Below are 72,089 nucleotides of genomic sequence, written 5' to 3' on the forward strand. Positions count from 1 at the left end.
TAAATTCACAATCTTGAACATCCTTGGAAATGGTTTGCCATTTAATGTTTTCGCCAGAAATTCTCCGTTTTTTCTGGTATACACACTTTGGCGATACAACATGTATCGGAATGAGTTTTTCCTCAATTGGTGAACTGCTTTTTTCTGGGCTTGCCGTTCGTTCAACTGTAACAAAACAAATATTTTTTGATTGAGGTTTAAAAATCTTTTGGTTTTTGGCATATAATAATTTTAAGGTTTAGGATTAGGGATTAGGTTTCTAGAGCGGTGGCACCATTAACGGTTACAATTAAAATTTGAATTTACTCAGAGACAAAGACAGACGTTCATTCCTAAACGAGCTAGGTAATTAATTAATTTAATTTTTTTCCTACACGGATGAAAAAGACTGTTTTTCATATGTTTGACTATAAACATTATATGTTTGGAACACAAATTTTAAACACAATATTTTTGAGTGCAAGCATATAATGTTCATAAACTAGCATAACATGTTTGGGACATATATGTTAATATGTTAGAACATATTATGTTTGGGACATAAAATGTTTGTAAATATAATATGCTTGGATGTAAACATATATTAATTTAGAAATAGCCTATAAACATATATGTGTTTAGTAGCTTGGAGCGCTATTTAACACGGAGCGATATTGAATTAAGTTGGTGGTTGTTGCTTGTTATTACAAAATTAACATTTTATTTTTCCTTGGGCAATTGATCAGCTACTAATTTGATCCTTACAAACTGTGTGGTCCGCTGTTCGAATCCCCGTCCGGCAAAAGGTAAAATTAAAATAAAAACAATCATACAATTGAATAATTTCTTCTACAATGTTTGTATTAAGGCCGGTATGCACCTCTAGCGAAAAATTTCATTCCCATAAAAAATGCATTGCTATTTATGCTAACGAAATTTTCGGTAGCGTTCAATTTCGTAAGCTGGTACGCACCTCTAATGAAAATAACAGGGTTGTCAAAAGCATATTTTGGCAGCAAACATTTAATTTATTACAATCATTGTGTGCGAAAAAGTTTTAAAAGGTCTGTAAATAATAAACAATTTATTTGAGGAATATTTGGAACATATATTAAGAATTTTTAAAAGCGATTAGCTGGTTTAAAATTTGTGTACACAGCCCTGTTTTTTGTTGTTGTAGACTTAAATAAATTTTTGCTACCGAAAATTTCGCTAGAGGTGCATACCGGCCTTTACAGAAAAAGGTGCTAAGAACTAAAAAATCTCGTGGAAGTGAGAAAGATGTGGGGGAATATACAATTGGACAGAAACAAAATTTTGAGCATTCAGGTCGAAATCCTATGTTGTTAGCACCTATATTACCTGTTTATTTTCATAATTCATTATGATTGTAAATATATAAATAAATAAATAAAATTTTGAGCACAATATTGTTTGGGAGAATTTTTTTTAAGGATATAATATTTTTGGGTGCAAAATGCTTCCAAACATATTATATGTTGACATAATAACATATTGTTTTTTTGGAAGACAACATTATTGAATTTGGATGCAAAAATACAAAATGTTTGGAACTTAGACTACCCAAACATATATTGTTTAGACCAATATGCTTTCAAACATATTATATATTGGAAGAGATCAAACATATAAATGTTTGGGCAATACCCAAAAATGTATATGCTTGAAGCAAAATATGTTTGGGAGTATATGTTACAGAAGCGATTTTTTGTGAGCGTGTAGAGGCTTTTGCAAAGGAACGAGAGTCGAGTGACAATGACTTCTGGGCAGCTCTGATACTATATGTTCAAAAAAAATAGTCATCCTGATAAAAAGTATAATGCCCTGTTTTATTTCATAGATATCTCCCGAATCAACTATATACTCAGCCTCTTTAACAAAATACTATTTTTTTACATTTCAAATTTATTTTACATTTTAAAAATATAAATGAATTTCAATTTGAGAATTAAGAAAAGTTGATGCTAATGTTTTAAATTCTACTGTTGAACTCGATTTTGTCAATTACAATTTTAGCCCAAACCTTTGAAAAATGTTTGAAAGTGTGTTGAATAGAAACATTTCTCAAGTTCTTGTGTTTATTGGATTGCTACGTTAACCAACTCTGTATTTTAACTAACATATGATCTGTTCTGTCAAAATGAAAAAAAAAAAAAACATTACCCCCAAGCTAATAGACGCAGCACACAAATTATTTAACTAAAGAAAATTAATAATCGATGCAAATAAAATCTTGGTTTCCTATTCATGTGAAATCTGTGTACATACATAGCTTGTACTATATATGTATTGTATACATTAACATTCGACTTTCTGTTACTTGAATGCATTTCTAATGAGAATAAGTCATGGAGACGAAATTAGAAGCACTTGAGTTTTCAATATGTACTGCATCTAAATAATTGTCTAAAGTGTCGTAAAGTGCACTTCATGGGATTTCGAATTTCAATTGAAAAGATATAGATGGATCATGTAAGAATGAAGGTTAGGTTAGGTTAAGCTGAGTACTATGTTCAGTTTTCAAGCTGAAAACCAGCTTATTTTCACGGTTACTTTTTTTAATCAATTAATATTTACATCAATGTAAATATGTTTTAGGTCAAAATCCTCAAAGACCTCCATTCCCGGGAAAGTGAGAATTTTTTCGAACTTCCCGGGATCCCGGTCAAAGGAAAACTTGCTTCTAACATATATCTGCAATTAGTTTCGGTTAACTGGCAGATAAAGTCTAAGTGAGCTACATGACAAAGAACGCATGACTTAGAATATATATCAACATGAAAATGGAAGTTATAACACAAGAACTTAGTGAGATTCACACCAATACATTTTTTGTTGAGGATGAATTGGAATGTGAAAAGGAATTGAAAATAATTGAAAGTTTACTGGAGTGATATCACCGACGCCAATTAAATTATTAACTATTGCAATCTATTAATATTATTAAAAAATGTTATCGTTAGTCAATTAATTTATAACAACTTTTTCTTTCCTTTGTGTTCGGATAGAAAATGTAAATTGCATATTCGTTCTTTGTCCGATATTTCACAAATATTTAAAATTAAATTTTTACACCATATCTTTAAAATGTTTTATCTTTTTGGAGTTTATATAAATGTTCAAAATTTTCACATTTAAATTTACACTTTTTGGAAGACATTTTGTTTTTAATTGATACGCGTAATTTTTAAAATGATTGCAAAAATATTCTAGAAATGAATATAGGCCGGTATGCACATCTAGCGAAAAATTTCATTCCCATAAGAAATGCATTGCTATTTATGCTAACGAAATTTTCGGTAGCGTTCAATTTCGTAAGCTGGTACGCACCTCTAATGAAAATAACAGGGTTGTCAAAAGCATATTTTGGCAGCAAACATTTAATTTATTACAATCATTGTGTGCGTAAAAGTTTTAAAAGGTCTGTAAATAATAAACAATTTATTTGAGGAATATTTGGAACATATATTAACAATTTTTAAAAGCGATTAGCTGGTTTAAAATTTGTGTACACAGCCCTGTTTTTTTGTTGTAGACTTAAATAAATTTTTGCTACCGAAAATTTCGCTAGAGGTGCCTTATGCAAAAAAAGTTTTCATAGCCTATACTAAATTAAAATTCAAATGTGTAAAGTTCGTACAAGACAAGTAGAACTGAATATGCAAAAAGAAAAAGATTTCATAGCCTACTAAATCAAATTGAAATTCAAAATATAAGCGCCATCGTCTGCAATGCACTAAAAACCAATATGAATTAAACAACTAGGAAAAAGCATATATTAAATAAAAACGCTATAAATTAGTTCATAAAATTATTAAAGCAAAAATACATTTGATTATATAAATATATCTTTAATTTGAACTCAAACATGTCCAAAAGAATATTACAGGGAACTGAATAAATGGTTTAAGACTAAATGTAAATAACGAAAAAAATGGTAATTCATTAGTTATAACTGATCGTTTTAGAGTTTATTAATTCATGTTTTAGCTTTGGCCAAAACAAAAACTTGGGGTTTCCAAAGTCAACGAGAGGAAAAAAAATAAGGGTTTGTTCTTGTGTTTTTACGGAATTAATAATTTTGGGAAAAATAGTATAATCGTCATTCATAACATTCGTACAAAACATAAAATTTAATAAATTTAATATTATGACCTTTCAATAATTTCTTTATATACATAATAAGAATTTTCCAGGTTTCGTTTGCAAGACTTTTGGATAATGTAGTTTCTCGTGGAATTCAGTGATGAGAAATATTGTAGGAAATTTTTTCTAGTAATAGTTTTCTAAGAAGTGAAAAAAAATAATTAGGTCTAATAAATATTCTTGAATTTTTCGAAAAATAATTGATTATTTTTGTGATATCGGCGTATCACAAAAATAATATCTAAAATTACCCAATATTTTCCTTTCAATGATTATCCTTTGATGGCAGTTACGCATACGTATGAACTGGCCAGTGATTTCTTACCTCCACAATTTGGATATAAGTCTTCCTATGATAGGATATAGCTGTCTTTGTGGTACGTATTTGGATGCATGTTTCGAATGAATAGATGGATTCGATGTCCAATGTCCTAATGATAATGATTGCGTTATTTGTTTCTATAAACAATATTTTAAAGGAATCTCTCAAAAAATTACTTACATTGCCGTAATGTAAGTTTCCACCGTAACAATATGACCTGAACTTTACAATATCACCTGAACTTTACTAAAATAACTGTTGCAAATTTTTTAATAACAATTAAAAAGTTAATTGAAGTAGAAAATTTTTTCAATTAATAAATTAATTGATACAATTAACTTTTTAATCATGATAGAAACATTAAGTTAATTAAGTCAATGATTGAAATTTTTAAAATGTTTAATTAAAAAATTAATTGATACAATTAACTTTTTCATCAAATTCGGAAGACTGATTCAGTTAAAAAAAGTGCTGATTTTTTTTTTTACTTTTTTTATTAAAAATGTATTTCAAACAATCATTTGTTAATCCAAATAAAAACTCTAAGCCAATCTAACTAAGTAATTAAAAATAGTTACCTTTTTTCATTAATAAATTAATTGCGTTTTGCAATCAACATCAATTAAATTTTTAATTGAATCAATTAAAAAATTAATTGAATTTTGCTGAAAAAATCAATTAATTTTTTAATCAAGAATTTTTTCTATGCCCAATTAAAACTGTGATTGATACTATCATTTTCGTGATTGAAGACATTTCAATTAAAAAATTAATTGGATCAATTAATTTGGTGATTGAATCAGAGAAAAAATTTTTGTGTGTGTATACAACTTTGTTCTCTTATTTTTAGATCACGTCATTAAAATTGACAAAAATTATTCAAATAAGGAAGATTCGTTCATATTGTGAAAAATTTAACAAAAATCTTTATGAACTACAATAAAGTTCAGTTGGCATTAGCGATTCTTTTTTGTGTGTAGGACCATACTTGTACATTTTATACTATTTTAACCAGTGAAACACGAAGATAGATGTAGATTCCCAATGCTCCGACAATCAATATATTAAAAATTGTAGCTTCGAATCATTTGACAACGTTGTCAGAAAAGGTTTTACAAAGTCAAGTGTTTGAAAAACTTTTTGAATATGACCATTCCTACAATGATAGTGCTTATTGGGTACTTTTCTGTTAAAGCGTTAGAAATGCAACTCTGTGTTTACTTCAAATATTTTTCACTCAATTTGTGAGCTATTTTTCTATTGGAATAAAATGAACTTTTCCATATCCTGTTCAGACCGGTTAAAATATCCCTACTGGAAATTTCCAGATAATGAATGTTTATAATTTACATCTTTGATACAGTGTTGCCAGGTTGGGGGTTTCCCCCCAAATTTAGGGGTTTTTACACGGGTAAAAAAATATCTTAGATCTTATAAAGTGGAGCAATTCTCAACAAAATTTGGAACAATTCTGGCATGAATTTTGAGAAAAAAAATAAGGGAAGTCAACCCATGTTCCTAAATACAAGCAAGTATGCACTACATTCTTTTTTAAACACATCTGTTGAAGGGGCATTTTTAATATTTGATACAATTAAAAACGAGGTTAGGTTAGGTGGCAGCCCGATGTATCAGGCTCACTTAGACTATTCAGTCCATTGTGATACCACAGTGGTGAACTTCTCTCTTATCACTGAGTGCTGCCCGATTCCATGTTAAGCTCAATGACAAGGGACCTCCTTTTTATAGCCGAGTCCAAACGGCGTTCCACATTGCAGTGCAACCACCTAGAGAAGCTTTGAAACCCTCAGAAACGTCATCAGCATTACTGAGGTGGGATAATCCACCGCTGAAAAACTTTTTGGTGTTCGGTAGAAGCAGGAATCGAACCCGAATGGTGTAATGATTTTATCTAATGATTTTTATTTACTTCAAAAGAAAATTTTAAGCATAAAAAACTTATTTTGTCTAAAATTTTGTTCCTCAGAAAAAATCTTTCAGTTTATATATTTATGTTAAATTTAATTTTTTAAGTGTATCACTACAGGATTTTTAACGAAATTTTGGGCCTCTTTTTGTATTATTTACATACTTAAAATTTTTGGGGTTTTTGAAAAAAGTCTAGACACATTTAGGGGTTTTTTTCTTAAGGTTTGGGGGGACGAATCAAAAATTACCTGGCAACACTGCTTTGATAGTTCTCTCACTCTTACAACATAGCGACATCTATTTCTTTATTACGAACAAATACATCTCTGCATTTATACAATGAACGAGATTGCGAACCTGACTGTATCGGTCATACAATTGGTTTGATACTTCGCTAATAATGCCCCCAGAAAAGTCCTCTCACAAATTTGGCAGCATGTCCAAGTACTAACAAGGTGTGCACGAAGTTTGTGTCTTTATTGAATTTAAATAGTGGGTCTGCTCCAACAACATATGTGTGAGCTACACGGAAAGAAAAAATTTTTTGATTTAATCTCGAAAATGGTAGTATCAATCACAAACTTAATTAGAATGTGTACTTGATTAAACACTTATTTATATTTTCATAATGTAATTTGAAGCCAAATAGCAGCCAATTTATACACCCTCACAAAAAATCGCTTCTGTAACATATACTCCCAAACATATTTTGCTTCAAGCATATACATTTTTGGGTATTGCCCAAACATTTATATGTTTGATCTCTTCCAATATATAATATGTTTGAAAGCATATTGGTCTAAACAATATATGTTTGGGTAGTCAAAGTTCCAAACATTTTGTATTTTTGCATCCAAATTCAATAATGTTGTCTTCCAAAAAACAATATGTTATTATGTGACCATATAATATGTTTGGAAGCATTTTGCACCCAAAAATATTATATGCTTAAAAAAAAAATTCTCCCAAACAATATTGTGCTCAAAATTTTATTTATTTATTTATATATTTACAATCATAATGAATTATGAAAACAAACAGGTAATATAGGTGCTAACAACATAGGTTTTCGACCTGAATGCTCAAAATTTTGTTTCTGCCCAATTGTATATTCCCCGACATCTTTCTCACTTCCACGAGATTTTTTAGTTCTTAGCACCTTTTTCTGTAATACAAACATTGTAGAAGAAATTATTCAATTTTATGATTTTTTTATTTTAATTTTACCTTTTGCCGGACGGGGATTCGAACAGCGGACCACACAGTTGGTAAGGATCAAAGAAGTAGCTGATCAATTGCCCAAGGAAAAATAAAATGTTAATTTTGTAATAACAAGCAACAACCACCAACTTAATTCAATATCGCTCCCTGTTAAATAGCGCTCCAAGCTACTAAACACATATATGTTTATAGTCTATTTCTAAATTAATATATGTTTGCATTCAAGCATTTTATATTTACAAACATTTTATGTCCCAAACATAATATGTTCTAACATATTAACATATATGTCCCAAACATGTTATGCTAGTTTATGAACATTATATGCTTGCACTCAAAAATATTGTGTTTAAAAATTTGTGTTCCAAACATATAATGTTTATAGCCAAACATATGAAAAACAGTCTTTTTCAACCGTGTATAAAATACAATTTATGTATAGATTACAAATCAAAGTATAATTATAGGGCTGTTTTCTTTTTGCACTGGATACCCTAAGCAGTCACGGACTAAAAGAAAACAGAGTACTCGTTTATCCAGGACATCTCCAAAAAATATGCCACACTGTCATCAGCTGTTTAAAAACAATCACAGAAAACAAGTGAAATCTTAAATTTTTAATGTATGAAATGCTCAAATAGTTATAAATATGTACTGCTGCGATTATTCATGACACTGTATCACTTTGAATTTCATGATAATCGATAAATTTGTCACAATAAACTGGTGTTGTGAATCTAAAAAGTGTCACTTTATCAAAATGCAATCTGGTAACACCAACTCGACTTGCACTGATGAGATGTTCTGGATAGAACACCAGTGCAACGATGTTCTGGATAGCCCATACAAATGCTGCATCCAGTGTTAAAAGAAAACAGCCCTTATATTAATATACTTATATCATTATATCAAAATATTTATAAACTATAAATCAACCTCTTCTTCGGCAATTTCAATTGATTTTTGGAGTGATTCAATTATAAATTTGATTGGTTTTTGTCGCAAAACTCAAATAATTTTTAAATTGATTCAATCAATTGTTTGGTGCGCAATTATTTCTATACCCTGCACCACATTGTAGAACAGGGTATTTATTATAAGTTGGTGCATATGTTTGCAACACCCGTCTGTCCTTTGTCTGTGAACACATTTTTGTGATCGAAGGCTAATTCTTAGTTTTTGTCCAATGGACTCCAAATTGGGCGCAAGTATGTGCCCATGTATATGTATATATATATATATATATATATATATATATATATATATATATATATATATATATATATATATATATATATATATATATATATATATATATATATATATATATATATATATATATATATATATATATATATATATATATATATATATATATATATATATATATAAGAATTTTAAATTTAAGGAAATTTTGTCAATATTTCATTTCTATAGAAAATTTTGTCAAAATTTCATTTCTATGGAAAATTTCGTCAAAATTTCTTTGTTATAAGAAATTTTGTCAAAATTTCATTGTTATAAGAAATTTCGCCAACATTACATTCTATAAATTTTTTTTCAAAATTTCTTTACTATAGGAAATTTTGTCACAATTTCTTCACTATAGAAAATTTTGTCAACATTTCATTGCTATACTCAGTGTTTTGCAAATTTTTTCTCATTAATAAGAATGCATATTGCAAAAACAAGTGTTAGACCGGGGACTTATCATCCAACATGTTAGCAACGAAATTTTCTATAGAAATAAAATGTTGACAAAAATTTCCATAGAAATGAAATTTTTACAAAAAATCATAAAGAACAAAAATGTTGACAAAATTTCCCATAGAAACGAAATTTTGACAAAATATGATATTTTGAAATGAAAATTTTATTTAAATGAAATTTTAACAAAGTTGGCAATAGAAATTAAATTTTAACAAAATTTCCTATATCAAAGAAATTTTGACAAAATTTCCTATAGCAAAGAAATTTTGACAAAATTTCCTATACCAAAGAAATTTTGACAAAAGAAATAAGTTTTTGGTAAAATTTCCTGTAGAAATAAAAATTTTACAAACTTTTCCATAGAAATTAAATTTTGACAAAAATTCATAAAGAAATAAAATTTTGACATAATTTCCCATAGAAATGAAGTTTTAACAAAATTTCCTATAGCAAAGAAATTTTGACAAAATTTCCTATTGCAAAGAAATTTTGACAAAATTTCCTATTGCAAAGAAATTTTGACCCTATATCAGAAATTTTGACAAAATTTCCTATATCAGAAATTTTGACAAAATTTCCTATATCAGAAATTTTGACAAAATTTCCTATATCAGAAATTTTGACAAAATTTCCTTTAGCAAAGAAATTTTGACAAAATTTCCTATAGCAAAGAAATTTTTACCAAATTTCCTATAGCAAAGAAATTTTGACAAAACTTCCTATATCAGAAATTTTGACAAAATTTTCTATAGCAAAGAAATTTTGACAAAATTTCCTATAGCAGAAATTTTGACAAAATTTCTTATAGCAAAGAAATAAAAATAAAAAATAAAAATTTTACAAACTTTTCCATAGAAATTAAATTTTGACAAAAATTCATAAAGAAATAAAATTTTGACATAATTTCCCATAGAAATGAAGTTTTAACAAAATTTCCTATAGCAAAGAAATTTTGACAAAATTTCCTATTGCAAAGAAATTTTGACAAAATTTCCTATTGCAAAGAAATTTTGACCCTATATCAGAAATTTTGACAAAATTTCCTATATCAGAAATTTTGACAAAACAGGGTATTTATTATAAGTTGGTGCATATGTTTGCAACACCCGTCTGTCCTTTGTCTGTGAACACATTTTTGTGATCGAAGGCTAATTCTTAGTTTTTGTCCAATGGACTCCAAATTGGGCGCAAGTATGTGCCCATGTATATGTATATATATATATATATATATATATATATATATATATATATATATATATATATATATATATATATATATATATATATATATATATATATATATATAAGAATTTTAAATTATTTGTTAATTATTTGTTATATATATATATATATATATATATATATATATATATATATATATATATATATATATATATATATATATATTATTTTTTCGCCCGATATGAACTTATATGGCCCCAGAAGCCATAGTTTTACTCCGATTTACTTCAAATTTTTCGCAGAGAGTACAACTACGATTCTTGCATTGCATGCCATTTTTATCAAGTCTTGTCAAGTATGTATGGAAAAGATCCAATGTATTGATTGCGAAACATTTAAGAATTTTAAATTATTTGTTAATCGCGAAAATAAGCTGGTTTTCAGGTTGAAAACTGAACACAGTACTTACTTTACGGCGAAAAATTTATATACGGGCAAAATAAAAAGTTAATTAGTTATCAACATGAAATGTGGATTTATCGAATTGTAAGCTTATATGAAGTTTCGACTTTTGTATACCTGGTCCTGGCGACCTCATCATTTTTTTTATATTTCCCAATTTTCAAATATGCAATAAATCAAATGTTATGTGTTACGATTTTCCAAATAAAAAATGTACTAGACCTCATCTTCCGATATCCGGAATTGCAAAAATTTCGTTTGGCGATGTTTTGTAATTATTTTTTTTTTTTAATTTTCCACAACTTAATGAAATTTTCCGTATCTCAAGTATGTCTTAAAAATGTTATGAACAGATCGTAGATATAGAGCTCAATGTGAACTAAAGCAGAAGAACATTTTCGTTCGATTCGCAAAAATAATACGAATGTGTGGGTAAAATGGTCATGATTTTGCTCCTATTATTTTTTCTTTACTTTTAGATGAGTTTTTCTTCTATGAGATGGTGAAATTTTAGTAAAAATCACAAAAAGTGGAGTACAACTTATTTGAATTTTCGCACGAGCAGTTCATTTTTCCCATCGAATAGTTTATTTTTATGTGTGATTTGCTAAAATTTCTATAACCGATTTGACATTATTTTATTTCATGAAAATTATATTATTTTAAGTTAGTTTTTCTTTATAATTATCTTTGAACTTCCTACAGCGCTAAAGACAATTTAACAATTTTTAGCTCAACTTTTTTCCTTCAAAATAAAAATCTATTATATCGAATAAATTTCTTTCAATCTGACAAAAAGAATTGACTTATTTGTGTCAAACTGCAATTTGTACAAGATTTTAGTTAACATTTACACCTACATTTTCATTCATGGTGGATTTAATTTTGTTTTTTGGTGCATGTATTATGAACCATGTGCTTATTGAGTCATTTCGCAAGGCAACTACGTCAAAGATGCATACAAAACCCGTAATAAATAAGTACATATTTTTGCATCGCTGTTGTCAAATGGTTACTCTCTCATTCTCTCTCCGTTAGACTCTCCCATATATAATAGACATTTCCTTTTGTTGTTTACTTCCACTTGGAAAAAAACGGTAGAGTTGTATTTGGCTACCGGATACTCGTTAACTAAAGAGTAATTACGGCGTCGTATATGAAAAGAGAGAAGGAGTGTAAAACCATAATATCTCTCTGTGCGTTTTCTTTACGGCCCAAACAAAGCCAAAATACAAGCCAAACAGAGAAACAGTCGTTTTTCATTAACTCGAGTGTAAGCACGTACGTACGTTAAACGTCCGAGTATAGACGATTTGTGATTTTGTCCAGGAGTTCAGGAGAAAAATCTCAACAACAAAAAAATCAAAATGAATTTCGGATAAAAAACGCAATGTTTCCTTATCGCTAAAAAAACCAAACGAAACAAAAAAACCACACGGGAAAAATAGCAAGTGAATAACGAAATGTTTACCAAGGGCCAAGTGTAAGAAGTAAAAAACGAAACACCGAGAAAGGTTTACAATTTGGAGTTTTATTAACCAGGCCCTAATGGAAATTGTTCAACTATAAATTATATAAAGGTGATTAGCATAAAATATTAAGTTGGAAAAAAGATTTCCCATTTTTTTTTTTGGGTGATAATAGTTGGCTTATAAGAATCTTGTAAGAAATCCCAAGAAGGCAACAACGATATGTAAGAAGAAGCAGTGCAAAGTGAAAAACCAAAAAGAAAAAAATTAAGAATTCTATATAGCCCTAAAATATACGAGTGTGGGTGTATGTGTTAGTGTGATTTTGCGAATGTTGCGAGAAGAATAAACCAATAAGAGAGTATGAGTGTTGTACAATTATGTATGTGTGTGCGTGTTTCTTTTTGCCCCGAGTATATTACTAAAATAAAATAAAAAGCTACAAAATAAATGAAAGAATATTTTATAGTTTATCAAAGCATGAAATAAATTGTGAGTAATAAGAAACAAAAAAAGGATTTTTTTTTATAAATATTCACATAGAAATCTGGAAAAATTATAAATACAATTTATGTGTCATATCCTTCAAAACAGCAGAAATTTGTTATGGTTCCCAAGCTGTGGTGTAATATCAGAGGACTAGTGTTTAGTTGTTGTTTTTCCTTATTAGGGGAGTTTTTTCTATTTTCATTCATCCATTCTGTCATATATTTCATTTCATGGCCTGCTGTTATTATCATTGTTGTTTTTGCTGTCATCCCTATACCCCTGCCTGTTTCATCTGCAGCAAATATTTTACAGATTGCTTGTAAAATTTTCCTTACTAGTATTTTTTTGGTTTTTGTTTTTGTACAAAAAAACACAGTAGTTGTTTCGTAACATTGTTGTTGTGATTTTCCAGTTTTATAACGCATCGAGTGTATTATGGTGCTATGCTCATTCATTGATTTTTCCCAACCAACAACTCCTCTATATAAATTACCAAATAAATACATGTTGCCCAAATATTTGAAAAAAAATGTATAAGAAATGTGCCACAATGTATATACCTTTCACAAAAAAACATTTAATGCCAAATATATTTATCTACTAAATAAGTTATACCGGTTTTTCACTTTTGTTTTAACCATATCAAATATAATGTGAGGTTATGGCCTTTACTTGGAGAATTGAGTAAACCACATTTAACTACAAAAATGTACTCTCATTCTCTTACCTCACTTTAAACTCTCCCTCAACCCAAGAGCTTCTATGTAAAATGCAAAGAAAAGAACATTTCAGATATACTACCTATAAGAATTTCAATGTTTACTTCTTTTAAGATATTCTCTACTTAAAACTACACTGTTTGCTTTTAATTTCCTTTTATTTGTTTTCTTATTTGATTCCTTTTGGGAAGATATGTGTGTTTCACTTGTCGTTTTATTGGATTATATTAAGGCAAAAAACACCAACAGCAGTAGCAGCAACAACAACAAAAACATCCCATAAAAGACACCACGTTCATATGACGTTACTCTGTGAATACTTTTATTATTCTCGGCAAAGTTAATGCGTGTATGAGTGTGTGTGTGTATGTTTTATTCTCACCATTTTTAGATGATAAATGATGATAACTCTCTTTGATTTTTTTGCTCATTATTTATGTCGCTCTCGAACTCCCTTCCCCACCTCTTTAAGGGCACACTAACAACAGAAATAATATCAGTAATAGTGAATTATTGTTACGTTCAGAGTGCGAGTGTAATGAGAGTTTTTTTATTTGTCATTCCATGCAACATGATGCCAGATTTTTTTTTATTTGGCACTTGTGCCGAAAACTCTATATTTTAGAAATAATAAAAAAGAAATACGACCGTATGTTTCACCTAAATGCGGGTTGTGTATTCTCCAACATGCACTTAAAAAAAGTGCCAGTATCCATCATGAACTTCGTATGTCACTAAAGACATTCTTGCATTATTGAACTCCAATTTTTTCCTTCAAACTTTAAAATTTTCTTTAACAAGTGAAAAAAAAAATAATAATTATGTCTAATAAATTTTGTTGAATTAGTCGAAAAATATTTACTTATTATTGTGATATCGGCGTGATGCCAGCGTTTGTAATACTGTTTAGTTAAAATTTTCTAAAAATATTCAGGGACGAAAAAGACTGCTTTTCATATGTTTGGGTTTAAAAATTATATGTTTGGAATTCAAATTTTTTAACACAATATTTTTAAGTGCATGCATATAATGTTCATAAACTACACGGTTGAAAAAGACTGTTTTTCATATGTTTGGCTATAAACATTATATGTTTGGAACACAAATTTTTAAACACAATATTTTTGAGTGCAAGCATATAATGTTCATAAACTAGCATAACATGTTTGGGACATATATGTTAATATGTTAGAACATATTATGTTTGGGACATAAAATGTTTGTAAATATAATATGCTTGAATGCAAACATATATTAATTTAGAAATAGCCTATTAACATATATGTGTTTAGTAGCTTGGAGCGCTATTTAACAGGGAGCGATATTGAATTAAGTTGGTGGTTGTTGCTTGTTATTACAAAATTAACATTTTATTTTTCCTTGGGCAATTGATCAGCTACTTCTTTGATCCTTACAAACTGTGTGGTCCGCTGTTCGAGTCCCCGTCCGGCAAAAGGTAAAATTAAAATAAAAAAAATCATAAAATTGAATAATTTCTTCTACAATGTTTGTATTACAGAAAAAGGTGCTAAGAACTAAAAAATCTCGTGGAAGTGAGAAAGATGTGGGGAATATACAATTGGGCAGAAACAACATTTTGAGCATTCAGGTCGAAAACCTATGTTGTTAGCACCTATATTACCTGTTTATTTTCATAATTCATTATGATTGTAAATATATAAATAAATAAATAAAATTTTGAGCACAATATTGTTTTGGAGAATATTTTTTAAGCATATAATATTTTTGGGTGCAAAATGCTTCCAAACATATTATATGGTCACATAATAACATATTGTTTTTTGGAAGACAACATTATTGAATTTGGATGCAAAAATACAAAATGTTTGGAACTTAGACTACCCAAACATATATTGTTTAGACCAATATGCTTTTAAACATATTATATATTGGAAGAGATCAAACATATAAATGTTTGGGCAATACCCACAAATGTATATGCTTGAAGCAAAATATGTTTGGGAGTATATGTTACAGAAGCGATTTTTTATGAGCGTGTAGGGACATATATGTTAATATGTTAGAACATATTATGTTTGGTACATAAAATGTTTGTAAATATAATATGCTTAGATGAAAACATATATTAATTTAGAAATAGCCTATAAGCAGATATTTGTTTAGAAAGAGAGACCTTGAGAGTATGTTGCAAGTAAAATAATGGAAGTAACCAATTGACGCTTTAAAAATGTAGAAAATTCCATTAAATTTTTTTTCTACCAGTGTATGCTTTAAGGTGAAACATAATATGTTTGAATAATACAAACAATATTTTGTTTGAACCAATCCTGAAAATATATATGCTTGAAGCAAAATGTGTTTGGGGTATATGTTACAGAAGCGACTTTTTTTTGAGGGTGTTATATCGTTATTCTGATACCGCTGTCTACACATTTTGGACCAAGGATGAAAAATGGGATTTTCAAAAAGTAAACAACTGACCAACCAAAAACCACTCTTTTATAATATTTTTGTTTATAATTTTATATTTAAATATATATGCAAAGCATGGACAAATAAATTTAGCCATTTTCGCAGGGTGCGAACTTTCAGTCATTTAAATTAAAAAAAATATATGCAAGCGGATACCACCAACCTAAAAATATCGAACAATTCCTTATGTGGAAGCCATCTTGTAGCTGCATATTTAAAACCCCTGAAAAACCTACAATAGATTATTTTTATAGCCGATTTAACTTTATTTTAGTTCATGAAAATTAGTAAATTTCAGTTCAACTATACCAAATGTGAGAAAATTTTTCATGAAAAAAAATGAGAAACAAAGTTTTACACAAATGAAATACACATTTTTTTTGCTTAAAGCCTAGTACTAAGATCACGTTTTCGCACGAAAAACTGTTATACTCCATATAAAAAATGTTAGCGCGGAATAAATGCGAAAACTTTGTTTTAAGTATATTCAGACATATATTTATACAACCCTGGATTTTTCACACGAAAAAATAGGCAGGCATATTATTTCGCATAAATAAGTTAACATCCCTGAGTTTGAGACCCTATTTACAGAGATAGATAAAGATATTCGTTTTTCGCAGAAACGAACTTAGTACTAAGCACAACATAGAAAACGCATTTCTCCGATATAAAGTTTTTCCCTTGTCCAAAAGTCGTGCTAGTAGTTACATTTTATTATTTTTTTCAAAATTTTCCATAGCTCAATGAAACATTAATTTGTTTAAGTAAGTCCCAAATCTTTTTATGAACTAAACGTGGGTATAAAGTTCAATGACCGTACACATAAGTTCAATATGAAACTTCACTTCGTTCTTAAAGTGAAAACTAAATCAGCAAAAAGGCATAAAATTATACATATTTGTTGCAAATTTTATTACAACTTGACGGGGAATAGCCCAAAGCAAATTTTCACAAAGTTTGTATTCCTTAAAATGGATTATTAAAGAAAAGTAATCGTGAAAAAATACGACTTTAGCGGCTAAACTCGAACTTAATACCCACCTTTACTATAAAACAGTTTACTTTTTTCGGTGTAGTATCTACCTTTAGTGGATACCTCTGGACAAATTTGGCAATAGTACACTGAAAAAAATATTGTCGTGAGGTCAAAGATTTCATGTCTTTAAAATACGAATGCAAATTTTGCTTAGCATAGAAGACGCATTTCTTTAATATATAAGCTTTTTTCCTTGTCCAAAAGTCAATAAACTTTTCAATGAAGTCATATTGTCCTTATAATTAAGTGGTATCACTTAAAAATTGGTGTCATAACATGAAAGAAAAAATGTTTCGGCTAAGGTCAACTTGACTTTAATAATTCAGAAAAATTCTTTAAATTTAATGAAATTGTCTTTAAATTTGTTGTCTTTTTGCGTCTTGACTACAAAGCAAAAAATCATTCAAATATAGGACAAGTTTTTCCACACTTTATTTTAAAGACGTTTTTTACTTGAAGCATAGCATAATTTCTACTGGAAGTCGAGTCTTAATTTAGAAAATAAAGTTGTCGTTAGCTCGTTTTTAAAGGACTTTGATAGCATATGAAGGAAAAAAGCTGAAAAAGCGAAAAATTAAAATTTGCTTCCTAGAAGCAAGTACACAAAACCCAAATCTAAAAGAGAATTGTGTCTTAAAAGTATCCTTACCTGTATTTTCCGCTTCTTTGGCTCGGAATCAATACCAAAATTAAAGACAAAATCTTTGGAACCGGACATGCTTCTTTTTTCAGTGTAGGTTTCCACACGCAGAGAAGAAACATGATTGCCACAATCATATTCGAAGAGCAAAATAATATGATAGGAGCTATTTTTGCGGCGACCATGTACCATTTTCACCTGCAACCATGTTGGCTCAGTGAATATGGTTTTAAGAAAAATAAAATTTTCCTCATCTAAAATGTTATTATATTGATAAAAAGAATTTTGTTTGAATCAAAAGAAAATGGTCACGGTCTAAAATGTTATGGCATTCGTCAAAAATGGTTTCCTTTCAGTTAAAAGAATATGGTCACAACCTAAAAAACTTTTTCGTCGTCGAAAAAAAGACGCCACTTGAGAAAAGAAAACGCAAAATGAACTTTATTTATTGGTTTTTATTTATTTATACATTAAATCATTGTTTATTTGTATTTATAACATCACATATTTTTGCACACTTTATTTTGGTTTAATTTCAACAATAAGTAATCATTTCATATTTACTTCGTGCTCATCAAACGTACAAACGCAGACATCATGTAACTGCAAATAAAAATTAAACCATATAACAAAACGCAGAACAAAAAAAAAACAGGTACATTTTTTCAATTACCCTTCCCTCTTTCGCACTTCTGAATAAACACACGACTGACGCGCAAAATGACAATCGTGTGTACCTGGTAAATTTTTCGCTGAAAAAAAATTTAAAAATTACATGGTCACGAAAACAATGTACATGGCCTTTTTGGCCATTTAATGGTTCTATACTTGTCTATACGTAACCTATAAAAATACTTTTTTCCCTGCAAGAAAGTAAAAAAATTAAATGGTCAGGTACATGATTTTCGCGACCATATAATGGTCTCAAATTCTATCATTTAAATAAATCATTGTTTATTTGTATTTATAACATCACATATTTTTGCACACTTTATTTTGGTTTAATTTCAACAATAAGTAATCATTTCATATTTACTTCGTGCTCATCAAACGTACAAACGCAGACATCATGTAACTGCAAATAAAAATTAAACCATATAACAAAACGCAGAACAAAAAAAAAAAAACAGGTACATTTTTTCAATTACCCTTCCCTCTTTCGCACTTCTGAATAAACACACGACTGACGCGCAAAATGACAATCGTGTGTACCTGGTAAATTTTTCGCTGAAAAAAAATTTAAAAATTACATGGTCACGAAAACAATGTACATGGCCTTTTTGGCCATTTAATGGTTCTATACTTGTCTATACGTAACCTATAAAAATACTTTTTTCCCTGCAAGAAAGTAAAAAAATTAAATGGTCAGGTACATGATTTTCGCGACCATATAATGGTCTCAAATTCTATCATTTAAATAATAGAACATGTTTGCAGCATTTGAGAACCATTTAAATGCTTATTGCCAACATATATTTTTCTCTGCTAGAAAGTTATTTTTACAAAGACAAAATACATGGTTTTCGCGACAATTACATACTCTACACTCAAAAAAAAGTTTACTTGGATCCAAAGATTTTGACCTTCCTTTAAGGATTTTGGTATTTATTCCGAGCCAAAGATGCGACTTCTTTAAAATAAAGACGTTTTTAGGGACCTCCCTGGCTTTCACTCTAGGATCGATAAAATTAAAATTGGATACAGATCTCATTCATCGAATTTTTATTCTCTGTTTGCGATATATTAATAAAGGTATTCATGTACAAACAAATTCCAGTTTCAAAATCCAAATTATGCCAAGTACTTCAAAGTAAAAACTGTTTTCTTAATGGTAAAAAAACTTTAAACCAAAGATGCAATTCCTTAAAATAAGTCTTAGCCTATATTTGAAGCATTTTTATCTTAAATTTAAAAATTCAATATGTCAGTTGAGTTAAAACGATTTCTTTAAATTAAAAATGTTTTTCTTTATTTTAAGGAACATTTGCCTTACTTCAAAGATCTACAACTTCAACAGAGGGAAATTTCAAAATTTGTGTCCTAAATTTAATGAAAAAAAAATTTTGAAGCAAGGATTATAAACTTTCTTTTAATTAAAATTTCATTATTTTAAAGAATTTTGTCCTTAGTCCTAAAATTTAAGTTGCATAATCTTCCATATTAGGTCAATATTTTTTTCAGTGTAGAAAAGCATTAAATGGATGCGGCAACCATGTCCAAATATGTTTTTTCTGTGCGTGCATATTTGGGATGTTTCATTATATGTGGCCGGTTGTAAGACAATTCATGGTTAAATTATAGGCCAAACTGAAACTCGAAACGTGCGTCAGCTCTTTAAACCAGCGTTGGAAAAAAATTACAACTAAAAAATCAACCTTTATATCCAGTGCTTTTTCATTACCATTCCACACCAAATTGGAGAAAGATTAGCAAGGCCGTATTCAGGGGGGGGGGGATGAGGGGGATCAAACCCCCCCCCCCGAAATGAATGAATATTTTTATATAAATAAATATATATTTTTAGCTGCATAGAAAAATCTTATCGAAGATGTTGAAGAAAAGCTGGAGGTTTTATTTTGAAAAACGCTTACCTATAAAACTTGCACAAATCATAGAATACCAGTTGAAAAGCCCGTCAAACGACGGTCGAAAAAAACAAATTGTTTTGGTTCTCGCACCACAAATTTCATTTTTGGAAAATGTCTTTCTGCTTTTTATTTGTGTTTGTTGTTCTTTTTGTGAACATGACTCGCTTTGTTTAACCATAGCAACAACAACGAAATAGCCAAACACACATGTGTAAATGAAATGGCGCAAAACCTGCGAAAAGAACCTGCCTAATTCAGCGATGGAAGCACTTGGAGAGTGCAATAAAGAGATATTTCCAAACGTGCATATTCTTTTAAAAATTTTGGTCAATTTGCCAGTTACTCAGGGATGGAAAATACAATTTTTAAGAAAGTACAAAAAAAGGTATTTTTTGAGCGGAAAGGTACTTTTTACAAAAATTTCACTGGAAAATTATTGTCAAGAGACTACATTTTAAAGAAAATAAAATGTTGACAAAATTTTCTATATAAATAAAATTTTGACAAAATTCTGTAAAAAAAATGTTGCAAAATTTTTTCTATAGAAATAAAATTTTGCAAAAATTTCCTATAGAACTAAAATTTTTACAAAATTTTCAATTGAAATAAAATTTTGACAACATTTTCTACCGAAATAAAAAATCGATAATATAGAATCGCATTCTTTTTTCGACTGAAAACATTCTTGAAGATCAACAAAATCCTGTTTTTGACTATGTCTTTTACAAAATCGAGATTTTCTTCCCACATGAACATGTCTGTTTTGCCATATTTGTAAAAGACTATTAGCAAATAAGGTTGATAAAGACTTTCTCAAAATATTAAAATATTTTGTCAAAGATATTGTACCATAAATCTGATATCGACTCAAAAATGTCTACACAAAAGGTACTAAATCATTCGCGGGGGTACTACGGTACTGACCGGGGTGAAAAAGTATTGAAAAAAGTACTATAGTACTGCACTTTCCATCCCTGCAGTTACTACGTACTCATCCGAACTTTCATTTTCAACAATGAAGAGATTAAAGACGTATCTTAGAAATTCGACTAGCGAGAGTAGACTCAATGGATTGGCATTAATGTCGGTTCATCGCCGAATAAATGTGCCGACTGAAGAAGTCATTGATTTATTTGCTGCCCAAAAAGCCCGTCGGCTCAATTTAATATTGTAAAAATATTGTATACATACCTATGCATAAATAAAATTATCTAGACATGAGATTATATGAATATTTTTTTGAACCCCCCCGAATTAAAATCCTGGCTACGGCCTTGAAGATTAGCATATACGGAATTTGTTGAATTTATTGTTGAATTGAATATTTACTTGGTTATGTGATATCGGCGTAATGGCAGTGTTTGTAAAACTGTTTAATTAAAATTTTCCAAAAATAATCTAAATTTTCTAAAATAACCAACATTTTTCTTCCTGATAGGTTCACTGTTTTTTCAGAGTAGATAAAAAAGAGCGTACACATCGAGAGAGTACAATTATTCGCATTAAAATTTATTATTTGAATAAAGTAACCGTAAATTTCCATTCGAAAATCGAACATAGCATGATCTACACTGAAAAAAAAAAACACAGTGAACCCGCTAGGAAGACATCTTTTGGTTAATTTTAGAAAATTTTGTATATTTTTAGAAAATTTTAACTAAACAGTATTACACACTTTGGCATCGCACCGATATCACAAAATAAGTAAGTAGTTTTCGACAAATTCAAGAAAATTTATTAGACATACTTAAGTTTTTTCACATGTTAAAGAAAATTTTGTAGTTTGAAGGAAAAAATTGGAGTTCAAAATTGCAAGAATGTCTTTAGTGACATACGAAGTTGAAGATGGGCGCATTATTGGTAAAATTTAAAATTTTTAAGAAATTCTGAACTATTTTGTGGGAGACACTATTTTAGTTAATCGTTATGCTTCATCTGTGTATAATTTTATTCATTTTTGTTTTAGTTAATTTAACTAACGTACGCAAAAAAAATACTAAAATCATGGAAACTTCCTTAAACTGTAATAATTCCATGAAGTTAAATCGGCTTTAGTGAAATATAGGGTTCACTTTTTTTGAGTGTAGTGATCCCAGTAACATTTACGTTAGAATGCTTAATGTTACCCACACAAACATCGATCGATATTGATCTGGCAACATTCCTCAACACCGCTCTCACAGGTTAACGTTTTATTTATTTATTTTTTGTTTGTTAACTATACTGACGTTCTCTTTGCTTGAAGCAACTCTCAAGAAATCTTTTATTTATCTTTGATTTAGTAGTGTATCAAACGACGTGTCTATATTTCAACGTGTTTTTACGTATTACGCTAGTTTACTTTTATTTTTATTTCACAAAAAGGTTTGTACGATGAGTTACAATCATCGAAGAATGCCGTCTCATAAGTGTGTGTGTGTGTGAATGAAAGTAAAATTTTTTGTTTTATAAAAATAGACCACAAAAAAAATCGATACACCTCTCTTCGTATTACCTCAACGTAAAAACAAACACACACGGGCCAGAATAGAAAAAAAAAACAACACCCGGTGAATAGTAACAGCGGCCAATCAACCCTCTTTGAAGGTTAGAAGTATTAACACAAAGTGAATTTCAAAGCAGTTCGCTCGCTCGTTCAGCAACAGTGGTTGGCAAAAGCAATATTGTGCATTTATTTTACTTTTTGTTTATCTCATTTATATCTGTTACAATTTTTTTTCTTTTACTTTTCTATTTTGTTTTTATTTTTGGTCTCAATATGATTTTTTTTCTCTTTTTTCTCGTAGTCGTTTTTTGGGGGTTTTTCGTTTTTCTTTCTTCTAGGCTTTATGAATATTACCAATGCAGCAATTTTTTGTGACGGCGGTAAAATTCAACCATGCGTTTGCTTGAATTGCCTTCGTCCTATACTCTTCTCTTACCTTCCCCCATAGTATGGCCTTTCGTTCGTGTTCGTTTAATTAACATTCATAACGTGTATAATTGCAATTACCCCATTGCCTTTGAAATGTCTACCTCCTTCTCTTGAAACTCTTAGTTTGGTTAGTAAAAATAGAGAGAGATGTTCTCTATCTCCCACCTTTATCATTACAAATCTCCTATTCTAACACACTTCGTACGTAGTTTTTTATACCCACCACCATAGGATGGGGGGTATATTAACTTTGTCATTCCGTTTGTAACACATCGAAATATTGCTCTAAGACCCCATAAAGTATATATATTCTGGGTCGTGGTGAAATTCTGAGTCGATCTGAGCATGTCCGTCCGTCCGTCTGTTGAAATCACGCTAACTTCCGAACGAAACAAGCTATCGACTTGAAACTTGGCACAAGTAGTTGTTATTGATGTAGGTCGGATGGTATTGCAAATGGGCCATATCGGTCCACTTTTACGTATAGCCCCTTATAAACGGACCCCAAAATTTGGCTTGCGAGGCCTCTAAGAGAACCAAATTTCATCCGATCCGGCTGAAATTTGGTACATGGTGTTGGTATATGGTCTCTAACAACCATGCAAAAATTGGTCCACATCGGTCCATAATTATATATAGCCCCCATATAAACCGATCCCCCGATTTGGCTTGCGAGGCCCCTAAGAGAAGCAAATTTCATCCGATCCGGCTGAAATTTGGTATATGGGGTCAGTATATGGTCTCTAACAACCATGCAAAAATTGGTCCACATCGGTCCATAATTATATATAGCCCCCATATAAACCGATCCCCCGATTTGGCTTGCGAGGCCTCTAAGAGAAGCAAATTTCATCCGATCCGGCTGAAATTTGGTACATGGTGTTAGTATATGGTCTTTAATAACCATGCAAAAATTGGTCGACATCGGTCCATAATTATATATAGCCCCCACATAAACCGATCCCCCGATTTGGCTTGCGAGGCCTCTAAGAGAAGCAAATTTCATCCGATCCTGCTGAAATTTGGTACATGGTGTTAGTATATGGTGTTAGTATATGGTCTCTAACAACCATGCAAAAATTGGTCGACATCGGTCCATAATTATATATAGCCCCCATATAAACCGATCCCCCGATTTGGCTTGCGAGGCCTCTAAGAGAAGCAAAATTCTTCCCATTCGGTTGGAATTTGGTACGTGATGTTAGTATATGGTATCCACCAACCATGCAGGAATTGGTTCCTATCAGTCCATAATTATATATAGCTCCCATATAAACCGATCCTCAGATTTGACCTCCGGTGCCTTTTGGAGAAGCAAAATTCATCCGATCTGCTTGAAATTTGGTACGTGGTGGTAGTATATGATATTTAACAACCATGTCAAAAGTGGTCCATATCAGTCCATAATCGTACATAGCCCCATATAAACCGATCCCGAGATTTGGTTTTGGAACCTCTTGGAGGAGCAAATTTCATCCGAGTGAGTTGAAATTTGGTACATTGTGCTAGTATATGGTCGTTAACAACCATGCCTAACTAGGTCCATATCGGTCTATAGTTATATATGGCCCTCAGATAAATCGATCCCCAATCACACAAAAATTGACCATATCAAGTTCATAATTGTATATAGCCCCCATATAAGCGACCCCCATATTTCAATTCTGGCTCTCTACGTACAAAAAGTCCATATCGATTCGTAATTACTTGTAGACTTAACTATACATAACCTTTTTGTCTAATATATACCATGTATGGACTAAATCACAATTTAGAAAACGATGTTAAGAAGTTTTAAGATACCACAACCCAAGTAATTCGCTTGTGGATGATAGTCTTTCGTAGAAGTTTCTACGCAATCCATGGTGGTGGGTACATAAGATTCGGCCTGGCCGAACTTGCGGCCGTATATACTTGTTTTTCTTGAGATATTCTCTACTGTGTCCCCAACTTGAAAGGTAATGACAGTTGCCTTTTGTTTGGTTTTGTTGTTGTCGTTGTTACATTTTCGATTGTCTGGTAATGTTAGTTGTTTTTGTTATAGGCTTTAATGCAGTTGTGCGAGAAATTAGTTTTGTAGACTTTAATACCTCTTCATTAGTTTGTTTCCTCTACTATTTCCTCCCCAATATGATTTCTACCTGTCATGTCAATAGCTGGCTGACCTAATGTCCGTTCATTGACATTAAATTGGAATGGAAAGACAGCATTACTATTTGACATAAAGTATTGGAAAAGAAAAAATGTTTTCGTATTAACCACAATGATGAAATTCAAATCAATGGTTGTTGTAAATTTGCTACAAATCAAAATCATTAGAATCGTATCATTTTAAGTTCAGAAAAGATGTGATTGAATCGTAGAATGAAGCCGACGAGTTGCATCGCCGATAGTTTTTTGGATGCCAAAGTCGCAGTCGTTTTTGTCGGCTCTCAACGAATGAAGCATTGCGGAAATGACGAGCAATTTTTATCCAGAGTACATTTACTTAAAGGTATTATCTTAAAGTCAGGCAATTAATTTGTTTCAACAGTACTTTGTACTGTGCCCATAATAAAAAAAAAAAAAAACAACCACAAAAATAGTTTTTGGTTTTCTAACTCCGCCTTACATATATTATGTATAGTCCGAGGTTTATAAATTCCAAAAGTAATTTATTATGAGTAATTGCGATTATAACATTCGTTTTTTTTTTTTTAATTTCCATGGACAAATGGATCCCTTAATATTGTAGTGAATATCAAAACGTCGACTTTTTAAGTTTGTAAAAATTTGAAATGGTATATTTCGGTCTTTATTAAATCTGGCGACAATACAGACCTAACAGGGAAAAGGAACGTGAATTTGTTTGTAATATGAAAAATCGTTACTTTTAATTCTAAATGAACTTTATCATCTTCAAAGTAAACTCCTCCCTATATTATACACTTATGCTAAAGAAATTTGCTGAACAATCCCTCGAAACAATCCCCCAAACATTTGCCCTTTCCGGTATAGCCGTCATAGCCATCTTCGATTTAATTTTTACTCCCTAAATCGACTAGAAACGCGTTCTCTGTATGAAACCGATCCATTTTTGTTGGCGAAGGTTGACACAAAATTTTTGACAGCTGAATCGACGCAAATTTTTCTACTTGGCATAGGTTAATATCTTTTAAAATATTAAATTATAATATGGGAACCGCTATGAAATGAATCTTACGAACACTCTTAAAATCAAATTTTCATTTTAGTCATATATGTTGTACATGATTTTTGATAAATTATAACAGAATCGTATTAGTTTTGTAAGTATGGGTGAAAGATTAAAAATTTCGGCGGGAAATGGGAACAATTTGAAGGTTGTTTTGAGCTTTTAAGAGATCACTGATTGGTGAGGACATTTCATGCGAGATGAGCCGACTTAATTGGCAACGATGTGGACTGACCAAATATCGTTGAAATCACTCTAACATCCGAACGAAATAAGGTTAGGTTAGGTGGCAGCCCGATGTATCAGGATCACTTAGACTATTCAGTCCATTGTGATACCACATTGGTGAACTTCTCTCTTATCACTGAGTGCTGCCCGATTCCATGTTAAGCTCAATGACAAGGGACCTCCTTTTTATAGCCGAGTCCGAACGGCGTTCCACATTGCAGTGAAACCACTTAGAGAAGTTTTGAGACCCTCAGAAATGTCACCAGAATTACTGAGGTGGGATAATCCACCGCTGAAAAACTTTTTGGTGTTCGGTCGAAGCAGGAATCGAACCCACGACCTTGTGTATGCAAGGCGGGCATGCTAACCATTGCACCACGGAATAAGCTATCCTCTTGAAACTTGGCTATAAGCTATCCTCTTGAAACTTGGCTATAAGCTATCCTCTTGAAACTTGGTTTTTATTGATATAGGTCGGATGGTATTGCAAATTGGACCATTTCTAAGTGTAGCCCAAGTATGAACCGATCCCCAGATTTGCCTTGCGCAGTCTCTTGGAAGAGCTAATTTCAGCCGATTTGGTTGAACTACGCTACGTGGCGTTAGTATATGCCCTCTAGCAAGCATGCAAACAATTTGTCCATATCGGTTCATAATTACACTGAAAAAAATATTTACATGATATTAAAGATTACGCAACCTAAATTTTAGGGACAAATTTCTTTAAAATAATGCAATTTTAATTAAAATAAAGTTTATAATATTTGCTTCAAAATTTTTTATACCCTCCACCATAGGATGGGGGGTATATTAACTTTGTCATTCCGTTTGTAACACATCGAAATATTGCTCTAAGACCCGATAAAGTATATATATTCTGGGTCGTGGTGAAATTCTGAGTCAATCTAAGCATGTCCGTCCGTCTTTTGAAATCACGCTAACTTCCGAACGAAACAAGCTATCGACTTGAAACTTGGCACAAGTAGTTGTTATTGTTATCCGACCTACAGATGGTATTGCAAATGGGCCATATTGGTCCACTTTTACGTATAGCCCCAATATAAACGGCTGAAATTTGGTATATGGTGTATGTATATGGTTTCTTATCACCATGCAAAAATTGGTCCACATCGGTCCATAATTATATATAGCCCCCATAAAAACCGACCCCCAGATTTGGCTTGCGGAATCTCTAAGAGAAGCAAATTTCATCCGATCCGATTGAAATTTGGTACATGGTGTATGTATATGGAGCCACCGTGGTGCAATGGTTAGCATGCCCGCCTTGCATACACAAGGTCGTGGGTGTGATTCCTGCTACGACCGAACACCAAAAAGTTTTTCAGCGATGGATTATCCCACCTCAGTAATGCTGGTGACATTTCTGAGGGTTTCAAAGCTTCTCTAAGTGGTTTCACTGGAATGTGGAACGCCGTTCGGACTCGGCTATAAAAAGGAGGTCCCTTGTCATTGAGCTTAACATGGAATCGGGCAGCACTCAGTGATAAGAGAGAAGTTCACCACTGTGGTATCACAATGGACTGAATAGTCTAAGTGAGCCTGATACATCGGGCTGCCACATAACCTAACCTTACCTAACCATGTATATGGTTTCTTATCACCATACAAAAATTGGTCCACATCGGTCCATAATTATATATAGCCCCCATATAAACCGATCCCTAGATTTGGCTTGCGGAACCTCTAAGAGAAGCAAATTTCATCCGATCCGGTTTAAATTTGGTACATGGTGTTAGTATATGGTCTCTAACAACCATGCAAAAATTAGTCTATACCGGCTCATAATTATATATAGCCCCCATATAAACCGATCACCAGATTTGGCTTGCGGATCCTCTAAGAGAAGCAAATTTTATCCGATCCGTCTGAAATTTGGTATATGGTGTATGTATATAGTTTCTTATCACCATGCAAAAATTGGTCCACATCGGTCCATAATTATATATAGCCCCCATATAAATCGATCCCCAGATTTGGCTAGCGGAAACTCTAAGAGAAGCAAATTTCATCCGATCCGGTTGAAATTTGGTACGTGGTGTTAGTATATGGTCTCTAACAACCACGCACGAATTGGTCCATATATAATATAATAATTATATATAGCCCCCATATAAACAGATCTCCAGATTTGACCTCCGGAGCCACTTGAAGGAGCAAAATTCATCCGATCCGGTTGAAATTTGGTACGTGGTGTTAGTATATGGTCTTCGACAACTATGCCAAAATTGGTACATATCGGTCCATAATCATATAGAGTATTACCACAACCCAAGCAATTCGATTGTGGATGACAGTCTTTAGTAGAAAATTCTACGCAATCCATGGTGGAGGGTACATAAGATTCGCCCTGGCCGAACTTACGGCCGTATATACTGGTTTTATTAAATTTAGGATACAAATTTTGTAAATTTGCATTCCTCCGTTAAAGTGGCATGTCTTTGAACTAAGAAAAAATTTCCTTAAAATAAAGAAACACATTTTTGATTCAAAGAAATCATCCTTAAATTAACTGAAATATTGAATCTTTAGATTTAAGATAAAAAAGCTTCAAATATAGGCTAAGACTTGTTTTGAGGAGTTAGCGTCTTTGGTTTAAAGTTTTTTGGAATTAAGAAAACATTTTTTACTTTAAAATACCAGTTATAACTCGGATTTTTAAACTGGAATTTGCTTGTACGTGAGTACCTTTATTAATAAACCGCGAAAAGAGAATGAAAATTTGATAAATGAGAGAGATTTAAAGCCAGATAGGTCGCAAAAAATTTCTTTTGTTTAAAGAAGCCGCATCTTTGGCTCGGAATCAATATCAAAATCCTTAAGGGGCGGTCAAAATCTTTGGATCCAATTAAACTTTTTTTAAGGATACTTTTAAGATTCTCAATTCTCTTTTAAATTTGAACGCATACTTCAAAATAAAAAATGTTCTTAATTTAAAAAGACACTTTGAACCAAAATCTTATCCTATATTTGAAGCCTTTTTATCTTAAATCTAATGATTCAATATTTTAGCTAATTTAAGGACGATTTCTTTAAATCGAAAATGCATGACTTTAAGGAAATTTTCATTTAGTTCAAAGACATGCGACCTTAACGGAGGAACGCTAATTTACAAAATTTGTGTCCTAAATTTAATGAAAAAAAGCTGAAACAAAGATTATAAACTTTATTTTAAATAAAATTTCATTGTTTTAAAGATATTTGTCCTTAATATTTTGTAAATTGCGCATCCTAAAATTTAGGTTGCTTAATCTTAAATATCACGTAATACCAAAATCATTGGTGTGAAGAGAATATCTTTGGAACCCGGCATGCTGCTTTTCAGTGTAACGATGGTAACGATGGGGATAAAATCGAATTTCTAAATGCTGACAGGATATTAACAGTCCTCTCAAATTAAGCAAAAAAGAACTACATCGAAATGGAAAACCCTTGGACAAAATTCACTACAGTAGTATTTTAATTAAAGGAACGCATTTATACTTTGTTTTAAATAATTTTTCCTTAAATTTTCATCCTCGTCTTCAATGAATTTTCCTTTATTGAAACTAAGAATTTAAAGTTAGATAGGAATTTTTTTAATTTTTTTTTAATTATGAACAATGAATTACTAATGGTTTTTTTTTAATTTAAAAATAATCTCAACTTTTGCAAAATAATTTTTTCTGCATAATAAAATTTTAGTATTTAGTCATACATTGCATATAAAAATGTTAAGTATACCAATATCATTATTAAAATAAATCTCGAGAAATTTAAGTTATTCATATAAAATTTCAAAATTATGGCACTACAGTTAGGATTTTGATGAATTTTGATAAAGATGAATACAACAATAATGCTAAACCCAATTAAACTTAGAATAATATATAAAAATTAGACTTTAAATTGAAAGAAATTTGATACGTTTACAATTATACAGATTTGTTTTTTTTTTCAACCATGCATATATCTAATAATGACCCAGAGCTCGCATATCATAAGAAAAAAATTAAATAAAAATAACAATAAATTAAACAAAGATATAAGATGACTACGAATGTTATGTTATGAAATATTTAAACATTTGTGAGAGATGACCAGTTGCAAGGTCAGTGTCAATTGTGAAGTAAGAGAATACAAATGACTTCAACGATGAACATGAAAAATAGGCGTAACTGAGACAAGGATGGATTGTTTCAAGGACTTGTCTAGACTATGTATTTCATATTTAAGTAGTAGTGTAGGAAGGCAAATAAAAGAATATGCCCTTTGATTGCTTCAGAGGTTAAGGGACAGAATAAAAGTGAGAAGTTTCGTAATATTTATGGTTAATAATTCTAATCTGATATGATCTCTTGGTATTAAAATAATATGACGAGCTATGTAGATAAACAAAAAAGTAAATTGTTTTATGACAAAAAATGAAATATGCCATGCAAAAATTTAACTAAAATTATGCAATTTTTGAGATTGCCATTGCCATTAACTACACTGAAAAATTTTAGGATGCGAAATTTACAAAATATTAAGGACAAATTTCTTTAAAATAACGAAATTTTTATTAAAATAAAGTTTATAAACTTTGAGTCAAAAAAATTGTTTTCATTAAATTTAGGACACAAATTTTGTAAAATTGCGTCCCTCCGTTATCGTAGCCTGTCTTTGAACTAAGGCTAATTTTCCTTAAAGTAAAGAAACACATTTTTGATTTAAAGAAATTATCATTAAATTAATTGAAATATTGAAACTTTAGATTAAGATAAAAACTCTTCAAATATAGGCTAAGACTTATTTTGAGGATTTACGTCTTTGGTTTAATTTTTTTTTAGAATTAAGAAAACATAATTTGAAGTATCCGGTATAATTTTGGCTAAGACTTATTTTGAAGATTTAGCATGTTTGGTTAAAAGTTTTTTTTTTTTTTTGAAATTAAGAAAACATTTTTTAATTTGAAGTATTTGGATTTTTAAACTGGTATTTGTTTGTACGTGAGTACCTTTATTAACAACCGCGAAAAGAGAATGCAAAATTGATAAATGAGATCTGTATCCTAATTTTAATTTTATTGGTCCTAGATATAAAGCCAGATGGGTCGCTAAAAAATTTCTTTATTTTAAAGAAGCCGCATCGTTGGCTCGGAATCAATACCAAAATCCTTAAGCGAAGGTCAAAGTCTTTGAATCCAAGTAAATTTTTTTTGAGTGTATCATTTTCAAAATTCTACGTTCTACTGAAATCAAAAATGAATTAAAAGTAAAGAAAATCATGAAATTAATTGCTCCAATTAGTTTTTTTCAATTGAAATGGCTTCAATTACATAGAAAAAAAAATATCACCAAAATATTTCCAACTTTGATTCATTTTCAAAAATATTCAATAAAAAATTTAATTGATTCAAAAGATTTTTTTTTGATTAAAACAAAAATTAATATTCCGAACGGCGTTCCACATTACAGTGAAACCACTTAGAGAAGCTTTGAAATCCTCAGAAATGTCACCAGCATTACTGAGGTGGGATATCCACCGCTGAATAACTTTTTGGTGTTTGGTAGAAACTGGGTTTGAACCCACGACCCTGTGTATGCAAGGCGGGCATGCTAACCATTGCACCACGGTGGCTCCCATATGGTCTGTAACAACCATGCAAAAATTGGTCCACATCGGTCCATAATTATATATAGCCCCCATATAAACCGATCCCCGGATTTGGCTTGCGGAGCCTCTAAGAGAAGCAAATTTCATCCGATCCGGTTGAAATTTTGTACATGGTGTTAGTATATGTTCTCTGACAACCATGCCAGAATTGGTCCATATCGGTTCATTATTATTTATAGCCCCCATATAAACCGATCCCGGGATTTGACCTCCGTAGCCTCTTGAATGAGCAAAATTCATCCGATCCGGTTGAAATTTGGTACATTTCACTAGTGTATGGCCGATAACAACCATGCCAAAATTGGTTTGTATCGATCTATATTATATACAGCCCCCAAATAAACTGATCCCCAATCACAGAAAAATCACGATTGCCACTCGAGCCAAAAATAATCTACCAAAATTTTATTACCGTAGAAAATTTTGTCCAAATTTTATATTTCTATGGACAATTTTATCAAAATTTTATTTCTATAGAAAATTTTGTCAACATTTTATGTCTTTAGGAAATTTTGTCAAAATATAATTTCTAAAGAAAATTTTGTCAAAAATTTATTTCTATAGAAAATTTTGTCAAAAATTCATTTCTATAGAAAATTTTGTTAGAATTTTATTTCTGTAAAAAATTTTATTTCTGTAAAAAATTTTGTCAAAATTTTATTTTTATGGAAAATTTATGAAGAATTTCATAGTTGGAGAGGAATATTTTGCAAAATCTTCCAAAATATCAAGAATTCTACCAATCTACCAAACAGTAAAAAATCTGACATTTTTAGTAGACTCGTATTCATAATGATATATAGCCCATAAAAAGCGACCCCCCATATTCCAATTGCCGCACAAAAGTTCATATCGGTTCGTAATTATTTCTTCCCTATATATACCGGACAAGAACTGAATATATACGTATTTAATCGATCTTTCTTTTCTCTACTAAATATCCCGCATGGACTAACTTACAATTTAGAAGATGATGTTAAGAAGTTTTAAGATGGCCTGGTATCGACCGCAACCCGAGCAATTTAATTTTGGATAACCATCTTTAGTAGAAGTTTCTACGCAATCCATGGTGGAGGGAATATAAGATTCGGCCTGGCCGAACTTACGGCCTTATTCTTGTTTTTAATTTGTTTAGTTGTATCAATAAATTTTTTATTTAATTAAGTTTTCAATTTCAATCAACTTTTTAATTGGAAATATTATAAATAAAAATAAATAAGTTTGCAATGAAGTTTATGTTAGCATCAGTTTCAGAACAGATTTTTATACCCTAAACCACATAGTGGTCAGGGTATAATAAGTTTGATCGGCCAAAAAATGTGCCTACCTGAAATATTGATTTTAGGCCCCATAAAATATATACCGATCGACTCAGAATCGCCTCCTGAATCGATCTAGCGCTTGGTGTCCGTCCGTCCGTATGTCCATGTATTTGTTGTTCACAGGATTCCGGTCGCAATTATTAACCGATTTGGATGAAATTTGGTACAGGGTGTTGTTTGGGCACAAGGACGAACGCTATTGAATTTGGAAGAAATCGGATCATATTCAGATATAACTCCCATATATATGTATCGCCCGATTTTCCCAAATTTGGCCATAAAAACCTTATTTATTAAGCGATCTTACTCAAACTTGGCTTACTCTAATCTTTTATGGTACTGACAATATGTGTCAAAAATAATCGAAATCGGTTCAGATTTAGATATAGCTCCCATATATATGTATCATCCGATTTTGCCAAATTTGACCGTAAAACCCTTATTTATCAACCGATAGTACTCAAAGTTGGCTATATATAATCTTCTATACCTCTAACTGTATGTGCGAAATTTCATCGAAATCGGTTCAGCTTTAGATATAGCTTCCATATATATGTATCGCCTGATTTGGTCAAATTTGGCCGTAAAACCCTTATTTATCAAACTATCGTAACCAAAGTTGGCTAAATGTAATTCTCTATAGCACTAACTGTATGTGCAAAATTTCTTCGAAATCGGTTCAAATTTAAATATAGCTAGCATGTATATGTATCGCCCGATTTTGAAAAATTTGCCCATAATAACCTTTTTTTGACCATAGGGGCCTCATTTATTAACTGATCGTACTCAAATTTTACACAAAGTGACCTTCTGTGGTATCAATCATACCTGCAAAATATTGTACAAATTGGTTCAGATGTAGATATAGGTCCCATATATATGCGTCGCTCGATTTTCCCAAATTTGACCATAATACTTTTATTTATTAACCAATGTTACTCAAATTTCAAATTTTGATGTACTAGCTGATCGTATTTAGACTTACATGTAGCTCTTACATAAATATATTGCCCTATTTGCAGAAATTTGGATTTATTACCCACAACTAATTGACGGATTTCCTCTTTTTTAACAATAGACTCAATATTAGTGGCATACTAACTCTTTTGGTGCAAAATAAACTATAGCTCCTAATATTAGATATTTCAGCTCAGATTGTGACAAGACACCCATAAACATGTACCCCCCTTTATGTTCTCCAAAACCTATACCAATGATACTCCAAAACCTATACCAAAGATACCCCACAAATGCTTATGTTTACTAATTCAGTAGGGTATGATATAGTCGGCCCCGCCCGACTTTCTACTTTACTCACTTATTTTATATAGAAACATATATATTATTAAATGTGTACAAAATTAGCCTAACATTGATTTTTGTAAGTTTAAAAGAAATCGTCGAGAACAAGTTTCTTAAGCAAACTTGAACAAATTGTCGGACATGGAAAAAAATCCTTAACACTGCGCTACAACCTCCTTCACAATTTCAAGAACTTCTGAGGACATTAGTTGGTTTTTATAAAAATCGGCCCACTTTTTAAATTCTTTTGTTCATTTCAATTGAAATATACCCGCTACATGTGATGAGGATGTAATGCATTTTTTTTTTATTTTAAATATATACATAAATTATATTTATCTTATTTGATATTTGTTTGTAATCTGTTAACCTGTTTCCTAATATCCTCTTCTCTTTTTTTGTTTTCAGTGTTTCTGGCATATACAATGTAAAAAATATATGTGAGCCTAAAGGAGTAATTCCATATCCCCAATAGCCTAGATACAAAAGGCAAAATAATAATTGAGTGTAATATCCAAAAATTAAATAAAAAAATCAACAAATAAGCAAATATTTAAAGCCTAAAAATATTTGCTTTATAAATGCAAAAAAACATAATCGTAAAAATAAAACCACCATACCATACGTTAAATGTGCAATATTAACCCCAACTGTTTTGTGAAATAATACCGTCTATCTTATCTATCTTTTTCTTGATAACACAAAAATATCAAAACCACCCAGATAATCGTTAAATTAAGAATAATAGAAAATTGCTTTGCATAATAAAAAAAAAGAGAAAACACAAAAAAATTATAAAATTTGCTTAAGCTATATTGTAAATAAAAATAACACAAAACAAAAAAATTTTGCGAAAATAAAAAGAAATCCAAAGCAATTTGTGTCCATTTGTGTAGTTGTATTAGTGTGTATCAGTGTGTAAACGAAATTGTAGAGAAAACATAATTGAATGAAAATATCCTTGCTTGCTTTCTAAATGTTAACTCCTCAAAATAAAACAAAAAAACAAAAACATCAACAACATCTGCTATTGTTCTATTTAAATAAGTAAAAAAATAATTGCTATATTTTAAAAGAAAATACCCTAAAATATTACAAATCTACAAATATTCAAATACAACGACAAACAAAAAAAAAATGAAAAAACTCAAATGTTTAATTATGCACATCTTAAATTCTTTCTATCACCATTGAATCTTGGTCTCTTGGTATTTGTCATCAATTATTGCCGACAATTCCATTATTGTGTTAACTCTTCTCTAATTGAGAATTGACATTTAAACTAAAACAAAAAAAAAACAAAAACAAAAAATATTATTGAAATAAATATCCTTGGCTCTTATTAAATTGGAAATACAAAAAACTATCACCATGGCGGACTTATTACGTCCGCCGTTTAGTGACATTAAACGGCCGGATGAAATTGTCAGAATGACAACGCCCGATAATCTGAAGTTTGCCGTTCTAATCGGGCTCATCGAAGTGGGGCAGGTGACGAATCGTGAGGTCGTGAACACCGTTTTACATTTGGTAAGTCAGTTTTTTTTTATTCTTTTTAATTAGTTTTAAAATTTACCTCACACACTGAAAAAATATTTTCGTGGTTATTTGCAAATTTTGAAATGTGCAATTTTCACAATGTTAAGGACAAATTTCTTTAAAATAATGAAATTTTATCTAAAAGAAAGTTTATATTTGCTTCAAAAATTTTTTATTAAAATTAGGACACAAATTTTGGAAATTTGCATCCCTCCCTTAAAGTCGAATGTCTTTAAACCAGAGCACATTTCCCTTAAAGTAACGAACAATATTTTTGCTCGTCCTTAAATTAACTGAAATATGGAATCTTTAGATTTAAGATGACTTATTTTCAAAACTTTGTATTTTTTAAAGTTCTCACAAAAAAAATTTTCTAATTCAATCACAAAATTAATTGAATTGAAATGTCTTCAATCACAGAAATGATAGTATCAATTAAAAAAATTCATTGATCCAATTAAAAATTAATTGATACTATTAACTTTTGTGATTGATTGTTGGTTCACTTAAAAAAAAAATGAAATACATTTGTAATTGAATATTTTTATACCCTGCGCCACACTGTGGAACAGGGTATTATAAGTTAGTGCATATGTTTGTAACACCCAGAAGGAGACGAGATAGACACATGGTGTTTTTGGCAATAATGCTCAGGGTGGGTCCCTGAGTCGATATAACCATGTCCGTCTGTCCGTCCGTTCGTCCGTCTGTCTGTGAACACATTTTTGTGATCAAAGTCTAGGTCGAATTTAAGACCCAGCAGCCAGAGTTTTTTACCGATGGACCCAGCAGCCAGAGTTTTCTACCGATTTGCTTGAAATTTTGTACAAACATAATACTTAGTCGTGTAGTCAAGTGTGCAAAATTTGATTGAAATCGGTTCAGATTTCGATATAGCTTCCATATATACCTTTCGCTCGATATGGACTAAAATGGTCCTAAAAGCCAGATTTTTGGCCGAATTTGGTTGAAATTTTGCACTAGGAGTACAATTAGTAGTATAGTCAAGTGTGCAAAAATTGATTGAAATCGGTTCAGATTTATATATAGCTCCCATATATATCTTTCGCCCGATATGGACTAAAATGGTCCTAAAAGCCAGAGTTTTGGCCCAATTTGGTTGAAATTTTGCACAGGGAGTAGATTTAGCATTGTAGCTATGCGTGTCAAATTTGGTCGAAATCGATTCAGATTTAGATATAGCTCCCATATATATCTTTCGCCCGATATGCACTTATATGGATCCAGAAGCCAAAGTTTTATCCCGATTTGCTTGAAATTTTGCACGAGGAGTACAATTGGTAGTATAGTCATGTGTGCCAAATTTAATTGAAATCGGTTCAGATTTAGATATAGCTTCCATATATATATTTTTCGCCCGATATAGACTTATATGGCCCCAGAAGCCAGAGTTTTGGCCCAATTTGGTTGAAATTTTGCACTAGGAGTACAATTAGTAATATAGTCATGTGTGCCAAATTTGGTTGAAATCGGTTCAGATTTAGATATAGCTCCCATATATATGTTTTTCTGATTTCGACAAAAATGATCAAAATACCAACATTTTTTTTGTAAAATAGCCACTGCTTAGTCGAAAAGTTGTAAAAAGTGACTCTAATTTTCCTAAACTTCTAATATATATATATCGAGCGATAAATCATAAATAAACTTTTGCGAAGTTTCCTTAAAATTGCTTCAGATTTAAATGTTTCCCATATTTATTTTTTACTAAAATTGTGTTCCACCCTAGTGCATTAGCCAACTTAAATTTTGAGTCTATAGATTTTGTAAAAGTCTATCAAATTCTGTCCAAATCGAGTGATATTTAAATGTATGTATTTGGGACAAACCTTTATATATAGCACCCAACACATTTGACGGATGTGATATGGTATCAAAAATTTAGATCTACAAAGTTGTGCAGGGTATAATATAGTCGGCCCCGCCCGACTTTAAACTTTCCTTACTTGTTTAAAACTCAATTAAGACTTTATTTGAAGAAATTTCGTGAATGAATATAGGGATTTAAAATTCCACAAATAAGTTCATAACCTAATATCAATTTTTTATCCTAAATTTAAAGTTATATAGGTACCTAAAAATGTCTTGAAGCCGTATCTTTGGCTCAGAGTCGATACCAAAATCAAAATCTTTGGGTCCAAGTAAACTTTTGTTTTGAGCGCACCGCAAGAGGTTTGGTAGTCAGAGAAAAATAATATTTTTTTTGTACAATTGTTAGTTAATTGAAATATCTTCAATCACGAAAGTGGTAATATCAATCACTACAGTCCATAAAAAAAATTAATTAATTCAATTAAAAAAATAACTGATACAATTAGCTTACATATCTGATATATTTTTATTTTAATTAAAAAAAATAGTTGGATCATTTGAATTTTTGAGTGAAAATTTTTTAAATTTCATTTAAAATTTTAATTGATATATAATTTTTATACGCATTTGCTATAATTAATTTTTAATTGAAATCAAAAATCACAAAAGTCAAATAAAATGATAATTTAACCAATTAAAAATGAATTTATACATTTAATTAATTTTTATTAATTTTCCTACCCACAATTAATAAATGGTAGCATCAATCACAAAAGTCAAATAAAAAGATAATTAATCCAATTAAAAATGAATCTATACAATTAATTAATTTTTAATTGATTTTTATTAATTTTTCTACCATTTGGTTTAATTTTTAATTGAAATGTCGTCAATCACAAAAATGATAGCATCAATCACCAAAGTCAATTAAAAAGAGAATTGATCCAATTAAAAATTAATTTATATTAATTAATGTTTGATTGATTTTTGTTTTAATAAAAAAATTTTTAAATAAATTAATTGAAAATTTTATTAAATTTTAACTAATTGTTTAATTGGAAAAATAGAATTGTGATGGGGATATAAAAAGCTCAGGCATTCAGTTTGTAACACATCGAAATATCGATTCCGGACTATATAGACCAGTTCTTGATCAGAGTGAAAATCTAAGAGGATATAACAATGTCGGTCTGCCTGTCTTATAACTAGTCTACATTCTTAAACAATGAAGCTATCGTTCTTAAATTTTCCACAAATTCAATTTTTGGCAGGTCAAGTTTCGTGATCGGCTATATCGGTTTATGTTTCGAATAGCTCCCATATAAACCACCCCCTCCTCCTTATATAACAATGCCCGTCTGCCTGTCTGTTACAACCAAGCTACACTGGTAGAAAAAGTTTCGTTATATTAATGAAATGTGTCATTAAAATTGAGCCAATGAAACAAATTCATTGATATAACGAAATTTTTCATTATTGTAACGAATTTTCTGTTAGTCAACGAAACGTTTCGTACTATTAAAGAACATTTTCATTGTCTTAATGAAAATGTTTCGTTATATCAATTAAAAATTTTCGTTGGCTCAATTTTAATGAAATTTTCTTTGTGTGTACAGTCTTCAATAATGAAACTATCGTGCATTAATTTTCCACAAATTCGGTTTTTTGTATGTAGGTAATTTCTAAATTTTACTACACAGAAAAAAATATCACCAAAATATTCCCAATTAAAAAATTGATTGTAGTGGAAAAGGTTTTCAATTAAAAATTAATTGATACGATTAACCTTTTAATCAAACTAGAAACATTCATCCTTATTCCTGAAGTCGCCCTCGCCGTCGCTTTTTGTCGCTTTTCCTCTGTCGCCACTAATTGATATTCCATTCGTCGATATATTCTGCTATCGAAGAAAATCGGTATTCCTGCTGACGCTTTTTGTCACCAATACCGTCGCTTTTTGTCGCCGTTAAATTTACCAGCGACGAGTTCAGTGATTAATTTTTGAAGAAGTTTTTTAGACTTTATTGATCGAACAATTGAAAAGTAAATTTAAAAAATGGAAATTGGTAAGAGGTAAAGTGACTAATCTTCAACAATTACAAAAACAAACAAAAATTGAAAAAAAAAAAATGAACTAGAGATCAGCCATTAGATGAGCTGGACTGACTCCAACGTTCAATGCCTTTGAACATTAGAGACAAATTGTAACAAATGGTAGAAAAGCTGTAACTATTATTAAAAAAATCTATATTGTTCAAGTATTTATTTGAGGAACTCATGTTCTGTGCTGACCACGATCACAAATCTATTGATATAAAAATGCACTATTTATACCAAACTGTTCAGTATATATAAAAGTTATGGTCATCACATTCACATCATAGAAAAGAAAACAATTAAAAAGTGTTGATTTTTCCATTTATTTTTAGTAGAAACCCTTCAAGGCCAATGTATTTTATTTAGCACCAAACTTAGATAATGTAAATCATTTCCCGAGTCAAATTTATCATGAAGAAGTTTTTTAGACTTTATTGATCGAACAATTGAAAAGTAAATTTAAAAAATGGAAATTGGTAAGAGGTAAAGTGACTAATCTTCAACAATTACAAAAACAAACAAAAATTGAAAAAAATGAACTAGAGATCAGCCATTAGATGAGCTGGACTGACTCCAACGTTCAATGCCTTTGAACATTAGAGACAAATTGTAACAAATGGTAGAAAAGCTGTAACTATTATTAAAAAAATCTATATTGTTCAAGTATTTATTTGAGGAACTCATGTTCTGTGCTGACCACGATCACAAATCTATTGATATAAAAATGCACTATTTATACCAAACTGTTCAGTATATATAAAAGTTATGGTCATCACATTCACATCATAGAAAAGAAAACAATTAAAAAGTGTTGATTTTTCCATTTATTTTTAGTAGAAACCCTTCAAGGCCAATGTATTTTATTTAGCACCAAACTTAGATAATGTAAATCATTCCCGAGTCAAATTTATCATTTATTATTTTTAAAAGCAAATAATTAAAATTCAGTTTTGCACATCAGCTGATTGTTTTCTTTCACGATGATCCTTGTGCAATTGATCTCAGCGTCGTCGCCATTTTTATAGTTTTGGAAGCTTTTACTGTCCTTGAATATATATCCACATTTTTTCCCGCGTCAAATTAAATATTTTTTTCTTGATTTTCCGACAAAGAATTGCGTCAGAAATAAAAATATTTTAAACCGAAAAAATTAAAATTCACATCAGCTGATTGTTTTCTAGTGATGTCGGTCTTTTTTTACCGAGTATTGTAATTGGTTCAAAAAGTAATCGTCGTCTCGCCGTCGCCACTTCACAGGAATACCAAATAAATCACGAGACGACTTAAAAGCGACAGACGACAAAAAGCGACGGCGAGAGGGAGAGCGACTTCAGGAATAAGGGTGATTAAGTCAATTAAGTCAATGAGTGAAATTTTTAAATTTTCATTAAAAAAATTAATTGATACAATTAACAAAAATTAATTGGATAAATTAATTTTTTGATTAAATATGAAAAAAAAAATCTGTGTATGAATAATTAATTTTGTAATTGAAATTTCTTCAATCACGAAAATTATGGTATCAATCATAGAATTAATTAGAAATTATTAATAGTCTTGACTCATAAATTAATCGACGCTTTTTGGACACTTTCAAATAAAGTTTTATTGGTTCAATTAAAAATTTAATTGATTTATGCACACTAATTAATTTTTATTTTTTTTATTGAGGTAATTAAATATTTATTTATTAATAATTATTTTGCCATTAGATGAAGTAATTTTCTTGAAATTGTTTATTTTAAAGATTCTTTTTGGATTGTCTTTGGATCTGAGTCAAAATTTAAACTTCAATGTAAGGAAAACTTCAAAAATGCGATTTTATTTTTTTTAATGGGGATTTTGCGTGAAATAAGTGCCAACATAACCTAACCTAACATATTTCAGTACGTCTTTGGGTGGGGTTTAAAATCAAAAATGTAAAGAACATGCTTATTTTCTTGTGTTTCTTATTTTTTCAAATGAAATCTGATATTTTTATGTAGCCTAACGTTTTCCAACCACCGACAATCTTATGGAAAATTCATTCATTATTCAATTTTGCACCACTTCCGATTCAAACAGAACAAATTATAGGTTCACAGAAAACATTTTTTTTTAATTTCGAAAATTTAAAAATTATTTTAATTTTAATTTCACTTAATACTTATTTTTAATTTAATTTTTTTTTAAATTTATTAATTGGAAACATTTTGGAGATATTTTTTTTTCTCCATTTAAATACCATTTTTAAGTAATTTTAATCTCCATCACATAAAGAATAAATAAATTTTTCTCTTGCAAAATATTTATTTATCATGATTAAAAAAAATCGCAAATTTTCAAAAAGTCAATTGAAGATAGTCCATCATAGTGCAATCGTCGATATGGTTTTTCAAACAATACCTTTGGTTTTATTATTATTATTTTTTTGCAAATTATTTCAATGGGTCAAATGCAGATGTAGGCAATTTCATTTTCCACTCGCTTGGTTTTTTTTGTCCTTTGCTCCTTTTGTACAAAGGCCCGTGGAACAATTGATTGTTGAAATCCTTGTTCTTTTTCTTCATAGCCAGCCACCACATGGCGCGCACATATATTGACCCCAGAAGTGACCCACTTTCTCTGTTATCCATTTTATTCTTGTTTGTTCTGTTCCCTGTGTCGTTGTTGCAACCAAAACATCACACATTGACGCAGGATTTCTCTCGTCGAGTTAGTCGTCCGCCGCCCGTCACTCAGTCACTCAGTCTATCAGTCTGTTTGTTAGTTATTCAGTATTGTTCTGGAAAGAACAATAACACAATTTTTCTATGACAATTGACAGTAGAGGAAACTTTGTGAAGAGACAGGCGGGAAGGAAGAATCGGATGGATGAATACAAGTGCCACAATATGAGATAATATATGAGGGGGAAGGGAAATGTCAAGAGATGAAGATATAAATGACCTAATTTTTTTTGTGTTAAATTTACACAGAGAAAATGACTGTTTTTAAGGAAAGATTATGACAAAAGTTTTAAAAATTATTAAAACAAGATTTTTTAAAATTATATTTAAATAAAATTAAATAACGGCAATAAACCATAATTAAAATCACGTACAGAAAAAAATATCACGAACATTTTTCCAATTAAAATTTTAAATGGTATAAAAAATTTCATTTGAAACAAAAATCAATAACAAAAATTTGTTATATCGATTAATTTTTTAATTGACTTTGGTGATTGTTACTATCATTTCTGTGATTGAAGAAATTTCAATTAAAAAATTAATTGGATCAATTAATTTCGTGATTAAAGACAAAAAATATTTCTTTGTGTGCGTCGTAAGTTCGGCTAGGCAGAATCTTAAGTACTCAGAACAAGTAGGTTAGGTTAGGTGGCAGCCGGATGTATCAGGCTCACTTAGACTATTCAGTCCATTGTGATACCACATTGGTGAACTTCTCTCTTATAACTGAGTGCTGCCCGATTCCATGTTAAGCTCAATGACAAGAGACCTCCTTTTTATAGCCGAGTCCGAACGGCGTTCCACATTGCAGTGAAACCACTTAGAGAAGCTTTGTAACCCTCAGAAATGTCACCAGCATTACTGAGGTGGGATAATCCACCGCTGAAAAAACTTTTTGGTGTTCGGTAGAAGCAGGAATCGAACCCACGACCTTGTGTATGCAAGGCGGGCATGCTAACCATTGCACCACGGTGGCTCCCTCAGAACAAGTATATACAGCAGTAAGTTCGGCCGGGCCGAATCTTAAATACCCACCACCATGAATCAAATATACTAGTTTCCTTTGAAAATTTCAGGGGGGTTTGATGACAAATATTGTCCCAAGCAGATCAGTTCAGTCAGTACGTTTCCCACAGATAAATGTAAAGATTTTACCTATGAAGACTAGATCGGATTCTGAATTTATAAGAACCATTTTTTTGTTTGAGTTTAAGAGGAATCACAAACATCTCTTGTAAGCGTGCAAGAAAATGATGAAATAACGCTTTGATTTGAAATCTAAAATCTGTCGATTTTCATCCCAATTATTTAACGAGAAGTAAAATCTAGAAATTTTGCATTCAGTTTCAAGCAATTTTCATGATCAGTGCGCCTTCTATACCCTCAATAAGTGAAATCGGTCTATATGGAGGCCTAACCAAATGGACCGATAAAACTGAATCATATACACTTTGTTATGGTTCTCAAATGCTAGTATATTTTCAATTTGTGGCAAATCGGATAAAAACTACAATTTCTGGAAACCCTAGGAGTTAAATAGGGAGTTCGGTGTAATGGGGGCTATACCAAAACATGGAAGGATACACACAGTATTCAGCACATTTAATTGTAGTTGTAGAATCTAGACCCCAAATCGGTGAGCCGGTGTATAAGGGGGCTATATCAAAAATGTAGCGATACTCATTATATTCAGCACACCTCTTTATGGTCCTAGAATACCTCTAGATTTCCAATTTCAGGCAAATTGGGTAAAAACTACGGATTCTAGAAGACCAAGAAGTAAAATCGGGAGATCGGTCTATATGGTGGCTATATCAAAACATGGACCGGTACTCACCATTTTCGGCACATCTCTTTATTTTCCTAGAATAACTCTAGATTTCCAATTTCAGGCAAATTGGGTAAAAACTACGGATCTTAGAAGACCAAGAATTAAAATCGGGAGATCGGTCTATATGGTGGCTATATCAAAACATGGACCGGTACTCAGCCCTTTCAGCACATATCTTTAGGGTCCTAGAGTACCTCTAGATTTCAAATTTCAGATAAATTGAATTAAAACTACGGATTCTAGAAGCCCAAGAATTAAAATCGGGAGATCGGTCTATATGGTGGCTATATCAAAACATGGACCGGTACTCACCATTTTCAGCACATGCCTTTAAAGTCCTAGAGTACCTCTAGATTTCAAATTGCAGGTAAATTGAATTAAAACTACGGATTCTAGAAGCCTAAGAAGTAAAATCGGGAGATCGGTCTATATGGGGCTATATCGAAACATGGACCAATAATCACCATTTTCGACACACGTCTTTATCGTCCTAAGATACCTCTAGATTTCCAATTTGAAGCAAATTGGATAAAAACTACGGATGCTAGAAGACCAAAAAGAAAAATCGGGAGATCGGTCTATATGTTGGCTATATCAAAATATGGACCGATACTCACCATTTTCGGTACACCTCTGTAAGGTCCTAGAATACCTCTAGATTTCCGATTTGAGGCAAATTGGGTAAAAATTACGGATTCTAGAAGACCAAGAAGTAAAATCAGGAGATCGGTCTATATGGTGGCTATATCAAAACAAGGACCGGTACTCACCATTTTCAGCACATGTCTTTAGGGTCCTAGAGTACCTCTAGATTTCAAATTTCAGATAAATTGAATTAAAACTACGGATTCTAGAAGACCAAGAAGTAAAATCGGAAGATCGGTCTATATGGCGGCTATATCAAACCATGGACCGGTACCCACCATTTTCAGCACATGTCTTTAGGGTCCTAGAGTACCTCGAGATTTCCAATTTCAGGCAAATTGGGTAAAAACTACGGATCTTAGAAGACCAAGAATTAAAATCGGGGGATCGGTCTATATGGTGGCTATATCAAAACATGGACCGGTACTCACCATTTTCAGCACATGTCTTTAGGGTCCTAGAGTACCTCTAGATTTCAAATTTCAGATAAATTGAATTAAAACTACGGATTCTAGAAGACCAAGAAGTAAAATCGGAAGATCGGTCTATATGGCGGCTATATCAAACCATGGACCGGTACCCACCATTTTCAGCACATGTCTTTAGGGTCCTAGAGTACCTCGAGATTTCCAATTTCAGGCAAATTGGGTAAAAACTACGGATCTTAGAAGACCAAGAATTAAAATCGGGGGATCGGTCTATATGGTGGCTATATCAAAACATGGACCGGTACTCACCATTTTCAGCACATGTCTTTAGGGTCCTAGAGTACCTCTAGATTTCAAATTTCAGATAAATTGAATTAAAACTACGGATTCTAGAAGACCAAGAAGTAAAATCGGGAGATCGGTCTATATGGTGGCTATATCAAAACATGGACCGGTTCTCACCATTTTCGGCACACCTCTTTAAGGTCCTAGAATACCTCACGATTTCCGATTTGAGGTAAATTGGGTAAACATTACCTAGAATACCTCTAGATTTCGGATAGAAAATACACTTTCTAGACGCCCAAGAAGCAAAATCGGGAAATTGGTCCATATGGGGGCTATACCAAAACATGGACCGATAGGCACCATTTTCAGTAGACTTTTTGGTGGTCCTAAAATACCTCTAGATTTCCAATTTCAGACAAATTGGATAAAAAATACAGTTTTTATAAGCCCAAGACCCCAAGGTCGCTTTATATGGGGACTATATAAAAACTTGGACCGATATAGCCCATCTTCGAACTTGACCTGCCTGCAAACAAAAGGCAATCTGTGCCAAATTTCAGGACGATAGCGCCATTATTGAAGGCTGTAGCGTGATTACAACATACAGACAGACGGACATGTTTATATCGTTTTAGAATTTATCCCTGATCAAGAATATATATATACTTTATATAGTCGGAAATCGATATTTCGATGTGTTACAAACGGAATGACAAACTTATTATACCCCCGTCACCGTTCTATCGTGGGGGGTATAAAAACAGAACGTTTTTAAAGTGATGCTATATTAACCCTCGAATGCCCAATCCCGCCTTTAGGCGGGCTTCATTTAATATGGAAACTTTTAGTAAAACACACCTTAAGACAACAAAAATGGGTAAAATAAAAATAAAACTTAGTTCAAACTGTTCAAGAGGCTTTGCAGCATATACTGAATTGTACCGTATACATTTTTCTTGTTTAGTTTTCATGCTTTTGTGTCTTTAACATTTAAAATTTAATGGCAAAAAAATTGGGGCATTAGAGGGTTAAGATTTTTATTGGGAGAAATTTATTTTGTTTTAGTTTATTTCATTTTTTGTTTTTCACAGCCCAATGAAATCTGTGGTTAATTAAACATTTTTTTGATGATTTTTTTTTTTGATTTCATAAAAATTTTATCTCTAAAAAATTCTATTTTTTATGAGCTTTTCTCAATTTTTTACAATTAAAAATACAGATCAATAAGAACAAAATCTTAAAGTTAAATATTTTTAGCTAATCCCATTTAAATATTTTTTTTCTCTGTATATCTTTAGCAAAAAAAAAAAAACTCATGACGACATATGAATTTGTTTTATAACAGCTTTATAATATTAATAACGATATCATTATGTTTTTTTAATACAACATGTTTATGTTTATATGTATATATATTTGGATATATGTATGTATACATGTTTATTTATTTATACTCGTGGCTAAACATAGATTGACTAAAAAACCACATAGCCTTTATGAAACCATTAATGAACGGTGGCAGGATTTAATTATCGCCATTGTTTTCGTAAGCATTAACCAAAACATAATGACAAATAGTCAGAAAAAAATTATACATATATTTATTTCTATTACAATAAGTCTTTATAATTGCATGCGTATGTAGTTTGAAATTATATAAAAAGGATATACTATTAACCAAATGTAGGTCAGGAGAGTAAATTTGTTTTCGAACAATATTTGAATATATATATTTTTAAATATATTAAATATTATTATATTATGTGTAGTAAATTGAATTTAAATTATTTTTTAAATTTTTAAATTGTTGACTTTTCGATTTATTCGATTTATTCCAAACATTTAATCTATTTTTAAAAATTTTGAAAGTTTTGAGTTGCGGTTAAAGATTTTGACCTTCCTTAACCCTGGAATGTTTTTCTTAACATATGTTTTTTACACTAACGTCATCCTTCGTCATTTTGACTACGGACTGCTTCAAGGCCCTATAAATATAATACTCAGTTCTTTTTAAATTAATAATAAATAAAAATTCATATATTCACAGAAAAAAAATTGAGTTTTAAAAAATAGTCAATTAAAAATTTAATTGATTCCAAAAATGTTTTAATTGAAACAAAAATTAGTAGTATCAATTAATTTTTTAATTGGACCAATTAATTTTTAATTGACTTTCAATTAATTTTTTAATTGATACTATCATTTCTGCAATTGAAGAGATTTCAATTAAAAAATTAATTGAATCAATTAATCTCGTGATTGAATCAGAGAAAAAAATTCTTTGTAGAAATTCTATGAGAGAGCTATAATAAAATAAAATTTTTACTTTAATTTGTGGCAAAATGAAATATTTACCATTTATCGTTATTTATATCAATGAAAAATAAGAAATTCATTTAAATTGATAAAATTTCGTTAATAAAAATTTCCTATAACCCTATACTTTTACTGATAAGATACAAAAACAACATACTATAAAAAGAAGTCAACCCATATTTCAAAAAAGAAAGAACAACATTATTCTTTGAAAAACAAATCAAGGAGAAAAGTATATCATTTCAGTTGTATCGAAGAAATACAAACCTTGTTATCATTTATAGTCGTTATTTTTTGTTTTCTCTCGAAAACGACGAGAGGGCGAAATAAATTTTTCCTAATTGAAATGTCAATATTTAACGAGAGACAGAAGACACGCACAAAATGTTTTTATAAATTTATCTTCAATAAAATGGAGTTAAAAAAATGATACAATTTTTGAGTGACAGACCAATGCAAACAAATACCGGCCGGTTGAATAATATCAAGCCATAAATGAAAGCTTTGTGTGTGTGTTTTTTTTTTTCAAAAATGAGAAGCTATACCACATGTGTTTTACTCGATATGGTGAAGAGAAGTCTCGTTGCGACAACGTGGTTTTTGTTATCAACAAATCAAGAGTTATGTGGAGAAGTAGAATGCGATGACGTACCAGAACACAAACAAATGTAGATGAAGGTAAAAACATTTATAAATATGACATTTGAAAATTATGAATGTTTAATAGAGTGGGTTGTAAACATTTCATATAGAAAATTTGCCACAATTTTACTTCTATAGAAAATTTTGCCACAATTTTACTTCTATAGAAAATTTTGCCACAATTTTACTTCTATAGAAAATTTTGTCAAAATTTTATTTCTATAGAAAATTTTGTCAAAATTGTATCTCTATAGAAAATTTGTCAAAATTTTACTTCTTTAGAAAATTTTGTCAAAATGGTTATAAGCTGAAATCAAAAAACAACAACAATGCTTAAAGAACAAAACCAACAATAACAAAACAAAACGAATAAAAAAAAAAGAGGTAGCACGCTCAAAATAAACTCAGCCAACTGCACTCAAATCGATGATTTCACGGTGGCAAAGGAAAAGAGATATGTTTGTACAAATTTATTTCGGCATAAGCCGGACATCATGCAAAACATTTCTTCGGAAGGTTCAAGTGTGGTTCAATGTTGGGTTTAATGAACTGTCTGAATTTATTCTGATAGTTTTGCTGCAAGTAGAGGATGCTGATGAGGAATGTGGTAATTCCGAAACGTGCGTCTATCCAACCATCATGCAGTCCATAGGGCTTTGCCCAAATAAATTTGACAAACATTCTTTTACTCTGTTGGTTAAGCTACACTTGTTGTTTAGTCAACGCATGGTTTTAAGCTGAAATCAAAAAACAACAAAATTTTATTTCTATAGAAAATTTTGTTAAAATTTTGATTCTATAGAAAATTTTGTCAAAATTTTATTTCTATAGAAAGTTTTGTCAAATTATTTTCTATAGAAAATATTGTCAAATACTTATTTCTATAGAAAATGTTGTATTTTTTTTCTATAGAAAATTTTGCCACAATTTTGTCAAAATTTTATTTCTATAGAAAATTTTGTCAAAACTTTTTTCTATAGAAAATTTTGCCACAATTTTGTCAAAATTTTATTTCTATAGAAAAATTTGCCATAATTTTGTCAAAATTTTATTTCTATAGAAAATTTTGCGACAATTTGAATTCTATAGAAAATTTTGTCAAAATTTTATTTCTATAGAAAATTTTGTTAAAATTTGAATTCTATAGAAGATGTTGTCAAAATTTTATTTCTATAGAATGTTTTGTCAAAATTTTATTTCTATAGAAAATTTTGTCAAAATTTTATTTCTATAGAAAATTTTGTCAAAATTTTATTTCTATAGAAAATTTTGTCAAAATTTTATTTCTATAGAAAATTTTGTCAAAATTTTATTTCTATAGAAAATTTTGTCAAAATTTTATTTCTATAGAAAATTTTGCCGCAATTTTATTTCTATAGAAAATTTTGTCAAAATTTTGTTTCTATAGAAAATGTTGTCAAAATTTTATTTCTATAGAAAATTTTGTCAAAATTTTATTTCTATAGAAAATTTTGTTAAAATTTTACTTCTATAGAAAATGTTGTCAAAATTTTATTTCTATAGAAAATTTTGTCAAAATTTTATTTCTGTAGAAAATTTTGTCAAAATTTTATTTCTATAGAAAATTTTTTCAAAATTTTATTTCTATAGAAAATTTTGTAAAAATTTTATTTCCATAGAAAATTTTGTCAAAATTTCTATAGAAAATTTAGTAAAAATTGCATTTCTATAGCAAATTTTGTCAAAATTTTATTTCTATAGAGAATTTTGTCAACAATTTATTGTCAGAATTTTATTTCTACAGCAAATTTTGTCAAAATTTTATTTCTATAGAGAATTTTGTCAAAATTTTATTTCTATAAAATTTTTTGTCAAAATTTTATTTCTATAGAAAATGTTGTCAACACTTTATTTCCATAGAAAATTGTGTCAACATTTTATTTCCACAGAAAATTTTGTCAGAATTTTATTTCTACAGCAAATTTTGTAAAAAATATTATTTCTATATAGAATTTAGTCAAAAATTTATTTATATAGCAAATTTTGTCAAAATTTTATATCTATAAAAAATTCTGTCAAAATTTTACTTTTTATAGAAAATTTTTGTCAAAATTTTATTTTTTTAGATCATTTTGCCAAAGTTTTATTTCTATAGAAAAATTTGTCAAAATTTTATTTAATATAAAAAAATATTTAAAAATATTTTTTTTAAATATATTAAATATTATTATATTAAGTGTAGTAAATTGAATTTAAATTATTTTTTAAATTTTTTAAATTTTTAAATTGTTGACTTTTCGATTCATTCGATTTAAAATTTTGTCAAAATTCTATTTCTATAGAAAATTTTGTCAAAATTTTATTTCTATAGAAAATTTTGTCAAAATTTTATTTCTATAGAAAATTTTGTCAAAATTTTATTTCTATAGAAAATTTTGTCAAAATTTTATTTCTATAGAAAATTTTGTCAAAATTTTATTTCTATAGAAAATTTTGTCAAAATTTTATTTCTATAGAAAATTTTTTTAAAATTTTACTTCTATAGAAAATGTTGTCAAAATTTTATTTCTATAGAAAATTTTGTCAAAATTTTATTTCTATAGAAAATTTTGCCAAAATTTTATTTCTATAGAAAATTTTGCTACAATTTTATTTCTATAGAAATTTTTTTCAAAATTTTATTTCTATAGAAAATTTTGTAAATTTTTTTTTCCATAGAAAATTTTGTCAAAATTTCTATAGAAAATTTAGCCAAAATTGTATTTCTATAGCAAATTTTGTCAAAATTTTATTTCTATAGAGAATTTTGTTAAAATTTTATTTCCATAGAAAATTTTGTCAAAATTTTATTTCCAAAGGAAATTTTGTCAAAATTTTAATTCTACAGCAAATTTAGTCAACATTTTATTTCTATAGAGAATTTTGTCAACAATTTATTGTCAGAATTTTATTTCTACAGCAAATTTTGTCAAAATTTTATTTCTATAGAGAATTTTGTCAAAATTTTATTTCTATAAAATTTTTTGTCAAAATTTTATTTCTATAAAATTTTTTGTCAAAATTTTATTTCTATAGAAAATGTTGTCAACACTTTATTTCCATAGAAAATTGTATCAACATTTTATTTCCACAGAAAATTTTGTCAGAATTTTATTTCTACAGCAAATTTTGTCAAAAATATTATTTCTATATAGAATTTAGTCAAAAATTTATTTATATAGCAAATTTTGTCAAAATTTTATATCTATAAAAAATTCTGTCAAAATTTTACTTTTTATAGAAAATTTTTGTCAAAATTTTATTTTTTTAGATCATTTTGCCAAAGTTTTATTTCTATAGAAAAATTTGTCAAAATTTTATTTTATTAGATCATTTTGTCAAAATGGTATTTCTATAGAAAATTTTGTCAAAATTTTATTTCTATAGAAAATTTTGTTAAAATTTTATTTCTATAGAACATTTTGTTAAAATTTTATTTCTATAAAAAATTTTGTCAACATTTTATTTCCATAGAAAATTTTGTCAGAATTTTATTTCTTCAGCAAATTTTGTCAACATTTTATTTCTATACACACAAAAAAATTTCACGAAAATTTTTCCAATTAAAATTCTAATTGAGTTTTAAAAAATATTCAATTAAAAATTTAATTGATTCAACAAATTTTTTAATAGAAACAAAAATCAATCACAAAAATAATAGTATCAATTGATTTTTTAATTGGATCAATTAACTTTTTAATTGGCCTAATTTTTTAAATGATACTATCATTTCTGTGATTGAAGACATTGCAATTAAAAATTAATTGGATCAATTAATTTCGTGATTGAATCAGAAAAAAAATTTGTGCGTAGAGAGTTTAGCCAAAAATTTATTTATATAGAAAATTTTGTCATTTTTTTTTTCTATAGAAAATTTTGTTAAAATTTAATTTCTACAGCAACTTTTTTCAAAAAATTTTATTTCTATAGAGAATTTTGTCAAAAATTTATTTGTATAGAAAATTTTGTCAAAATTTTATTTCTAAGAAAATTTTCTCAAAATTTTATTTCTATAGAAAATATTGTCAGCATTTTATTTCTATAGAAAATTGTGTCAAAATTTGATTGCTACAGAAATAGAAAATTTTGTCAAAATTTTATTTTTTAGATAATTTTGTCAAAGTTTTATTTTTATAGAAAATTTTGTCAAAATTTTATTTTTTTAGATCATTTTGTCAAAATTTTATTTCTACTGAAATATAAACTTTTGTCAAAATTTTATTCCTAAAGAAAATTATATCAATTTTTTTTTATAGAAATATAAATTTTTTTTTTGAAAAAAAAAAAAAAAAATAAAAATTTTATTTCTTTAAAAAACTTCGCCAAACTTTTATTGCTATAGGAAATTTTTGCAAAATTTTATTTCTATAGAAAATTCTGTCAACATTTTATTTATAGAGAAAATTGTGTCAACATTTTATTTCTATAGAAAATTTTGTCAAAATTTTATTTCTATAGAAAATTTTGTTAAAATTTTAATTCTGTATAATAACGTGGATTCCAATATCGGAAATCCCTTCCTTATTTCCTGGTTTTTAGAATGCTGAGGCATAAACTGAAGATGAGCGTTAGGGATTGGGCGCCATTTTCACCAATCTGACTTACTATCTTCGTTATATGGATCAGAAGAATAAATGACCGACTTAAGTTTCAAAGTGTGCATATTTTCCCTGATTCCAGTGTCGACAGACGTTCCATAGACGTTCCTGATGTTTCGAATTGTGAGGCATACACTGAAGGTGAGCTTTAGGAAGCGGACGTCATTCCAATATGATTCACCATACTCACAGCCTGGCCATTTGGCTCAATTAGAGTCTAGCTGTTGACAGGCTTTAGCACCTCCAGTTCTTGCTCCTATTTTCGAATAAGGTATTTTTCTTTACCTGAAAAAATATAAAACGGTCCCATTCCACGAATTAGTTAACAAGGCTCAGTAATGAAGGCCCTGTACAGCTAGATCCATAAAAAAATACAATTTAATATTGCGAAAAAGAAATATTGTATGATGCCTTGATCCTTCCTATGCCTTTGGCTTTAAATACCACAGATGATAATGACGACGATGATTACGATGATAGCCGTGGGTGAGGCAATGTTAGTGGGTTGCCGCTACTTGATTCTATTGGTGTTCCACTTTTATTTTCCAAGCTCCAGTGAGAGTGTATTGTGAATACGAATATCTACGTATGTGAATGTGTATCTCTATGTTTGGGTGGTGCGTGCGTGTCAAATAAGCGTTCCCTATTTAATAGCTAAACTTGTGTTTGCTCAACGTGTTTCCTTTCAAGTATCTACGTTTTTTGCTCTCTTCTTTATCGGATAAAGGACACACTCGCAGCTTAGCAAGCAAGATTGGCGAGAAGACCGTATGTAGCCTAAGGGTAGATGAGTTTCTTTTTTCTGTTGTTATTATTGCAGCTTGGCTAAGCATCCAAGGCAGGCAACTTCCATTGGCATATATTTAGGTAACCAAATCTATTGTAGCCGCTCCTGAGGCCATGATAATTATCATAATGTTGAATAATAGTTTTAACGGAGAATGCCTTAGGATTCGGAAGAAAATCCATTGTATAAGGTAAAGTGGCTCCTAATGTTTATTTTAAGGACATCGCGTATCGGCAGATACCAGGCATGAGTAAAGTACCTTTGAATTTTGTTATCAATGGATTTTTTCTTGTCTATATTCGCTTAAAATGGAAGTGAAAGATTTCAATGGAGACTTTATTCTGTGATCCTTTAAGTGGATATAGAAATGGGGTCATTTAATAGAAATCCTAAGGATATACTTGGTTGCAGACAGTTTTTGGTTTTTCATTTTTTTTTTAAAGAAAAGGGTAAAATTTTGTATTTTTTTATAAGGATTTTCTATGCAATGGGCTCATGTGTTAACAACTAAATTGGATTGACTACATTGTCATTTTGGCTATACGTCTTCGAAGGAAATGGATTTCATTTAACGGTAGTAGGTTTACCAAACGAAGACACTTTTCTCTTTTATTTTTGTACAAAAAGACTATTAATCAGCTCTGATTTACTGCACCCTTAGACTATAGAGTTAACATGAAAAATGAACCTATTTAAGTTACATGTCTATTCTAATAGATACCCAGCAAAAAAAATTGGAATTGCTTCTAAAGGCACAACTTTAAAAGTGCTTCCAATAATGTTCTCCCAAAGATGTTCTTTATTTTAACTACTCAGAAAGCTATTTTAATTTTTTTAAAATAATTTTTAGTAACTCGCTTTTAAAGGAAATTTTAACTTTTTCAGTTTCAGATAGGTTAAAAACAGAATAAGGATTAATAACATGGTATAAATTATTAAAATTTTGTTAAAAAATTGCCAATTTTTGAAAATATTTGATGTCAAACGTTTCAGAAAAGCGGTACAATGTTTTAAAAATCATAAAAATTTATAAAAATTATCTATTTGGCAAATTATAGCATAGTTTTTTAATTTACATCCAAAACACTAAATTCGGATCACGCTTTAAGAAGTGTTGCAAATTCAGTGCAACGGCATTTGAAATGGTGGACATCCGTCCTATGACAAGCCCGTGTTAAATTCATCGCTTCTGCGCCAATTTTGCACCACTTCCGGGTCTAAAAAGGACATTTTCACTACTTTTTTGGCGACGCTTTTTTTGCTGGGATAGCCACACAAATTTTGGAAAACATATTCATGGTGCAAAACTACACCCAAAGAAAAAATATTTTCCTCCGGAACGAAATTTTAGATAAACGAAATTCCTCTTTCTTATAAACTAATTTCTTTTAAAGCAAATTTTTTTTATTGTTTTGTTGATTTTAAAGAATTTTTTTTACAAAATTTCCGCTTATCTGAAATTGCGTTCCGCAGAAAAGAAAACTCGTCTTTCAGTGTATAAAACATAAATTTATTAGCGTATGAAATAAATTTAGAAGACCTAAATAGAATTAAATAAAATTATTATAACTCAAATTGAATTAAATGAAATAAAAATTAGAAAAAACTGTGTACACCTGACAAATTTTTTGTATGCTAAGAATTTTCTTTCCAAATATTTCGAATAACCACATCCTCATTTCGAATTTTGGAATAAAATCGTTCCTTTATTTATTTTTTGAAAACGAGATTCCAAAAAAAAAATTAACAACATTTTCTATAGAAATAAAATGTTGACAAAATTGTCTATAGAAATAAAATTTTGACAAAATTTTCTATAAAAATAAAATGTTGACAAAATTTTCTATAAAAATAAAATCTTGACAAAATTTTCTATAGAAATAAAATTTTTAAAAAAATTTAAATAGAAATAAAATGTTGATAAAATTTTCTATAGAAATAAAATTTTGACAAAATTTTCTATAGAAATAAAATTTTGACAAAATTTTCTATAGAAATAAATTTTTGACCAAATTTGCTATAGAAATAAAATGTTGAAAAAATTTTCTATGGAAATAAGATTTTGACAAAATTTTCTATAGAAATAAAATTTTGACAAAATTTTCCATAGAAGTAAAATTTTGACAAAATTTTCTATAGAACTAAGCTTTTGGAAAACTTTCTATAGAAATAAAATGTTGACAAAATTTTCTATAGAAATAAAATGTTGACAAAATTTTCTATCGAAATACAATTTTGACAAAATTTTCTATAGAAATAAAATTTTGACAACATTTTCTATAGAAATATATTTTTTACAAAACTTTCTATAGAAATAAGATTTTTACAAATTTTTCTATAGAAATAAAATTTTCTATAGAAGTAAAATTTTCTAAAGAAATAAAATTTTGACAAAATTTTCTAAAGAAATAAAATTTTGACAAAATTTTCTAAATAAATAAAATTTTTACAAAATTTTCAAAAAAAAAAATGTTGACAACAACAACAACAGAAATAAAATGTTGACAAAATTTACTATAGAAATAAAATGTTGACAAAATTTTCTATAGAAATAAAATTTTGACAAAATTTTTTATAAAAATAAAATTTTTTAAAAATTTCCTATAGAAATAAAATGTTGACAAAATTTTCTAAAGAAATAGAATTTTAACAAAATTTTCTATAGAAATAAAATTTTCACAAAATTTTCTATAGAAATGAAATTTTGACAAAATTTTCTATAGAAATGAAATTTTGACAAAATTCTCTATAGAAATAAAATTTTGACAAAATTTTCTATAGAAATAAAATTTTGACAAAATTTTCTATAGAAATAAAATGTTGACAAAATTTTCTAGAGAAAGAAAATTTTGACCAAATTTTCTATAGAAATAAACTTTTTACAAAATTTTCTATAGAAATAAGATTTTGACAAAATTTTTCTATAGAAATAAAATTTTGACAAATTTTTTTTATAGGAATAAAATTTTGACAAAATTTTCTAAAGAAATAAAATGTTGATACAATTTTCTAAAGAAATAAAATTTTGAAAAAAAATTTTATAGAAATAAATTTTTTACAAAATTTTCTATAGAAATACAATCTTGACAATTTTTTTTTATAGGAATAAAATTTTGATAAAATTTTCTATAGAAATAAAATTTGTACAACATTTTCTAAAGAAATAAAATTTAAAAAAAATTTTCTATAGAAATAAAATTTTGACAAAATTTTCTATAGAAATAAAATACAAATAAAACATTTCTATAGAAAAAAATTTGACAAAATTTTCTATAGAAATACAATTTTGACAAAATTTTCTATAGAAATACAATTTGACAAAATTTTCTATAGAAATAAAATTTTGACAAAATTTTCTATAGAAATAAAATTTTGACAAAATTTTCTATAGAAATAAAATTTTGACAAAATTTTCTATAGAAATAAAATTTTGACAAAATTTTCTTTAAAAATAAAATTTTTACAAAATTTTCTATAGAAGTAAAATGTTGACAAATTTTTTTATAGAAATAAACTTTTGACAACATTTTCAAAAAAATGAAAAAAATTATAGAAATAAAATATTAAATATTAAAATAAAACTGAACAAAATTTTATTATATTATTTAATTAAAATCTTAATAGGGACAATTAATAGTTTAAGTAAAAACAAAAAACAAAATGACATTTTCTATCATTTTCTTAATTGATTTTTTTTATTTGACTCAAAATTTAATTTTATCAGTTAATTTTTTAATTAATTATGTTTTCAACTTCAATCGTCTGTTTAATTGGACATATTTTGGTGATTATTTTCTATAATAAAATTTCTATAGAAATAAAATTTTGACAAAATTTTCTATAGAAATAAAATACAAATAAAACATTTCTATAGAAAAAAATTTGACAAAATTTTCTATAGAAATACAATTTTGACAAAATTTTCTATAGAAATACAATTTGACAAAATTTTCTATAGAAATAAAATTTTGACAAAATTTTCTATAGAAATAAAATTTTGACAAAATTTTCTTTAAAAATAAAATTTTTACAAAATTTTCTATAGAAGTAAAATGTTGACAAATTTTTTTATAGAAATAAACTTTTGACAACATTTTCAAAAAAATGAAAAAAATTATAGAAATAAAATATTAAATATTAAAATAAAACTGAACAAAATTTTATTATATTATTTAATTAAAATCTTAATAGGGACAATTAATAGTTTAAGTAAAAACAAAAAACAAAATGACATTTTCTATCATTTTCTTAATTGATTTTTTTTATTTGACTCAAAATTTAATTTTATCAGTTAATTTTTTAATTAATTATGTTTTCAACTTCAATCGTCTGTTTAATTGGACATATTTTGGTGATTATTTTCCTCTGCATTGTTGCTTCAGGAATGTACAGGCAAAGCGTCGACGCAACTATAATTCATATCAAATTCAAAGCCAAATATATACAACAGAAAAATGCTTTTATTTATATCGCTCGAACAGTTTTTCTTACGTCATACGATTCTCTCTGTTGGCATTGGTAGTTCTCTCTTGTTGTGGGCTACGAATGACAAGGCTTTTATTTGTGCTACTGATTTTACATACGGCTTTTTTCGTTTTGTGTGTCTATCGTTTTGCCATAAAAAAAAAAGGAAACACCAGCTAAAGATTTTTTATGTCTCATGGTCTCGATTTGAATTAAGCCCACCATTGAAGACCTAAACAGCCACAGCCATAGAGTGTTGAAAAAAAAGTGAAATCCCTCCACCCATCCACGGTTACAGCCAGCCCAAGAGGTAAAAAGGAAGTGATGCAAAGGCAATAAGTAGCTCTTGGGTGCCTGCTTGGCAGCTTTACTGGCTTTCCTTTGCCGTGCCTGACAGTCTGCTTACTGTGTATGCGTGTGTGTGTTCGTGTTTGTGCATGTGGCTCAAGTTACACGCGCCGTGTAAAGTAGCGCCACCACACAAACCGAAACAACAACAGAAGGCGACAATAAAACCAATGATTGTAGGACAAAAACAAGAAAAACCCTAGGCTCTTGTGCTGGCAAGGACAATATCTGGATTTTTGTTTTAGGTTTGTGCTTTTTTTCTCTCCTTCGCTAATGTTAGTATGGAGCGAGTATATACTTAAATATAGAGGCTCTCTTACTTCCCAACGAGGATAGTGTGAAGAACACATTTTGCATTTGGTCATAAATTATAAAGTCTGAGAAATTATAATTTTTGTTTATGACTTTCAATTTGTTAGTAATTTAAAATTTTCTCATGGTCTATTTTCTTCATTTGATAAAATTATAACAATTTGTCGTCTGCACAATGGGATGAGGTACATTTTTTTATGGATTTAAGGAGATTGTATTTTTAATTCAATGCAACAATGCAGAGAAAAATAATCAACAAAATATGTCCAATTTAAAAAGACTATTGCAGTTGAAAACGTAATTAATTAAAAAAATTAACTGATAAAATTAAATTTTAAATCAAATAAAAATTAATTCAATATAGAAAATTTAATTTTTTTTGTTTTTACTTAAGCTATTAATTGTCCCTTTAAGACTGTAATTAAATAATATAATCAAATTTTGTACAGTTTTATTGATATAAACAAATTATATTGGATTTCTTTATCATATTCGACGAATTAATAGAAATTGCATATTTAATATTTTGTGAAAAATGCGTTTGAAATACCCAGAATAAATATCACAACAAAAAAAAAATACAATTAAAATTTAACTTAAACGATTAATTTTTTAAAGTAAATTAAAAGTCTAAATTTTAATTATATGTACACCGATGTTTTGCTTTCAATCAGAAAGGGGATATTTGGTTGAAAGCTCTTCAATGACGGAAATGATACCAATTACCGACGTCAATTAAAAACATAATTATTTCAATTAAAAATTGATTCAAGTCATTTTTGTGATTGATTTTTATTTTGGTTAACAAAAAAAAAATTAAACCAATTAATTTTATTTATAATATAGGGGGATAATTTGAAATATAGTTCGTAAAAAATAACGTCGACATATGATTATTACCAAAACTTCTTCGAAATCAATTTTTATAGAAAATTTCGCCGAAATTTATTTTTTATAAAAAGTTTCGTTGAAATTTAATTTTTTTTTAGAAAATTTCGCCGAAAATTTATTTAGAAAATTGATTAAATTGATTTTTTATGACATTTCTTCGAAATTTGATATTTATAGAACTTCGACTTTTTCTACATTCTTGTTCGTCGAAATTGAGTTTTATAGAAAATCCCGTCCAAAATTTGATTTTTATAGCAAATCTCCTCGAAATTCAATTTTACAGAAAATTTCCTCGAAATTTGATATTTATAGAAAATTTTATGGAAATCTCGTTGAATTGTGATTTTTACAGAAAGTTTTGTCAACATTGGGTTTTTATAGAAAATTTTGTCAACATATCAGTTTTATAAAAAAATCATCAAAAATCCAAATCTCTACGATATTTGTTTTTTGTAGCATATCTCATCAAATGTTGTTTTTTTTTTGTAGCAAATCTCGTCGAAATTTAAGTTTTATAGAAAATTTCGTCGAAATTTGATTTGTATAGAAAATTTCTTCTAAATGTGATTTTTATAGAAAATTTCTTCCAAATGTGATTTTTATAGAAATTTTTATCGACACTTAAATTTTATAGAAAATTTCTTCTAAATAGAAAATATAGAATATTTTAAACTATTTGAAACTAGGATTTATGAAAAAATACTGTTTCCTCGAGATACGATTTTTGTAGAAAATTGTGTCAACATTTAAATTTTATAGAAAATTAATTTTTGTAGGTTTCGTCAAAAATTGATTTTTATAGAACATTTTGTTAAAATTCGAGATTTATCCGAAATTTCGTCGAAATTATATTTTTATAGAAAATTTCATCGAAATTTAATTTTTATAAAAATTATTTTGGAAATTAAACATTTTCTAAATTCTTGTAGAAAATTTCGTCAAAAATGGATTTTTATAGAAAATCTTGATAAAAATTGATCTTTTAGAAATTTGATTTTTATCGAAAATTTCGAAATGTAAATTTTATAGAAAAACTCGTCGAATTAGTATTTTTGTCGAAATTGGGGTTTTTAGAAAATTATGTTAAGATTTTATTTATATAGAAACATTTAAAATTTATAGAAAATTTTGTTAAAATTAAGTTATATAGAAACTTTCGTCGAAAATTAATTTTTATTGAAAATCTCGTCGAAATAGAAAATATAGAAGAATTTATAGAAAATTTAATAAAAATTTTATTTTCATAGAAAAATTCGATGAAATTAGAGTTTATGAAAATTTTCGTCGAGTGTTTCATAGATAATTTTATTGAAATTTGATTTTTATCGAAAATTTCGTCAAAATGTAAATTGTATAGAAAAACTCGTTGAATTGTTATTAAAAAAAAATAATTGGTCGAAATTGGGGTTTTTTTGAAAATTATGTCAAGATTTTAAATTTTATAGAAAATTTCATCAAAATTACGTATTATAGAAAATTTCGTCGAAACCTAATTTTTATTGAAAATCGAAATAAAAAATGTATAGAAGAATTTATAGAAAATTCGATAAAAATTTTATTTTGATAGAAAACTTCGATGAAAGTAGAATTTATGAAAATTTTCGTCGAGAATTTCATAGATAATTTTATCGAAATTTGATTTTTATCGAAAATTTCGTCAAAATTTAAATTATATAGAAAAACTCGTTGAGTTGTTACTAAAAAAAAAATAATTGGTCGAAATTGGGGTTTTTTGAAAATTATGTCAAAATTTAATTTATATAGAAACAATCGTCAAAATTAAAGTTTAATTGAAAATTTCGTAGAAAATTAGTTGTTATGAAAAATCTTGTGGAAATTTGATTTGTATAAAAAATTTGATTAAACTTTGATTCTTATAGAACATTTCGATGGAATTAGACAGTTTCGTCGAGTTTTGTAGAAAATTTCGTTGAAATTTAATTTTTATATAAAACTTCGTCGAAATTTAATTTTTATAGAAAACTTCGTCGAAATTTAATTTTTATAGAAAATCTACAATTTCGTCATTTTTAATTTTCTATAAATTTTGTTTTTTCGTTGAAATATTCTAGGTTGTTACTCACTTCACCGCCTATTAAAGCATAAAGTACCATCATCTATAATATATTTCTATAACATCCCTACATAGAGGTCCTCCATACAATGTTTTACAACCTGTCATGAATTTCTAAACACTGGCACTTGTTAAAACTAGAGGTGTGCGCGTGAGGGAGTTTTCACGCACGCTCACGCACGCTCACGCACGCTCACAAATTCAAAATGTCATTCACGCACAATCACGCACGCCTGTTTTAGAATTGCTCACACTCACGCACGCTCACGAATGAATTCGTAACATTCACGCACGATCACGCACGCCCGTTTTTGAATTGCTCACACTCACGCACGCTCACGAATGAATTCGTAACATTCACGCACGATCACTCACGCCCGTTTTGGAATTGCTCACACTCACGCACGCTCACGAATGAATTCGTAACATTCACGCACGAAGGTTTTTATTGATTCACGCTCACTCACGTTCACGAACCAAAATCCTGCAAAGATAAATACTCACGATTGCAGAATAGTGACTACCGCACGCTCACGACGGGATATATCAACTCACGCACGTTCACGAACAACAAACTTATTCACGCACACTCACGCTTCGAAAAAAACTACTCACGCACGTTCACGAACAATGAAACGTACTTCCACACACTCACGAAAAAAACATAAAAAAACTATTCACGCTATTCACACACGATGTAAAATGCAACTCACGCACGTTCACGACTATTATACTTACAAAACAAACGAAAAAATGTAATTCACGAATGAGTACGAACTTAAAAACTTACTCACTCTCGCTCGTGATACAAATGAGCTACCCACACAAATTCGCCAAAATATTTCTAATTAAAAATCTGAAGTTGAAAACGTACTCAATTAAAAAATTAACAGATACAATTAACATTTTAATCAAATCAAAATATAAATTCAATTAAAATTTGGATTGATTTTTGGCCGAAAAACTTAATTAATTTTTAATTGAGGCAATCAATGATTTATAGTGTTATTGTTTACTTATTTTATTTTTTATTATATTATAATTACATATATTATAATTATACTATATAGAATTATTTATTTTACATCTAAGCCAAAATTTAATGAACCAATGAAACCAATTATTTCCGAAAATTATTAATTTTTTATTTGGAAGTATGTTTTCAATTTAAAAATGTTCAATCATTATTATACCCTTCACCACTACTGTGGTACAGGGTATAATAAGTTTGTGCGATGTCTGTCTGTCCGTCTGTCTGTCTGTTGTTCAGATTTAGATATAGCTGCCATATATATTTTTCACCGATCTGGTCATAATTGGCGTGGTTCAGATTTAGATATAGCTGCCATATATATTTTTCACCGATCTGGTCATAATTGGCGTGTATATCAACCGATCTTCCTCAAATTCCGTACATCCGAATATTTTATGAGTCTCGAAAAACTTGCCAAATATCAGCCAAATCGGTTCAGATTTAGATATAGCTCCCATATATAGCTTTCGCCCGATTTACACTTATTTTCCCACAGAGGCCAATTTTTTGCTCCGATTTAGTTGAAGTTTTGCATAGGGAGTAGAATTAGCATTGTAACTATGCGTGCCAAATTTGGTTGAAATCGGTTCAGATTTAGATATAGCTCCCATATATAGCTTTCGCCCGATATGAACTTATATGGCTCCAGAAGCCAGAGTTTTACCCCACTTTGCTTAACATTTTGCACAAGAAGAACGTGAATTTCATCGTGAGTGTGAATTTTTCGTGAATGTGAGTTTCTTCGTGAGCGTGAATTTTCTCGTGAGCGTGAATTTTTCGTGAACGTGAATTTTTTCGTGAATGTGAATGTCATCGTGAGTGTGAAGTTTTCGTGAATGTGAATTTCTTCGTGAACGTGAATTTCTTCGTGAGCGTGAATTTTGTCGTGAGCGTGAATTGTTCGTGAATGTGAATTTTTTCGTGAACGTGAATTTTGTCGTGAGCGTGATTTTGAAAAAAAATTACTCACGCACATTCACGAACAGAATTTGATGTTCACGCACGATCACGCACGACACATTTTTGTTCAGTCCCATTCACGCACATTCACGTGATTTGGTCAAAATTTCATTCACGAATCACGTGACTCACGCGTGAATCACGCGTGTCACGAAAATTTCGTGTCACGCGCACACCTCTAGTTAAAACTCCCTTATTTATGAGTCGTGTTGCGATGATTGTAATGGTAATGGCGGTGGTGCTAATACTTCGTTAATAACCCATTATGTCTCTTTCCCATAACCACCCACTATGGAGGTTGTTTAAATTACAATCAGTACTTGTCAAATCTCATGTCACAGTTGTCGTCCAATGAACATCGTTTAAGGATTTTTGCCTTGAACTGATCCCAAAGTTGTCATACTACCCCCATCGAGGAATAGTGGCATACGAAACACAGATCCAACGATGACGAGCGTACAGGACGAGCGTATACAGTGATATGAAGATTCCACTTGGCCATGTACACAGGACATGCCATGTAATACACATATATGCATATCTACATATCTTTGATGACATAAGGATATGCATCCATTTGTTTGTAACTGGTGTGTACGTTTCAGTCTGTCATTAAATTTGGTTGAAATTGTGGCACTGGGTGCATGAGTGACTGACTTGCTTGCTTGGCTCAATGACTGACTGCATAGCTCTTGTCGGCATGAACTACTCATGCAATAACCCAAAAAGGCCACCCCCTGTAACCCTCTAGCCACAATGTGAACGAGAATTGATAATATTCTTTTTGACATTGTTTGCTTCGATGTAAGAAACTTCACCTCTCACCCCAGCAGACAAGAAAAAGGCGCAATAATACGAACGTATTACGGCTGGGTGGAATATAGAAGCAGTAGCACTTCTACCACCATTTCAAATATCGTTATCAACTTCAACTTCAACATCATTGTCATCATCTTGCTCTCGCTCACTCTCTGTTATTGAAATGCGTTACTAATATTACCTGCAACCATCTGGTGTAAAATGAGAGGCCCTAAATTTGGGGGCCTAGCCAAATTGCTGTATAAAGTTCATCGACATAAAGAAATTTACGCAAAATATTATAATCAAAGAAATTTCGTATAGATTTGTTTCAGAAAAGTTTCCTCTAATTTAATTTGACTTTTGTAGACAAGTTCCTTGAAATTTGAATTTTATAGAAAATTTTGATCAAATTGAATTTTTATTGAAAATTTCGTCGCAATAGGATTCTTATAGAAATCATTGTAAAAATTATTTTTTTTTATCGAAAAACTCGTCAAAATTTGAGTTTTAAAGAAAATTTAGAGTTATGGAAGACTTTGTCGATATTGGATTTTTATAGAAAATTTCATCGAAATAGTATTTTTATAGAAAATATTGTCGAAATTGAATTTTTATAGAAAATTTTATCAAAATTTATGTCAAAATAGAATTAAAAAAAAAAATTATGGCAATTAGATATTTATATGGAAATTTTCGTCGAATTTGGAGCTTTAGTAAAATTTTCGTCGATATTAGTTTTTATAGGAAATTCTTCCAAAATTGGATTATTTTAGAATAGTTTCTCGTACTTGAATTTTTAAATACTATTTTATCGAAATTTAATTTTTATAGAAAATTTCATCGAAATTGGAATTTTTACAAACATTTTCGTCGGATTTGGATTTTTACAACAATGTTATGTAGAAATTTAATTTTCGTCGAAATTTGAGTTCTATAGAAATTTTCCTCGAAATCAGATTTTTGTAGAAAATTTCAAATAGAATTTTCATAGATATCTTCGTCAAAATCAGAATTTTATAGATAAATTCGTCGAAATTGGAATTTTATAGAAAATTTTCGTCGAAATTGGATTTTTAAAGAAAATTCTATAGAAAAAATCATTTTTATAGAAAATTTCGTCGAAAATGGAAAAATTCGTCGAAATTGGATGTTTATAGAAACATTCGTCGAAATTGGATTTTGTAACACATTTCGTCGAAGTTTGTTTGTTTGTTTTTCGAAATAAATCAAATCAATAGGATTTTTATAGTAATCTTCGTTGAAATGAGATTTTTATTAAAAATTCGTCGAAATGAGATTTTTATCGAAATTGAAATTTTTAGAAAAATGCTTTCCAAAATTTTATTTTTATAAAAATTGCATTTTTATAGATAATTGATTCGTAATTGCATTTTTATACAATATTTCGTCGATATTGGAATTTTATAAAAATTTTCTTCGAAAATGCATTAAACGAAAATTCTGTAAAATTTTATTTTTATAGAAAATTTCGTCTAAATTGAATTTTTATAAAAAAAAAATTATTCGATGTTTGTTTTTTTTATAGAAAATTTCGTCGATTTTTATAAAAATTTTCGCCAAAATAGATTACCAATATGGACAATTTCATCGAAATTGGATCTTTTAGCGATATTTTTCGATATTAGATTTTTATAGGAAATTTTTCCAAAATTGGATTTTTTAGAATATTTTCTCGAACTTGAATTTTTAAATACAATTTTATCGAAATTTAATGCTTGCAAAATTTGTTTAGGCAGTAGCCGACTATCGAACCCTTTTTTCGGAAGGTTCAAGTGTAGTTCACATTGGGTTGAGTGAATTACCCGAATTTATTCTGATAATTTGTTGATAGTTTTGCTGCAAGTAGAGGATGCTGATGAGGAATGTGGTAATTCCGAAACAGCTGTACATCCAACCATCTTGCAGTCTATAGGGCTTTGCCCAAATAAATTTGACAAGCATACTTTTCCTCTGTTGGTTAAGCTACACTTGTAGTTTAGTCAATGCATGGCTTTAAGCTGAGATCAAAGACAATAATAACGATTGAAGAGAAGCCAACAATAACAAACAAACAAAACGAAATTTAATTTTTATAGAAAATTTCGACGAAATTGGATTTTTACAAACATTTTCGTCGGATTTGGATTTTTACAACAATGTTATGTAGAAATTTCATTTTCATAGAAAATTTCGTCGAAATTAGAGTTCTATAGAAATTTTCTGCGAAATTAGATTTTTATCGAAAAATTCGTTGTAATTGAAACTTTTAGAAAATTTTTTTCCAAATTGCATTTTTATAAAAATTTTGTAGATTTTTTTTAAAGTGCATTAGATAATTTATTGAAATTAGATTTGTATAGAAATTTTTGCCAAAATAAAATTAAAAAAAGAGTTTTGTGGCAATTAGATATTTATATGGAAAATTTCATCGAAATTTGGTTTTTAGCGGTATTTTCGTCGATATTAAATTTTTATAGGAAATTTTTCCAAAATTGGATTTTTTTTAGAGTATTTTCTCGTACTTGAATTTTTAAATACAATTTTATGGAAATTTAATTTTTATAGAAAATTTCGACGAAATTGGATTTTTACAAACATTTTCGTCGGATTTGCATTTTTACAACAATGTTATGTAGAAATTTCATTTTCATAGAAAATTTCGTCAAAATTAGAGTTCTATAGAAATTTTCTGCGAAATTAGATTTTTATAGAAAATTGCGTCAAAATTTATTTTTATACACAAATTCGTCGAAATTTGTATAGAAATCATTGCTTAAATTAGATGTTGTAGCAAATTTCGCCGAAATTGGATTTTTTTTATAGAAAATTTCTTCGAAATTAGATTTTTGTAGAAAATTTCTTCAAAAATGAATTTTTATAGAAACATACGTTGAAATAAAATTTTTATAGAAGCATTCGTCGAATATTGAATATAAAAAAAAAACAATTGTTCGATTTATAGATACATCGAAATTTCGTCGAATTTTTTTAGAAACATTCGTCGAAATTGGAGTTTTATAAAAAATGTCGTCAAAATTGATTATGGCAAAAATTGCCGAAATTCCGTTTTTATAAAAAGATTTCGTGTAATTTGGATTTTTATTGAAAATTTTATTATTTGATATTTTTTTCAAATTGATTTTTATAAAAAAAAATGTAGAAAATCGCGTAAAAATTGATTTTTTATAGAAAAATTAGATTTGGTAGCAAATTTCCCCAAATTAGATTTTTATAGAAATTTTGTTTGAAATTTGAGTTTTGTAGGCAATTTCTTCAAAAATTAATAGTTATACAAACATACGTCGAAATTAAATTTTTATAGAAACATTCGTCGAATATTGAATATAAAAAATGTTTTGTCGATTTATAGAAACATCGTAGAAATTTGGGTTTTATAGACAATTTCGTCGATTTTTTAGAAACATTCGTCGCAATTGGAGTTTTATGTCTTCGAAATTGATTATGGAAAAAATTGCCGAAATTCCGTTTTATAAAAAATTTTCGTGGATATTGGATTTTTATTGAAAATTTTATTATTTGATAATTTTTTTTTCAAATTGATTTTTATAAAAAAATATATATTGAATTTTTATAGAAAAATTAGATTTGGTAAAAAGTTTCCCAAAATTTGATTTTTATAGATTTTTTTTCGAAATTTGATTTTTGTAGGCAATTTCTTCAAAAATTAATTTTTATACAAACATCCATCGAAATTGAATTTTTATAGAAATTTTAAAAAATGTTTTTTTTCGGAAATTCGTTGAAATTGTAGTTTTAAGGAAAATTACAAATTTGTAGAAATTAGATTTTTATGAAAATTTCGTTGAAATTGATTTCTTTAAGAAATTGTCAAAATTCGATTTTTATTAAAAATTTTCGTTGAAATTGGATTTTTTTGAAAATTTAATCGAAATCGGAATTTGATAAAAATTTCGGTGAAATTGATATCTTTAAGAAATCGTCAAAATTCGGTTTTTATTAAAAATTTTCGTGGAAATTGGATTTTTATTGAAAATTTAATCGAAATCGAAAAATTTCTGTAAAATTGATTTTAATTTTCATTGATTTTTGAGTTTTATAGAAATCTTCGTCTAAACTAGATTTTATAGTAAATTTCGTCGAAGTTTAATTGATATACACAAGTTCAATTAAATTGGTTTTTATACAAAATTTCGTCGATATTTGCTTTTTAAAGAAAATTCTGTTGAAATTTCATTGTTATAGAACTTAGCTTTTTAGATTGATTGTTTTACATGAACCTTTCATCGAAGTTCAACGAAATTGGGTTTTGATTTTTTTTAAATCAAATTTCAAAAATGGAATTTAAATTAAATTATAAAATTTGAATTTTTTTTTGGGTTTTTCTAGAAAATTTTGTCAAATTTGCATTTTTATAGAAAATTACATCTTTTTTGTAGAAAAATTCGTAGAAATTTGATTTTTATAAAAAAAATCGTAGTAATTGATGCTTAGAAAAAATACCGAAATATTGTCGAAACTTAATTTTTATAGAAATCTTCGTAAGATTTTTATAAAAAATTTCAAGAAAATTTTATAGAAAAATTAATCAAAAATTTGCTTTTGTAAGAACTTTTTTGATATAAACAGTTATCTAAGTAAAGGCCTTTGATTTTAAGGCCCCATCATTTAATCTATAATATCAGAGCATAAACAACAACATCCTTTTACTGGCAAATGTTGTTTTCCAATATCCTGTTGTCGGCCGTAGCTAAAATAGTTATTTTTCTTATAGCCATTGCTGATGTTAATGGTGGTGGTAGCGTTTGGCGTTGGATGGCGTTGTTGGATGGGTTCGTCCTTTTTCTTGTTCCATTTTCTATGCCACTCTTCTACTTTTCCGATGCCTTATTTTATGCACTTGGTTTTTTTTTGGCTTGGAATTTCTATCGCTCTCTCACTCTTGCCTCACAGCTATTTTCAACATCCTTTTCATTCCTTCAATTTTAAATTATGGTAAATTTAAAAAATATTGAATGGTTATAAATTTGGTTATTTATGAGAGGATTCCATTGTACTAAATTTTGTGAAATTTTTTTTCCACCAAAGGCTGACAAAGCTAATGCTGCAGTGATTCTTTTTCAAATGTTGACATTTTAATGACAATTGCCTGGTTATTCGTTTTATAGGAAACCCATTTAAAATGTGAATTATGGGTTTAGCGAAAAAACTAAGTTTGGAAATTATATTGTTTATTTTTATCTTTTCGCTTTCTTTACGAAATGATGACAATATATTTTACTAACAAATCCTTATGTGGATTGCTTTTGAAGAAATTTTTCCACAATTTAGGGGAGTATAATTGCGAAATGAAACGACATGATTTGAAAATTATTGCCAACTCTTTTTTTTTTGAGGCTATGTAATTTTAAATTTATTTTCTGAGATTTATGGTACCCATAATTCTCATTTTTATGAAGTTTTGGCCGTGCTAGGTTAGCTAACGAGCTTTTATACCTCACTACACTTTAAAAAGGGGGGCGCTAATGACCAAAAAAAATATTTGTTTGTAGTTAAATTTTATTATTTTTTTTAGTAATTTTCCACAGCCTAAAGAAATTTTCCGGGCTTTATGCATTTTCGTACGATTCCCAAAAGTAGTAATTTTCGGTTTGGATGAACCGCTGGACGGGTTGTTTAATTGAGTTTCAATTAATTTTTTAATTGAGTTTCAATTAATATATAAACCGATCCCCAGATTTGTCTTTCGGGGCCTCTAAGAGAAGCATATTCCATCCGATCCCGTGGAAATTTGGAACATGGTATTAGTATGTGGTCTCTAACAACCATGTAAAAATTGGTCCATATCGGTTCATAATTATATATAGCCCCCATATAAACCGAACCCAGATTTGGCTTGCGGAGCCTCAAAGAGAAGCAAATTTCATCCGATCGGGCTGAAATTTGGTACATGGTGTTGGTATATGGTATCCAACAACCATGCAAAAATTAGTCCACATCGGTCCATAATTATATATAGCCCCCATATAAACCCATTCCCAGATTTGGCTTGCGGAGCCTCAAAGAGAAGTAAATTTCATCCGATCTTGCTGAAATTTGGTACATGGTGTTGGTATATGATCTCTAGCAACCGTGCCATTATTGGTCTATATCGGTCCATAATAATATATAGCCCCCATATAAACCGTTCTCCAGATTTGACCTCTTAGAGGATAAAAATTCATCCGATCCGGTTCAAATTTGGAACGTGGTGTTAGTATATGGCCGCTAACAACCATACCAAAATTGGTCCACATCGGTCTTTAGTTATATATAGCCCATCTCCAATCACACAAAAATTGGTTCATATCGGTTCATAATCATGGTTATATTATGAACCAAAATTTTTAAATTTTATTTCTATAGAAAATTTTGTTAAAATTTTATTTCTATAGAAAATTTTGTTAAAATTTCGTTACTTACGGCCGTATATACTTGCTTTTATATGAGATGCTTTGTTTCAAAAAACACCGTCCACCGATTTTGTAC

General features: G+C 29.2%; 1 long non-coding RNA gene across 1 annotated transcript; it reads left to right on the top strand.

Moving 5' to 3' along the window:
- Window positions 1-12,098: 12,098 nt before the first annotated feature.
- On the top strand, window positions 12,099-35,893 carry LOC142230610 (uncharacterized). Its single transcript, XR_012720748.1, has 2 exons — window positions 12,099-12,552; window positions 35,393-35,893. It is a non-coding gene; the product is annotated as an uncharacterized LOC142230610 (long non-coding RNA).
- Window positions 35,894-72,089: the final 36,196 nt, after the last annotated feature.

Source organism: Haematobia irritans, chromosome 3, assembly GCF_050003625.1.
Source record: "Haematobia irritans isolate KBUSLIRL chromosome 3, ASM5000362v1, whole genome shotgun sequence".
NCBI lineage: Eukaryota > Metazoa > Arthropoda > Insecta > Diptera > Muscidae > Haematobia > Haematobia irritans.